The 72,089-nt window shown below is 37.3% G+C and overlaps 2 protein-coding genes across 3 annotated transcripts; one reads left to right on the top strand and one right to left on the bottom strand.

Annotated features, from left to right (window-relative positions):
- Window positions 1-22,232: 22,232 nt before the first annotated feature.
- On the top strand, window positions 22,233-23,024 carry LOC131926843 (uncharacterized; the record flags this gene model as incomplete). Its single annotated transcript, XM_059282492.1, has 1 exon — window positions 22,233-23,024. A coding segment is annotated over one exon (792 nt), but the record flags the coding sequence as incomplete, so codon positions are not given.
- A 3,280-nt stretch (window positions 23,025-26,304) lies between these two features.
- On the bottom strand, window positions 26,305-36,643 carry LOC131926841 (photoreceptor-specific nuclear receptor). Of its 2 annotated transcripts, none has more exons than XM_059282491.1 (3): window positions 36,236-36,643; window positions 31,107-32,378; window positions 26,305-28,672 (listed from the first exon to the last, which is right to left on the bottom strand). In XM_059282491.1, the coding sequence occupies exons 2-3, from the start codon at window positions 32,347-32,349 to the stop codon at window positions 28,419-28,421; spliced, it is 1,497 nt and encodes a 498-aa protein (XP_059138474.1). In that variant the 5' UTR covers window positions 32,350-32,378; window positions 36,236-36,643; the 3' UTR covers window positions 26,305-28,418. The 2 variants fall into 2 exon arrangements, with proteins under 2 accessions (XP_059138474.1, XP_059138473.1); XM_059282490.1 differs by lacking the exon at window positions 36,236-36,643 and adding an exon at window positions 33,044-33,476.
- Between the last annotated feature and the right edge of the window lie 35,446 nt (window positions 36,644-72,089).

Raw genomic sequence — 72,089 nt, forward strand, 5'->3', positions numbered from 1 at the left:
TGGGCTTTTTAGATTTTACAAAAAATTATTTTGATGGCTAGAATTTTCTACGTATTACTTGTTTTAGGTTTGTAGTTATTTTTTATGGCATATGCTAGTTTTATGGCTTCTATTGGTTTAATGTTACTGTTATGTAAATTTAATGGTTTTTATTACGTTTCTGGTTTTTTATTATGTTTTACGGTTTTAATTAAATTAATTTTTTTTTTAGATTTTCTTTTTTTTTCCTTTGGTTTTCTTAGATTTTACAGCCTGCATACAATGTTAGCCATACATACCCCCCCCCCCCCCTGCACTAACGTTATCAGAATCCGCAGCCAGCGCTAACCATTCTAACCATAACGATGAACGTATCGTTTATTGAGCACGATTAAAAGAAAGTGTGTAACATTGACATCCATTTGCCACGCAATGCCTGACCCCCCCCCCCCCCCCCTATACTCTCCCTCATTATCCCCTGCTCTCGAGGGGGTCTCACTTAATTAAATTATCTAATGCCTCATACGATTTAATTAATGAGGAAACGCTTTCGCTAGTATTGATGCGAGTGATGAATAGAAATGACCAACATACACACGTACACTGTCAATTTAGAGAAGTGATTAACATTCACTGTCAATTTATTGAAATGACCAACATACACGTATACTGTCAATTTAGTGAAATGATCAACATACACGCATATATTGTCAATTTAGTGAAATGACCAACATACACGTATACTGTCAATTTAGAGGAATGTTCACTACACACACCCTCATCCATAATTTAGAGAAACTACAACCACATATATAAGCCCCCCCCCCCCCCCCCCTCTCTCCCCCTAATTTAGAGAAATGACCACCAAATACAAGTACCTTGCCAGTAATTCAGAAATATGTTTAACTTTTACGTCAGCGTTTTAAACAGATTTTTCTAACAAAAGATTTACTATTTTTAATTAAAATGTCTGTTGGATAATTTAATTAAAAATGTGCGTCTCCTGGCATTTTAACCCTAACTACAAATGATATGCACAATGTCAAGGTCATGGTATGTATAATGTGATGACTCCCTCTAGTCTAGACTTAAATGTGTGTGTTTGGTGTGGGGTTAAGGCAGTCACGTATAATTGTAAAACTGTGAAAGGTATGTTGATGATTGCGTGAGCGAGATTGTATGTTTTTTAATGAGTTGGATAGTGTGTTTTTTTTTTTTTAATGAGTTGGATAGTGTGTTTTTTTTTTAATGAGTTGGATAGCGTGTTTTTTTTTTAATGAGTTGGATAGTGTGTTGTTTTTTTTTTAATGAGTTGGATAGTGTGTTTTTTTTTTAATGAGTTGGATAGTGTGTTGTTTTTTTTTTAATGAGTTGGATAGTGTGTTGTTTTTTTTTAATGAGTTGGATAGTGTGTTGTTTTTTTTTAATGAGTTGGATAGTGTGTTGTTTTTTTTTAATGAGTTGGATAGTGTGTTGTTTTTTTTTAATGAGTTGGATAGTATGTTGTTTTTTTTTTTAATGAGTTAGATAGTGTGTTGTTTTTTTTTAATGAGTTGGATAGTGTGTTGTTTTTTTTAATGAGTTGGATAGTGTGTTGTTTTTTTTTTTAATGAGTTGGATAGTGTGTTGTTTTTTTTTTAATGAGTTGGATAGTGTGTTGTTTTTTTTTAATGAGTTGGATAGTGTGTTGTTTTTTTTTAATGAGTTGGATAGTGTGTTGTTTTTTTTTAATGAGTTGGATTGTGTGTTGTTTTTTTTTTAATGAGTTGGATAGTGTGATGTTTTTTTTAATGAGTTGGATTGTGTGTTGTTTTTTTTAATGAGTTGGATTGTGTGTTGTTTTTTTTAATGAGTTGGATTGTGTGTTGTTTTTTTTAATGAGTTGGATTGTGTGATGTTTTTTTTAATGAGTTGGATTGTGTGTTGTTTTTTTAATGAGTTGGATAGTGTGTTGTTTTTTTAATGAGTTGGATAGTGTGTTGTTTTTTAATGAGTTGGATAGTGTGTTGTTTTTTTTAATGAGTTGGATTGTGTGTTGTTGTTTTTTTTAATGAGTTGGATTGTGTGTTGTTTTTTTTTAATGAGTTGGATTGTGTGTTGTTTTTTTTTTAATGAGTTGGATAGTGTGTTGTTTTTTTTAATGAGTTGGATTGTGTGTTGTTTTTTTTTTAATGAGTTGGATAGTGTGTTGTTTTTTTTTAATGAGTTGGATAGTGTGTTTTTTTTTTTTAATGAGTTGGATTGTGTGTTGTTTTTTTTTTAATGAGTTGGATAGTGTGTTGTTTTTTTTTAATGAGTTGGATTGTGTGTTGTTTTTTTTTAATGAGTTGGATAGTGTGTTGTTGTTTTTTTAATGAGTTGGATAGTGTGGTTTTTTTTTTTAATGAGTTGGATAGTGTGTTGTTTTTTTAATGAGTTGGATTGTGTGTTGTTTTTTTTTAATGAGTTGGATAGTGTGGTTTTTTTTTTAATGAGTTGGATTGTGTGTTGTTTTTTTTAATGAGTTGGATAGTGTGTTGTTTTTTTTTAATGAGTTGGATTGTGTGTTGTTTTTTTTAATGAGTTGGATTGTGTGTTGTTTTTTTTAATGAGTTGGATTGTGTGTTGTTTTTTTAATGAGTTGGATAGTGTGTTGTTTTTTTAATGAGTTGGATAGTGTGTTGTTTTTTTTAATGAGTTGGATTGTGTGTTGTTTTTTTTTTTAATGAGTTGGATTGTGTGTTGTTTTTTTTTAATGAGTTGGATTGTGTGTTGTTTTTTTTTTAATGAGTTGGATAGTGTGTTGTTTTTTTTTTATGAGTTGGATTGTGTGTTGTTTTTTTTTTAATGAGTTGGATAGTGTGTTGTTGTTTTTTTTTAATGAGTTGGATAGTGTGTTGTTTTTTTTTAATGAGTTGGATAGTGTGTTGTTTTTTTTAATGAGTTGGATTGTGTGTTGTTTTTTTTTTAATGAGTTGGATAGTGTGTTTTTTTTTTTTTTAATGAGTTGGATAGTGTGATTTTTTTTTTAATGAGTTGGATAGTGTGTTGTTTTTTTAATGAGTTGGATTGTGTGTTGTTTTTTTTAATGAGTTGGTAGTGTGGTTTTTTTTTAATGAGTTGGATAGTGTGTTGTTTTTAATGAGTTGGATTGTGTGTTGTTTTTAATGAGTTGGATTGTGTGTGTTTTTTTTTAATGAGTTGGATTGTGTGTTGTTTTTTTTAATGAGTTGGATTGTGTGTGTTGGATTGTTTTTGTTTCTTTTGATTGTTGGGTTAGTTTGTGTGGTTTGGGTTGTGTTGGGTTGGATTTTGTAGGTTTTAATGTGAGGGTTAGTTTGTGTGGGTTGGATTTTTATGAGTTAGATTGTGTTGGATGATTTTTGTTTCGTTGGAAGTTTGGGTTGGTTAGTGTGTGGTTTTGAATTGTGAGGGTTAGTTCGTGTGGGTTGGTTTGTGTAGGTTGGTTTGTGTGGTTTGAATTGTGTGGGCTGAATTGTGTGGGTTGGATTGTGTGGGTTGGTTTGTGTGGACTGGTTTGTGTGGGTTAGTTCGTGTGAGTTGGATTATGTGTGCTGGTTTGTGTGGGCTGGTTTGTGTGGGTTGGTTGTGTGGGCTGGTTTGTGTAGACTGGTTCGTGTGTGTTAGATTGAGTGGGTTGGTTTGAGTTTGACTTGTATGTAAAGAATACGCGTGTTTACAGTGATGAAAGCTACTGGCCTAATTAAGCTGTGTCAGGTTACTGAATCTTGCAGATGTGCATAATTTAGGTGCGGAGTTGTGGGCGTCGGAGGTGGGTGTGTGGGGGAGGGGGTGTGCAGAAGCGAGGGAGGGGCGGGGAAACCACGTCTGCTGACAGATGGGGTTGAGGGTAGCGGTTGGGGGGGGGGGGGGGAGTGTCGATAATGTTGAAATATGAGAGGAAGATCCAATTTAGGACAAGGGGGGGGGGGGGGGGTGACTAAGGACTGGGAGGGGGTGTGAGAGGGGGACTGGGGGCAGAATGAAGACCACAAGGAAGGGTCAGGATGCGTATAAATATTTAAATATTCGACCACGTGGTCTCGCCGGGCGTTGACCGGTCGTGCACACCTGCATGTCGTCCGTGTTGCATCGCGGCACCGTCCCTGCACCTCCCCCCCCCCCGGGCAAACAAAGATCAAACAAAGATGCTTGTCAAAAGCTTGGTGACAGGGGGAGGGGGGATGCGTCCCACCTGCCGTCAGGGCACTTGACCCGCAGTTTGCTCGGAATAAATTATTAGCTGTTAATATCGCTGCGTATTGTATCCCCCTTTGTAAGTCTAGCAGAAAACAGAGTCACGTGGGGTCATGTAGATTAGCCGTACCCATATACGCGACTTGCAGGTAACGCTGAGAATAAATTAACACCTCGGATTAAGGATATGCTAAGCTTATTAGAGTTTTTACATTCAGATTAGAAATCGAATTTGAGGCTAGGATTAGGTGGAGGCTAAGCTTCATATTAAAATATCTGAACCTGTAATATAATTTGTGCTAATCTGTAGGTATAAATAAGCGAGAGAATATCTTTAAATAACTGCAAACCTGCCCACACAATAGCACATAAATCTAGATTTGTCAAAAGGATTTTAATAAAAGCTTTTAAAAGTCCAAAACAGTAGAATCAAGTGAAGTACCATACTTTATTCTGTTTGTATACGGTGAGATCACACAAATCAAAATGTGAAACCACAAAGACCTTTGACCTACACACATCATAGACTTCTGACAACCTTTATGTGTTTATCGTCTGTAATAAATTTGTTTGCTTTTTATATGAGGAAACTACAAAATGCATTTTATATAGAAAGAAAACAGTCCTTATAAATAATGATAGTAACCATGTTGTACACGTATTTATTAAAGCGTTAGTTGTTATAGATCGTACATGTTTGAAATACACTTCAATACTGCACAACGTAAAAAAAAAAAAATACATTTAGCCTTGACTGACCATCTCTGTTTGCACCCCCTCCCCACCGTCCCCCTCCCTCCGTTGTCCACATCGCCCCCCCCCCCCCCCCCCCCCCCCCCCCGCTGGACCAGCTACTAATTAGGAGCATCCAGGAGAGGTCAACGCACGCTCTGTCGCGTGCTGACATGACCCGGACACAGGGTCAAAAGATCAGCGGTCACTGCAGGCCGGAATTCTTCTGCACCCCCCCCTCGCCTTTTCTCCCCCCCCCCCCCACCCCCTTTCATCCATTCACCCACCCCCCTCTCGTTTTTTTTTCCCCACGTTGTGGGGTTTTCTCTCGCGGGTTCCCCCCTGGTGAAGGTGGATGGGTTAAGGTTGAACTGGGTACACCTGAAGCCGCTGCTCACATCTCATTTGATCTACCGATTAATTCCCCGGGCCCCCCGCGCGTGTTGGTCCAGCACTACTCACACCCCGGCCCCCTTTTATGCGCGCTCCTCGTAAAACTGACCCCTCGTGAGTACCATCTATAACGGTCATAAATCTGACTTTACAAATCTGCCGCCTATAAAGTCATAAAACTGACTTAACAAATCTGCCGCCTATAAAGTCATAAAACTGACTTTACAAATCTGCCGCCGATAAAGTCATAAATCTGACTTTACAAATCTGCCGCCTATAAAGTCATAAAACTGACTTTACAAATCTGCCGCCGATAAAGTCATAAATCTGACTTTACAAATCTGCCGCCTATAAAGTCATAAAACTGACTTTACAAATCTGCCGCCGATAAAGTCATAAAACTGACTTTACTAGAGTGCCAAGTGTAAGCCGTATCATAATAAAAAGATTGAATCGTTAACCAACATAAATAAAGAACAACCTTGACTTTTTCGTCGATGTTGGGTTTTAATATTGTAAAGATTTAATTTAAATGGGTAAATAAGATTTTTGTTTCTTTGAGATCGGTACAAGAAATGAAACGTAGGTCAGGTGGTCAATTCACTAATTATTTTCCCTGATTCGAGTCTGATTATCATTAGATCTGCGAGCCTTGATTCGAGGACGTTAAACGGAGAATTGAACTGGAAGTTCACTGTTTGCCAATCGTGCGCTCTACCTCCCACGCCATCCTACAATGAATTCCCCCACTCCCCTTTTACATAATGAAAGTTAAACTTAGTTCAATATAAAGTACAGAATATAGCCTTATAAACAATCGGTGTTGTGAAGACACTCATACATTGTACAGGTAAGTGCGGATGGTGTTTGATGGAGCGGCACCTTATGCTTACAATTCTATCGTCATTAGTAATCAGGAAAGTGTTCTTCTGGGTCTTGTTGCCCAATATAATTATGTTGGTGACAGCTGGTTACATAGATTATTGACCAGTCCAGCAGCTTTGAGTTTTGAGAATATTTATTAAAGAGTTGACGTTTTAAAAGGCTGGTTGAGTTAAAAGAAAAAGGAAAATATTATTTAATCAAATCAATGGATCGTAGATCAATTGGTTTGTTCGTCTGATGTGATCCACCGAACCCAGGGAGAAGACTTTAAGCAATTAGCAATCTCACGGAGTATTTGACGTTGATTGCAGACGGCAAACAAAAGGTTCATTGACCTTCGTAGATCAAGAATCCCCGGTGTGTCGTGAAATTTAACTGTAATATTAGAAACTGTAGTGTGTAGAACTTTCTTATGCGCTTGTGTTTCGCTTTGAAAAACAAATTGTAATTAAACCATATATATATATATATATATATATATATATATATATATATATATATATATATATATATATATATATATATTTATTTATTTATTTATTTATTTATACTATTTAAAAAACTACCCTTATTTCATAGAAATAGATTGCGGACGGAGAAGATGAATAGAATATTACTCGAGAGTCTGTCGTTGGAGTTAAAAGTGAAGAAAGACATTATTCCTGTAACAAAAAGCCAGATCAAGATTTTTCTTTTATGGTGGCGACAGCCGTGTTGGTAAGGTAAAAAAAAAGCTGGCCACTAAGCGAGTCAGTGGACCAGATGGAGATGGGAGATAAAAGATATTATTGCTGCAGCTAAAGCCAGTTAATGTGGCCAAATCGGCAAGCCGATGGCCAGATAGTGGACGTGAAAGCGATGGCCAGATTTTTTATTTCTTCGCGCTAAAATAAGAGAAGAACTGAGAAGGTTTTTTTTTATATAGATTTAGGCTATAATCGTTTAGCTTAAGTGTGAATCAGAAAAAAATGGATTGGGGTCCTTTGAAAGCAGCAAATTTCAGAAAACGTAGTAACAATAAAAATGTCAATCGAGACGTGTTTTTTTTAAATTACTTTCGTTTAAATTTGTAAATATTTATATTTAAGTATCAGGTATTATTATATAAATATGTATATTTAAGTAATAAGAGTCTCTCAATCCTTAACGTCTCCGCGATGTGTAAAGGGCTGAGACGTGTGTGTAGAGACATGTGTGTAGAGACGTGTGTGTAGAGACGTGTGTGTAGAGACGTGTGTGTAGAGACGTGTGTGTAGAGACGTGTGTGTAGAGACGTGTGTGTAGAGACGTGTGTGTAGAGACGTGTGTGTAGAGACGTGTGTGTAGAGACGTGTGTGTGTAAAGACGTGTGTGTAGAGACGTGTGTGTAAAGACGTGTGTGTAGAGACGTGTGTGTAGAGACGTGTGTGTAGAGACGTGTGTGTAGAGACGTGTGTGTAGAGACGTGTGTGTAGAGACGTGTGTGTAGAGACATGTGTGTAGAGACGTGTGTGTAGAGACATGTGTGTAGAGACGTGTGTGTAGAGACGTGTGTGTAGAGACGTGTGTGTAGAGACGTGTGTGTAGAGACGTGTGTGTAGAGACGTGTGTGTAGAGACGTGTGTGTAGAGACGTGTGTGTAGAGACGTGTGTGTAGAGACGTGTGTGTAGAGACGTGTGTGTAGAGACGTGTGTGTGTAAAGACGTGTGTGTAGAGACGTGTGTGTAGAGACGTGTGTGTAGAGACGTGTGTGTAGAGACGTGTGTGTAGAGACGTGTGTGTAGAGACGTGTGTGTAGAGACGTGTGTGTAGAGACGTGTGTGTGTGTAGAGACGTGTGTAGAGACGTGTGTGTAGAGACGTGTGTGTAGAGACGTGTGTGTAGAGACGTGCGTGTAGAGACGTGTGTGTAGAGACGTGTGTGTAGAGACGTGTGTGTAGAGACGTGTGTGTAGAGACGTGTGTGTAGAGACGTGTGTGTAGAGACATGTGTGTAGAGACGTGTGTGTAGAGACGTGTGTGTAGAGACGTGTGTGTAGAGACGTGTGTGTGTAAAGACGTGTGTGTAGAGACGTGTGTGTAGAGACGTGTGTGTAGAGACGTGTGTGTAGAGACGTGTGTGTAGAGACGTGTGTGTGTAGAGACGTGTGTGTAGAGACGTGTGTGTAGAGACGTGTGTGTGTAAAGACGTGTGTGTAGAGACGTGTGTGTAGAGACGTGTGTGTAGAGACGTGTGTGTAGAGACGTGTGTGTAGAGACGTGTGTGATGAGACGTGTGTGTAGAGACGTGTGTGTGTGTAGAGACGTGTGTAGAGACGTGTGTGTAGAGATGTGTGTGTAGAGACGTGTGTGTAGAGACGTGCGTGTAGAGACGTGTGTGTAGAGACGTGTGTGTAGAGACGTGTGTGTAGAGACGTGTGTGTAGAGACGTGTGTGTAGAGACGTGTGTGTAGAGACATGTGTGTAGAGACGTGTGTGTAGAGACGTGTGTGTAGAGACGTGTGTGTAGAGACGTGTGTGTAGAGACGTGTGTGTAGAGACGTGTGTGTAGAGACGTGCGTGTAGAGACGTGTGTGTAGAGACGTGTGTGTAGAGACGTGTGTGTAGAGACGTGTGTGTGTAGAGACGTGTGTGTAGAGACGTGTGTAGAGACGTCTGTGTTGAGACGTGTGTGTAGAGTGTAGAGACGTGTGTGTAGAGACGTGTGTAGAGACGTGTGTGTAGAGACGTGTGTGTAGAGACGTGTGTGTAGAGACGTGTGTGTAGAGGCGTGTGTGTAGAGACATGTGTGTAGAGACGTGTGTGTAGAGACGTGTGTGTAGAGACGTGTGTGTAGAGACGTGCGTGTAGAGACGTGCGTGTAGAGACGTGTGTGTAGAGACGTGCGTGTAGAGACGTGTGTGTAGAGACGTGTGTGTAGAGACGTGTGTGTAGAGACGTGTGTGTAGAGACGTGCGTGTAGAGACGTGTGTGTAGGGGTTAAGTATTAAGGTCAACAGCTGGTGTTTGTTGGCCTTAGGTTTTTGACGTAGATAATCATAATGAGCACATATTTGACATAGATGTGTACATATTTGACACAGATGTCACATACTTCATGACATAGATGTACACATATTTGACATATGTAGTACTGTTACTTGGTCTAGATTGACAAAAAAACAGCTTTAAAAAAAATTAAACAATCTGGAGGCCAACTCGAAAAAAAAGCATACTGAGACGAAGATTTGACCGCCGTGTAACACGTCAATGGCAAAGAATAATGTCAAGATTTTGAGAAAAATATTTCAAATTGGTGATGGGTATACACAGTGGCCAAGCAAGGGAAAACAGTCAACATAACCAAGGGAAGCTACCATAGACTACATAATCAAGGGTAGTAACCGTAGACCACAAAACAAAGAGAAGCTTCCGTAGACCACATAAAGAAGGGACGCTACCACATAGAGAAGGGCAGCTACCGTTGACCGTTCCTTCATAATACTTGGCTACCAAAAGGTAGTTTTAATCAGCTTCACATAGGTATCGCGTTTACCACAATTTTTTTCAAAATATAAACTTTTTTCTTTTTTTTAAATTAAATTTGGAACCCTTCTTTTTTTTTTTTTTTTTTTTTTTTTTTTTTAATTTGGAACCCTTCACGAATAATCTTGTAAGTGACGTAAACTCAATAGCTACTCTATTGATCTTCTCTACTTTTTATACATTTCATACTGTTATCACATTGAAAGTTGTCTATGTTAAACTAGAATTTAAAAAATAAAAAGAGATATATATATATAATATAAATAAGAGGTCATGTATGTTTCAAAAAATTATTTGTTGTTCTGTAAAAAATAAATAATAATTTATTGTTATATTTTGTACTATTATATACTCTTTGCATTTTCTGAAAATAGTTATAAGTTGTATCCCTTGTTTATTTTGATTTTCTTAAAATGGGAAGTAATTTATCAATGTAAAAAATATTTCAACATTTTTCACTATTACAAAGTGTCTGTATTTATTAATATATGATGTAACACAATATATAATTTATTACTGAATAATATAATTATTAACATCTCTGATTATTAACGTGTTCACATCTCGCCTAACACTAGTGTCCGCATCGCTGTTAGGAAACCGCTGATGTGTGGCAACAAAGGACAGGTTAATGACCAAACGACAGAGAAGGTTAATCTTAATGTGACCAAATGACAGGGGAGGTTAGTCTTAACGACCAAACGACAGTAGAGACAACTGCAGGCGATCAAACGCCAGTAGAGACAACTGCAGACTACCAAACCACAGTAGAGACAACAGCAGACGACCAAACATCACGAGAAACATCGGCACAGATCGATGGTGCGAATTTTAAAGAATTTGAAATGGAAAATTCTATATCCAAAAGTAGCACACCTCGCGAATCGCTATCTATAACTAGATCTAGGTACGCACGTGTAAAAAAAAAAAAATAACCCCTCCCGACGGCAATACAAAAGCTCATGTTTGCTGAACTAAAACGGCAACGACCCAGACTACAAGAATTCAAAGATCGTCTCACTCTGTCCGTGACGTCTGTTTACTTTAGTGAGTTTTTTTTTAACATGGGAGACAAATCCGTATGTAATCACTATTTTTAGCACAGAGACTAGTGTGGCCTACATTGATTACCTCCCTATAAGAACAGCGACTAAAATGCAATAATTTGGTGTGTAAAACATCGTTATTTACTCCCTTTTCCGTGCGTTCTTCCCGAGCTTCGTCTATTTTTAAACACACTCGAAGGTTATATGACGCAAAAACAATGGCCGTACAAAAATCAATCATTCCCTCCTTTACGTCACTATCGAACTTTCACCACCCATGCTTTGGCTAAAAAAAACTTAGCAGTTATATCATAGCATAGTTGTATATAGAACCACATACTGCATTCACAAGTAGATTATATACTTTATTGCGGTGTCATGGCAGCATATAGCATTACTAAGGGAGGCACGTACTTTCTGATCTTTATAGCAGAGTGTCTATGCACATAAAGATGGCTTCTGATTTATTGGTTTTAAGGGAGGAGGAAGTGGATCGATCTAGAGATCGATAATCAGGATCTTCTATACCAACATAATTGTGTGTACTTAATACCCTCGTAGCATTTTTTTTTCAACTGTAGCCAAGTAATTATTTTTTTATACCAATCTATGAGCTAAGATTGAAACATACATCTCCGTATTCTAAGTACTTCTATTCTATCCAGTGGCGTCACAAGGTCGGGTATCACCCGGTGGGGTAACTGAGGGTGTCACCCTACCATTTTTCCGACAATTATTAAGCTTTGGTGTCTTCGTCGTCGCCAACCCCCTCCCAATTTACTATTTTATTATTTTTAACTCGATAAAACATTATTTGACATATATCACATTTTTTAATTTGGTGTCATCCCATAAATTATGTCACCAGGTGCGGACCACACCACCAGCTCGTGACGCCTCTGGTTCTAACTAAATGAGTGTAAGTAGGACAGAAAAAAATAATAATCTCAGTAATTTTGGTATTCTAAAAACATTCTGTTTGATCTGATGATGCATGATAGGGATATGTGTACTGGATCAAATCTTTTGTGATAAAGTATATTTGTACTCCTATGACAATATTTTCTATTGTCTTCTTCTTCTTCGTTCTTAATTTTTGATTATGTTGACCCCAGACATTTTATTGCAGTTTTTCTTTTACTGCCTAATACTTAATTATGTAAATAACATGAAAACCTTGGCTTGACCCACGGATGTCGTAATTTCACAAAGGGCCACATCTGTTACTGTTATTTTCAAATAGCTTGTAAACGTTGCTGAAACTTTTATCAGTAGATGTCGTAATTTCATGTGACATCTGCGTCCATTGTTTCAGTTACACTCGACTTAACGAACCTCGCGTTTTAAATATTTATAAGCGTTACATGAAAGGGGTCGTGTCGCAACAAAATATATATGTATGTATGTATGTATGTGAATTAGTTGAGGACAACCCGCCAGGCCGCCCGTATCTCCTTGAAGTTTATTCCGGACGACCAACCGCACGTGACGTCTGCTAGCGCAGCGGTGAGTACATCATTATCGACTCGTGTTGGTCTCCACAAAAAACATATTTTAAAATAGCGAGAGGTCAAGGTTTGCCGGGAGTTTAACCGATTTCCTGGCACGCCAAAGGGCTTTAACTCTGTATCGAACGAGTGGAATGACGGATGGAACAACCGCTCGACAGGTCGGCAGACGGCGGGGGGGTTAGCCTGACCTGACGGCTGATCTGTTGGTCGAATTAAGTGCCAGAAGTACACGAAATTAGTCTGGAATTGTTCAAAGATGTGTTTTAACTTCAGTGTGGGGGATAGGAACGTGGATGTGGTGTGAGGTCACGAGGTCCAAAATATCAAGCCACTTGGTATAAGATATATATATCTATATATATATATATATATCTATATATATATATATATATATATATATATATATATATATATATATATGTATATATAGGTATGTATGTATATATAGGTATGTATGTATATCTATATATATATGTATATATAGGTATGTATGTATATATATATATATATGTATATATATATGTATATATATATATATATGTATATATGTGTGCGTGTGTGTGTGTGTGACGTGATCCAAAGACTACGAGGTCATGTTGTCCAAATTTGGGATGTCACGTGTTCTATTACCACGAGGTCACGAGGCTGCCTTTTAAGCTTACGATTATCGAAATCGAACTCACCATTCAGACGTCTCGACTCTGGAATAATTTACCTTTCAACCAGATGTTTAGCAGTGCTGCACTGGGTCCGTACAAGCCGGAGTTAGAATCCTGTCCAGTCCAGTGCCTCTGTGCACATATTCTCTAAGTGACATGAAGATTTTCAGTGCGTGTGGGTTGGTAATTTAAACTCTTCAGCTCTAGTCACCAATTTAATTAATTAATTAAATCTACAAAGAACAGAGGCGTAACGAGGGGGGGGGTGCGGGCCGCACCGGGTGACACCATTTAGTGGGGGTGACACCATTAAGTGCAGCACCGGGTGACACCCGACCTCACTACGCCACTGACAAAGAATACACATTTTCTTACACTTTCTACGTACCTATATATATATTGATTATAAATTTACATAGTAAAAGCTCCAACAAAACTTGCCTTTTGATTTTCTACTTTAAAAGAAAATCAGTTACTTTCAACAAAACGTGTCTGTTTAACTCTCTACCTCCCAAAACACTTGTCATCTGAAGGTTTTTTTTTTTTTTAAATCTGCACTAAAAGAAAGAAATGCAATTCAAAAAAACAAACTTTGTTTGACCCCAGAATCCTTGAAGTAATCAAACAATAATTAGGTTAATTTAATTAGTCGACAGGAACCAATCAAACGCCGTCTGGTTTCTTGTGGTCAATTCCGTTCAAGTATTCACTCACCTACTGACCCAAATGGGTCAAGTTAAAAATAGCAGCTCTCGTTTTGAAAACAAGAATATGACATCTTCAGCAATTTTGGATGTCTTAAAATGTAAGGTAAACTTTTAAAATAACGTCGTCTGGCCACGTTTTAATAATAACTAATGATTGGTCGAATTTCCAGTCACACGACACTACCGGCGTCCAATAGAATTTGTTTTTGTAGGCAAATTAAGTTGTTGGAAAATCCAGGTTAAATTATTTCCCCTTTTTATGGTTTCAAGAGAATAATACATAAAGTATAATGGAGATTTTTTTTTAACAACGCGAAGTTATAATTAATTTAACCCCACAAATAAAAAATCTGAGCATTAATTAACGTCATTCCTTCTACAGAATTTCTACTCCAAGCTTACCATATTTTATAAATAATCTTCCCTATACTAATTCCATTTCTAAATACACACATTTCAATGTAAGATTCACCTGATATAATACATACATAACCTGCTATGTAAAAGATTGCACATGTTGAGGTAACACACACACACACACACAAACAGACAAAAAAATTAATTAAAATTACACGTGAAAGTAACAGACACATTAAAAAAAAACAAAGAGCTCAGAATAAGCCAATCAAAACCAACCTAAACTAACGCCCACGTTAAGGCGTTACAAAAATTATAGCTTTGAAATATCGATTAATACCTGCATCGATTTAGGTCGTTTTAACCCAACACTCCAACCGGGCATGTCGCGATGACCTACCAAGAATTCAGACAAAAAATTCTAATGTCCGACATCGCTTGTAAAATCGGGTACTTTCTGTTCATTTTAAAAAAAAATTATTTTTTTTTTATTTTATTTTAAAAATAAAGACATATGAAGCATTTTTTTTGTCCAGAAATAAGGCTTATTTTATCTGGCTAATAACTTGGCTTCCCGGGTCTACTTTCGTTTTCTGTATTCCCTAGCAACGAATTCAACCGGAACTTATTTTTTCCCCTACTCACTGACAGTATCTCATCAAACAATTGAGAATTATCTCTACAAAGTTCAATGGCCGACATACATTTATCAAATCGATGTATAATTGATTTTTTTTTAATTAAATTTTTAATGCAGCCGAAATGTAGGTTAATAACCTGAAGCTGAGATTTTCCTCTTTGCCTTTCCCAAACAGAAAATAGAATGACCTTTCACCTTTACGTCCACGCGATATTACATCTGTTGCGAAGGTTTTTTAAAAATATTTCAACATACTTTTCCCCCATTGTTACGAAACACGTCATGGCGCGCCCGTGTGCTACCTAGGAAATCGATAATTGACCCAATTCCAACAGGACGTGTCCCGATATAGCGTCAACGTCCGATAAGTAGTTTACACGTCGGGACCACTCATCGATTTGACGGCCGGCCTTGTGTCACAAGAACCGGCTGCGTGGGGGCCGGAAGCCGGTCTTTGCCGGACATAGGATGAACAGGAAGGTCGGAATAAAAAGTTCAATTAATTAACCGATATCAGAACAAAGGCATGCGATTCTATCGTACGTCAGCCATGTTGAGATGCACTGTTGTGTTCCAGGACACATCAGCATCCATAATTTTAAATACTTCAGAAGTTCTTCCTTAGACGTAGCGATACATTGGGCGGATAGAGTTCATGTTTCTTGACCTCGGCGTATGAAGGGATGGTATGGTCAGTACTATGCCCAGCTGTACTTTCCACAACATGTCATGTGTCCGTCAGAGCTTGGTGGACTCAGGGATGTCCTGTAATCACAAGTCCGAACCAAGATCCGAACTCGAGACTTTCTGTCTACCACTCCAACGCTCTACTTTTTGACCACTCCGTCCTACAAAATTCATGATATTGTAATTCAAATGTTTTTTTGAAATACAACTCTTTCAAAACCAAGTGTCTTATTTTATAAATTGTTTTTTAATAATAAAAGCACACTCAAATTTATACAACTAAGTTTTTTTTAATTAAAAAAATGAGAAAAAAAAATTGTGTTTGATATTCTGGACATCATTAAATCGGTCAATTGAAACTAATTAGATGAACGTGTGCGCTGAGTTAATGGGATACACCTTGCGGGGGTCATTAATTACGTGCAGAGATTAAATATACGGGGTCATCAAGACATGTTTGGAAAGCAAATGTTTGGGGTTTTAGGGGTCTAGGGGTAAGTGTGGGGTCGATCAAAATGTTCAGGGATAAAGATGTATAGGTTTTTGGCTCCGGATTTGTATATAAAGTACACTGTCGTCTAAGATGCTGAAGTGTACAGTAAAATATATAACGTTCTTTGCTTAGCTATAGGGACCCCAAATAATGGAGGGAAGGATCAGATACAGCGCTTGGGTCATATTAAAAACCAATTATTCTGACCCCATTGAATTGATACTGGGGTACAATCAAACTGTAATTGAGTTAAATAGTAATTGGCATGATGCCACTGATTACATGTGTAATCTCATCGAATTGATTAGGTACAACCGAACTGCTTGGGTCCCACCGAACGTCCTGGGTCCCATCGAACTGATTGGGTCTCATGGAACTGATTGGGTCCCATCGAACTGATTGGGTCTCATGGAACTGATTGGTTCCCATCGAACTGATTGGGTCTCATGGAACTAATTGGGTCCCATTAAAATGCCTGGGTCCCATCGTGTGAACCCATCTACTTCATGGGTCCCATCCAAGCACACAGAACGAGGACCCGTACTTAGCTTTCTCTGACGTCCGTGTATGCACATGGGCGTTATCGAAGTATCGACCAGCCACTGACACCCAAGCGCCTCCTACCTCCGACCCACTTACCAGACACGGCAGTGACGTCACGCAGTTATTGAGCTGTCAGCTCTCATTGACCTTGAGGTCACCGGGTCACCAGGAACCTGGGACCGAGCGAACAATGCGGCGAAATTTTTATCTGGCAACACGTTGACACAGCTCGCACGGCCGTTGCTATGGAGCTAATAATTTAATAATTAGGCACATAGTCATAATTAGTTTTAAAGTTATGAGAATGTGGGCGTTAGGTTGAAATTTCGAATATGTTTATAAACTCTAAATTAAATGTGATTAACTAACTAGAACCACCATAGCCAACCTTCCTGGTCGTGCTTGCGTAGGTGCTATTGATACCGGCGCTACCCATAATGCCGTTTTCTTAACATCCGCCCTAGAAGACACTAGCGCGGAAATCGACCTGGAATCAAGACGCGGCATCAAACTCGCAGACAAGCCGACCTGCACTGGTATTACCTCCCCTGGCTCTATGACGTCATCTCTATCATTTCTGCTGAAATCATTTTCAAAGAATCTTTTTTTTTTTTTTAAATACATTTTGTTATATTAGCAATCTTTTACTTCCTATTATCAAATTAGATTTGGAAAAAAAAATTCAATAGCGTCTTTCATTATTTTAAAAAATTTCTAGCTTTTACGAAACAAAGAGAATCTTTAGAATCGATTACGTATCGTCTGCCTTTCCTTCTTACTTTTTACACGTGTAAGGTTTATAAGCCATAATTTTAAATTTGGATTTTCGGTTTTATAATTTGCATTTTTAATGGATTATATATATATATATATATATATATATATATATATATATATATATATATATATATATATATATATATATATATATATATATATATATATATATATATATATATATATATATATATCGGTCACTTGAAAACATACACTAGAAAGGTGTCAAACATATCGGTCAGTGGGTGAATAAATTGCCTTTTAAACTGCTGGTTGTGAGCATTCAACTGTAAATATTGAGGGGAGACAACCTGATTCAGACCAAACTGTTCTTATTTCTTTTATCGCTTTCAGACAGTGCTATTTTGTCAGTAAGTTCATACAATTAAATGCACTGTTTTCGTCTTTTTTTTAAAAACTTAGTCTATTAATTTTAGTCCATTATTTATTTCTTTTAGTTTATTAATTTTAACCCATTAATTTTAGTACTTTAAGCTAGTAAATTAATTTATGTCAATTGTGTTATTTTCATTAACTCGATTATTGTCCATTAATTTGAGATTATAAAGTTTTGTCTTCGGATATTATCAATATATATCTTAATGATATTAGTTAATTATCCGTATCTTAATGTTATCAATTAATTCTACGAATTGTAATATAATTAAGATAATATATATCTTAATATTATTACATAATTATGTTAAACCTTATTTGTAATTAAGGTTTCGAAGACTGATAATGTTATTAACTAATTCCACGAATCTTAATGTAATTAATTAATTCTTGGAATCTTAATTGCCCAGGCTAATCTGTTGATGTGCTAGTCCCACAGTCCACCAAAGCCACCAGAGAGAGTGGTAAATTAAGATAGAGCGAATAAACAGGTACAAAGTGGTAAAAGAGTGGTTATTGATTACATCGAAGTTTATGTCGCCAGCCTTCTGTAATCTACTTCATATAGAGGCAGAATGTGGGCAGTTAAATTTAAATGCCCAGGCACAATTACTTCACCCTTATGCTTATCAGATCTAGCGAAAACCAAAACTAATGTATGCTGTGGCTCTCAGTAAGAGTTGTAAAGTTCGATAATCAAAAGATATGTCACTATTCATGTTCGTATGGCCCATCAGTCTGTCAGTAGTGAACGGGCATTGTACTACCAAACTAAAAGAATGTGTCTGTGATTATGAATGTGAGTTAATCTGAGGATCTGGTGAATTTTAATCAAGCACGTGCGAATTAATTTACCTCAGCCGTAGGGTCGAATCCTTCAGCACGTGCATAATAGCAGCAGTGCTCTTTGTCCACTGTGAGTTCTTTCTATAGCTCGTTCAATAGTTCATCTGTTTTGGCGAACTGAAATAATTCAAGTAACAGTAAAATAGTCCCCGGAATTCGTTTATATATTATAATTTTATTCAGGTGTGTTCAAAAAGGGTGGGGGCGTTGAAATGCTGATAGTATTGGGTACTCACTCATTATAAGTATGATACATTATATATATCTATATATATATATCTATATATATATATATATATATATATATATATATATATATATATATATATATATATATATATATATAAGCTTAAAACTGCACGTCATATCTATAAATAGACTGCCGTTTGACCTTATTTCACCTCTCCCCCACGTCATGTCTAGTCTGGTTCAACAATCGTCTGGTCCATAGCTCCAACTAACCGGCCGAATTTTCCACGCCGTCGATGACGTAAGGTTTTCCTTGTAGTTCCCCCACCCCCTGTCACCCCATACCCCCTGTCACACCCCCACCCCTTTTTAAAGTTAGACCTGTTACATCAGCATAGGTCAGCTTGACACGGCCTGTCCTTCCAGTAGACACAGCCACGCCCACCTGTACCAGCTTTTGTGAAATGTTTCCATGGGTTACGAAAGACTTCGCCTCCCCCAGCCTCACCCCCCCTCTCCCAGCCTCACTCCCCCACCCCCATCAGGGTTATCAGGTTATTTATGTAAGCCAAGACGTGTCTATACACACTCAAGTGTGCTAGCGTGTCATCATTACCGACTGTATGATGACTGTGTAAATTCATATCTACGTACTGTGTAGGGTGAATGTGTCATATAATTTATGTTAAAAAAAGTGTGCTGGTTAGCATAAAAAAAACCATACATAGCTTGTCGTCAAGAAAAAAATCATCATATCGTATGTACCTTAGAAAGACCGTACAAGAAAAAAAACAGTATCTCTATGTGCCGTAGACTGACCACATGCCCATTTATGGCAAGAAAAAAAACATCATGTATATGCCCTATACTGATCGTGTCTGATGTCACGAAAACAAAAACATCATCTCATATATTAGTGCCCTAGACTTAACGTACTTATGTCAAGACATGAAACCAATATAAAAAAAAACTGTTACAATAATAGGATTTTGATTGCACCGAAAATAGCACCAAAAATGTTACTCTCTTTGATAAAATTATAGTTGATAAATTGGTTAACCAATTTACCACAAAGCCACAGACATTGTTATCTAAGTAAAAGTTCATGCACTAATTGACTGTCTAAAAAACTTGATATCTTCCCTGCACTGACTAACCGTGTCTATAAAAATTGATATCTTCCCTGCACTAACTAACCGTGTTTAAAAAACTTGATGTCTTCCCTGCACTAACTAACCGTGTTTAAAAAACTTGATGTCTTCCCTGCACTAACTAACCGTGTCTATAAAAATTGATATCTTCCCTGCACTAACGTAAAAAACTTGATGTCTTCCCTGCACTAACTAACCGTGTTTAAAAAACTTGATGTCTTCCCTGCACTAACTAACCGTGTCTAAAAAACTTGATGTCTTCCCTGCACTAACTAACCGTGTCTAAAAAACTTGATGTCTTCCCTGCACTAACTAACCGTGTCTAAAAAAATTGATATCTTCCCTGCACTAACTAACCGTGTCTAAAAAACTTGATGTCTTCCCTGCACTAACTAACCGTGTCTAAAAAACTTGATGTCTTCCCTGCACTAACTAACCGTGTCTAAAAAAATTGATATCTTCCCTGCACTAACGTAAAAAACTTGATGTCTTCCCTGCACTAACTAACCGTGTCTAAAAAACTTGATGTCTTCCCTGCACTAACTAACCGTGTCTAAAAAAATTGATATCTTCCCTGCACTAACGTAAAAAACTTGATGTCTTCCCTGCACTAACTAACCGTGTCTAAAAAAATTGATATCTTCCCTGCACTAACGTAAAAAACTTGATGTCTTCCCTGCACTAACTAACCGTGTCTAAAAAAACTTGATGTCTTCCCTGCACTAACTAACCGTGTCTAAAAAAATTGATATCTTCCCTGCACTAACGTAAAAAACTTGATGTCTTCCCTGCACTAACTAACCGTGTCTAAAAAAACTTGATGTCTTCCCTGCACTAACTAACCGTGTCTAAAAAAATTGATATCTTCCCTGCACTAACGTAAAAAACTTGATGTCTTCCCTGCACTTAGTTGACCAGTCGTCTTGGTAATGTCAAGCCAAAAAAAAAAAGTCCCAGTGCAAAGTGAGTATACAGATCGTATTGATTAGCTCTGCCGTTACTGGTGATCGAATTGTCTTGTAGGTTGTAACTCACCAGGCTAAATGACCCGCTGGACCAGTGGCCACAATCGGCTCTTTGAAAAACTTGTACTGGCATTGTTTTTATTTGGTAGCTGGTCACAAAAAGGTATTTATCAAATCTATTCGTTTTCTACTTTTGTTAAGTCAGTTTATTTTAGTTTTGCATCGTTTAAATAATTTGTGGGAAATTTTTGTTTATAAATAAAGAAATAAATAAGTAAAAATAAAAAAAATAAAAAAATAAAAATAAAAAAAAAATAATATATATATATATATATATATATATATATATATATATGTATGTATGTATGTATGTATGTGTGTATGTGTGTATGTGTGTATGTGTGTATGTGTGTATGTGTGTATGTGTGTATGTGTGTATGTGTGTATGTGTGTGTGTGTGTGTGTGTGTGTGTGTGTGTGTGTATGTATATATGTATATATATATATATATGTGTGTGTGAGAGTGTGTGTGTGTGTTATATCCAAATTGTTATACTATATTATTTATATTAGTTTTGTTATATATATAAAGATGTTTTCCCATAACATTAAGCACTTGAACTTTATAAATATGTGTCGAATAAAATGTTTTGTCTGCATTAAAATTAAACTCAAAAAGAAAAAAAAACGCATTAAATTCTCCAGAAACTAGATGCAGTTATTAAATCCCTTTGTCTCTTTGTTAACTTCCTTTTCGTGCTAGCGGTTACCTCCCTCGCGCTCAAGGTCAATGTGCTTCTGGGGGCCATTGATCGTGGACTTAAATAAATGATATAGAGCGAATGTCTAGAACACTGCGACATTTCACATAGTTTAGCATGGAACACAACGTCACAATGAAGAGAGACTGCCTTTGTTGGTTTTTATGTACAGGCCTATGTGGTGCATATAGGGGTCTGGGTTTTGATTATATGTGTTATGTGGTGTTATGTGTGTGTGTAAGTGCAGATTATTTGTGGAATTTATATTGTGTATCTAAGGTTTGATTATGTTATGTTATGTGGTGTATAGTTTGTTAGTGTATGATGTGTGTCTAGGCTTTGATTCTGTATATATAATGTTGTTTTTATGTGTGTGTCTAAGCTTTGATTATGTGTATGTTGTGTCTATATGTGTAGGCCTATCTAAGTTTCAATTATGTGTATGTTATGTTGCGTCTATGTGTGTGTTTAAGTTTTGATTATGTGTATGTTGTATATATATATATATATATATATATATATATATATATATATATATATATATATATATATATATATATATATATATATATAGGCATATCTAAGTTTTAATTATGTGTATGTTATGTTGTGTCTATATGCGTAGGCTTATCCCAGCTTTAATTATATGTAAGTTATGTTGCGCCTATGTGTATGTCTGGCTTTGATTATGTATATGTCATGTTGTCTATACGTGATCATCTGATATTTATTATGTGTATGTTCAGTGGTCTCCATGTATGTAAAGTTGCCTGTTTCCATGGTCACCACTGTCTGATTCCAACTTTTCTATCAGGATCTGCTATGTACACCCAACACATCCACATCAGATTCTTGGACTGTCCAGGCACCCAACACATCCACATCAGATTCTTGGACTGTCCAGGCACCCAACACATCCACATCAGATTCTTGGACTGCCCAAGCACCCAACACATCCACGTCAGATTCTTGGACTGTCCAGGCACCCAACACATCCACATCAGATTCTTGGACTGTCCAGGCACCCAACACACCCACATCAGATTCTTGGACTGTCCAGGCACCCAACACATCCACATCAGATTCTTGGACTGTCCAGGCACCCAACACACCCAAATCAGATTCTTGGACTGTCCAGGCACCCAACACATCCACATCAGATTCTTGGACTGTCCAGGCACCCAACACATCCACATCAGATTCTTGGACTGTCCAGGCACCCAACACATCCACATCAGATTCTTGGACTGTCCAGGCACCCAACACATCCACATCAGATTCTTGGACTGTCCAGGCACCCAACACATCCACATCAGATTCTTGGACTGTCCAGGCACCCAACACACCCAAATCAGATTCTTGGACTGTCCAGGCACCCAACACACCCAAATCAGATTCTTGGACTGTCCAGGCACCCAACACACCCAAATCAGATTCTTGGACTGTCCAGGCACCCAACACATCCACATCAGATTCTTGGACTGTCCAGGCACCCAACACACCCACATCAGATTCTTGGACTGTCCAGGCACCCTACACGGCACCAAGCACCAGCCTCGCTTTGTTATCCTTTCTGACCCTGTGGTCAATGTGGCAGTGGAAGTAGAGTTCTCTTACGTCCAAGACTTTACCCCATGAGAGGTCTGAGTAACTGTCCAACCATCTTTACTTTCACTTAGGTACTCACGTGCTTCACGCGGTTTCAAACCCAATTCGATCTAGAGACCTAAGGGTCTATTAACCAACCACACCGTGCAGCCTTGTTTTTTCTAGATAGGAGTTCAGCCACAGACATGTTAAGTCTTCAAACCCAAATGTCTTAGTGTAGTATTGATATGCTCTAGCGGAAGATCATCTTTCAAAATTATTTAACATAAGAACTAATTCGTCTGTACTAATATGCATGCTGCAACATACGTGGAAAATATTATTGTACTACGATAACAAATAATGGTTGGATGAAAGAACGTACGACTTCTAACTCGAATGTTCGAATCCCGTGTTCATAGAACGTCACCGAGTCCACCCAGCTCAGGTGGGTAACGGATTCACGTTAAGGCAAGTAAAGGCATAGTGCTGACCATCCTATTTTTTTAGTCGCAGAAATAGGTAAAATAATTCATGACTTTTTTTTTACAATGTTGAAACTATAATTGTAACTCCAACAAATGTTGAAACTATTATTCAAACTGCAACAAATGTTGAAAAGAAACGCCCACCACTGCCTTAATAAATGCATTTTTTTTCTCCCGTAGCCAATCAGGACCCAGAATAAAAATAACGTGAGGTCAAATAAGTTGCCTATACAAGATGGCGGCGTGCCAAGGTCGCGCCGACTCCACCTCCCAATCCAAACGTTTCAGGGTCCCGTCAGATCGATGCGCGGACGTCTAGAGGCTCTATTTATTTTCTACGCGTTAAAAAAAAAAAAAAAAAAACTCCGTTAGTGAGGCCTGATGACGTAGGCAATGACCTTTAGCTTATTCCATGGAGTTGGGTTGTTTTTTTTTCACCAATGAAGCGTTATAAAAATAGGAATTTAAAGTTTTTTTTTTGTTTCGTGTAAAAGTTTTATTGGGATTGTTTGTTGAGTCAGAGTTATTTTTAGCATACTTTTCTTTTTGGCCACAAGTGTTAAGAGCTTCTGCTTGCCGTAGCCATTTTATAATGCCGAGACACATAAGCAGGTAAACACTACTGCACCTATTTGTATACGTTATTAGACAACCAAAATGTATGTAAAAATATAAATTACAAATATATGTAAAAATGTATACCACAAAATTTTTACCGCCCCCCCCCCCCCCCGAACGAAATGAAATTTATATAATTTATATAGAAAATATATACTTTTAACAGTGTCCGCCCCCCCCCCCCCCCGAAAATTTCAAGTGCCCCCCCCCCCCCCGGAGAAAAAAGTCTGGAAGAAACACTGCACCCAACTCTGATGGGTACCTAACTCACGTTAGGGAAAGTAAAGGCTGCTGGGCATAGTGCTGACCACACTATCTCTTCACATGCAGAGGTCACAGAAATAAGTGAACTCTACTTCGCTTGCCCTATAAATCGTCAGGTTTGAAAATGGAACTTTTACTTTTTTTACTTATGCTCTACCATTCAACCACGCCATTCCATAATATATTATCAGAGTCCTGATTGTTGCATTCTTTAAAAATCACCGACTTAAATCACTGGATTACAATGTCACAATGACATTCTAGTATATTTTTTTTTAAATTGTCTTTTGTGTTGGGCTTATGAAAGCCCGTGGGAGCCAGGTTTAGCTGTGGCAAGGACTAGACTATTAACGGAATTACTTGACGTGGGTTTTCCAAATACCCGGGGCCAAGGGTAATCAGGCGGATGGGGGATGGCTAATCCCAGCATCCAATCACGTTGACCCGGAAGCTGTCGCATGAGCACGTGACATTACATGACACGGATCCTCTCGCCTGCTGACTAGTGTTAGTTGGACTATCAGATCCGGGTTGGTGTTGGGTTGTTTTTTTTTTATTCGGAAAATGTTAAACTGTAAGCTTTATTAGCTTGGTTATCTTCAGATCACGTGACCCTTAATATCCTTAAGACTTTTTAAGTACCTGGGATTTTACCACAAGGTCAACCAACCTAGATTGGTTTTCTTGGGTGTCTTACACGGCGTTTAAACTTGCGATATGTAGGCCTATAATACACGTGTCTAGAAAAAACAACTTCGCAATAAGTGAGTAGCCCCCCACCCCCCCCCCCCCCCCCACCCCTATACATGTTCTGATAAAATTAACGTATGGCGTGTATAGTATACATGTCGCAAGTGTAAACGCGGTGTGTTAGTAAAGCTCCCTTTCATCTAATTGCTTTGTTCATTACCTATTGCGTAACAGCCAATCATATTATGGCTTATTGATTGACACATTTTATAACAGCCAATAAAAGAACAGCTTCCAGTTTCTTTTTTGTTATGTACCAGCCAATAATTGAATGGATGGACACAACTTTAATCAATAAAGATGTTGATTACCTTTCAAGCCCATCTTGTTCAGATAGCCCTAACATCACCTTTCAAGCCCATCTTGTTCAGATAGCCCTAACATCACCTTTCAAGCCCATCTGAGTTAGAAAGCCCTAACATCATCAAAGCCCATCTGGGTCAGATAGTCCTAACATCTTCACCTTTGAAGCCCATCTGGGTCAGTTAGCCCTAACATCATGACCTTTGAAGCCCATCTGGGTCAGTTAGCCCGAACATCTTCACCTTTGAAGCCCATCTGGGTCAGTTAGCCCGAACATCTTCACCTTTGAAGCCCATCTGGGTCAGTTAGCCCTAACATCATCACCTTTGAAGCCCACCTGGGTCAGATAGAGATAGCCCTACCATCTTCAACTTTGAGGCCCATCTGGATCAGAAAGCCCTAACATCAAAGCCCATCTGGGTCGGGCGGCCATGACACCCTCAGCCATTGAATGTGTCTCACTAAAGTCAAATACCACTCAGATCTTTTTTAATGATAATCAATAAATCAAGACAATGTTTTCAATTTGAAAATAATTTAATTCTTTAATAAATTAGACTATAAATACATACATCTAAATGTCAAGCAGACATCAAGCAAGGCTCAAGCATACAAGCGTCCATCTTAAAAATGATTGGTTCAACATTTATAAAAATTAGCATAAAATAAAACATCCCACACGTAGGCCCTGAACACCAGAGCCTGCGTAATAATCACAACAATCACACAGTTGAACCATTCAACAGGAACAATCACAGCGAGTATCTGACAAAAACTACAATCAAACATCATTAAATGTTGCTAGTATCTTATTCTGACACAAATTGCCTAAAATTTAGAAATGTTATTTTTCTTTAAAAATAAAATAAATTTAAAAAGTTTCTAAAAATAAAAAAATCAATGTTTGTGAAGAAAACTTAAACAGGTCTGTGATATTGAATCTAAAATTATGCTTTTAACTATCAAGTAGTCTACTTTACACTTAGAAAAATATGGCTAGGTAACTTCATGGATTTACATAGTACTATATAAGTAGGGTAGACTACACATAAAGTTGGTTAAACTAGAACTGGCAGTGTAAACATTCACTCTCTGATCTCTAATACTTGTTGGCCCATCAGAGCTTTTGCTGGTGGAATTGGTTGGATAAATATGAACACAAGTAATGCTTAAATATCATTTGGAATACAAGATCTGCTAGCGCAGAGTATTTTAGAACTTTATTTCCTAGAAATAAATATTGTAATTTTAAAATATCATGTTAAATGCTGACTTCCTTGGAAATTAGTAATTTAAAATAGATATTTGTTGCTGGTGAAGAGTAACATTTTAAAAATTATTTTGTGTTATTTTGTTGATGGAATAAATTTGTTTAAATAATTGAAGCAGAGTTGATTGAAATTATTTTTTAAAAAAATGGAATCTTACCAGATTTGTGACACAATATGATATGGTCGGGGTATTTTTATCTGATAAAATATTTTGAGATTTTGTTGAGGGTGGAATGTTGCGGGAATTTTCCTACTGTAGAGAGAGTTGGTTCATTATATGAAACAGGATACGGTGTCATGCGTATGAATCTTTGATGTGAAGAAATGAATATATTCCCAAGCTGTTCAATAAATTAGAATATATTTACACAACAATTTACAGTTACTTTTTTGCAACAAATAAAACTTAAATAAAAACCTAGATACTAAATTAGAAGTAAAAATATTTAAGTAACATTTATACAAACAAAAAATATTAGAAGTAATTAATAAAAAAGAATAATTTAAAATCCACCTTACGTTCCCTTACATTAGAGATCTAGATGAAGGAAAGTAAAAATATCAGAGTACCATTCTTACACAATTGTTATGAAATATAAAAACGGACCATTGCATTAGCATAAACGTGTTGCATTAACATAAATTTGCATCCACAGAGATTTCTAAGAAACGACAAGTTGATTAAATTTACAAATCAAAAGTAATTTTCAGTGCCATTGTTACGTAAAACGTAACAGGGTAATGTTGAAGATATATTATAATCAAGCATTTATGACATTGGTTTTTTTTTTATTATGTAAAGATAAATAGTGGAATTTTTTAATTAGTGAGAGCTGACTTGCCGCTATGGTGGTAATGTTAATTTCATGTTAATGATGAAGTGGACAGTGTCAATTAAAGAGATCAGACACATTAAATTAATCATGGCAAAAATTGGCAGATCTACAACATTCAACTTTCAAACCCAGCATTCAACTTGCACTTGTGTGACGCAGAAGCATATCATAGATAGCAATTGCGTACACATTACAACTTTAACCAATAATTACACATAACATGTAGTCGTATCATATTCCAAAAAGAAATCATAGGCATATTTAGTTCTTAAACTCTGCTCAGTTCCCGTCCTTGTCTTTGAAACCTGTGTGGCGCAACCATTTTGATTAACGTAGCCACATTTCTGCTGATGCAACAGTCCGGCCCACAGCCAAAAAGAGCCAACTGGCAAATCATGTTGACCAATCAGAAATCGATCGCCAAACTAGTATCAGCCAATCACAGACTGCACTATACCTGAATTATATGTATTGTTTATCACCAGCGCTTCAACATTTTAACAGGTGTCCAGGTTTTTTTAGCCAATGCAGCCAAAAGTCAACAGTTGCTAAGCAACTTAGCAAACTAAAAATAAACAGTTCCTATGTCTTCTACTCCCAGGTACAACAAACAGGCATACAGTTTTTTTTTCCTCCTGGCACAGCAGAATAAATTACTCATCAAGTTCATATTCTCTTATGTTCCTTTCCCAAAATACATTTAAAACTGTATTCTGTTTGTGAAGATATGGTGAACATTCGTTATCTTCAAAATGTCAGCCATCTTGATAAAATTTTCAAAAAAAAAAAAAAAAAAATTTCCAGTCACAAATGACTATGAGGCATGAAGGTGGTGTATGGGTAAAAATTGTCATAAATGTACTAGTGTTGTTTTTTCTTGGGGCTAGAGACTGGTGGACATGTTCTGGAGGAGTTCCTTGAGCAGTACTTCCATGTCCGTGTTCTTGCTGATGTGCTTGCAGAAGAGGGACTCGAACATTTTGCTGTTGGTGCCGTAGAGTGAGGGCAGGCACATGAGCAGACGGGAGTAGTGCATGACGTCCTTGGGTCTGCTGACCCGCACGTGCTGCTGGAGGAGCTGCTGGACGACTGAGTTGAGCTGGTCAATCGTCTCTGGGCAGGAGAGACCTACATAGCCTGGAGAAGGAAAAAATTAAACATTGTAAATAAAATGGTTTCAAAAGCCAAATCTAAAATTTACATGAAAATATCTTTACATTTCTTAAGTCATACAGTCCGGGTCAGTTATTTAAAAAAAAGAGGTCTTTAAAAAAAAATCGAAAAAAAAAGTCTTCAAAAACCTTGAAATAAAACACCCCAAGAAAGGCCTTGAGAATCTAAAGGGACAGTTTAAATGGATTTGTTTGCCCCCTTGTGGGCAGCTTGAAAATATTTACTTTTAAACATCGGTTTCACCACACTGCATTAGCGAGCCAGCTTGAACTAGCTTTCAACCCTTTTTATAGTTGTATCCAGGACCTTGTGCTTTTTTTGTGTACATGCAGTCTTATTTTGGCCGCACTAAACTAATTTAGACTGTTTGGATGGGCCCTGCTCGGTGGCTGAAGAATTTAACAAACACACAAAGATGGCTGAAGGACAAGGTCATGTGACATGGTCACAGCCAGGAATAGAAACAAAAAAGATGAAATTAGCCACAGGAGCTTTCAAGTTCAGCCGCGGGAGGTTTAAGGGATTGTCAAACCAAGCTGTATGAGGATAACTCTTCAGTGACCAAAAATAATCAAAGGGAGATAAGAGTGGACAGAGCTTTCCCAGCCCTTATGTCCACGTTCTTTATTTAGAACAAGGACACAATCCATAAATGGGTCTTCTAAATTTGTGCATAATAAATCAGAATAGAAGACTACTCAAAAACAAAATAACAAGAGCAGGATTTAGATATTTTACTTTATATAAAATGATTTAAATTCAGGACGAAAACTAGCTCATTTGAGATTTATATAAAGGTGTTGTTGTATCATATAACTGTTTGTGTTGACCTATTTTTCTAAATGTAGGCAATATGCTGATGACAAGCAAGTAGGTTATCTGATACGCTGCCAACATCGGGACGACTCGAGATAAATTACTGTTACAGTAAAGGGTGCTAAAGGGTTAAATGCTACACACGACCCCATCTGCTATCGGCTATTGCACAGATAATATCAAGGACAACTCCGTTGTCAAACAGAAACGAAAAATCGGTACATGCATATTATCTCCCTTCGATGAATTCGCCTAAAATTATCTCCCTGTATTTATCTTCCCTACATAAAATAAACTGCGTAACCCAACCAATCGCTTTGCTTCTATATTTATTACATACAACAAATATATATCAACACACCTACGTTTTTATTGGGGTGTAAATATAGAGCCGCGTGCATGTCACGTGAACAAGTGCACGGGCAAAAGTGAACGCCGAACGAGACGATCCCGCGTCGATTAAACGCCGGCTCGTCTGACCTCGTTTTCCCTGCCCCCGTGGGGTCACGGCTTTAATTTGTTGAGGCTGACTTTTAAATCGCCATTAGCTTCAACGCTGTCGAACGAGGGAGGGGCGGGAGTGTTAATGACCAAATCGCGTGGGAGTTATTGACGTTTATCAAAAGTTTCCTCCTTACATACAAAGCAATATATTTTGGACAAGGGGCTTATGGATAAATTGTTAACCCTTTTGTTTATTTACAAAGGTTGAATGAAAAGGGGAGGTAACTGTGTATATTATTACTTGTATGACCACACACACTATTAAACCCGCGGGCAGCCCCCGCTGCGTCTCGGAGGATGGGAGGGAGGGGGGAGTGTCAGACCTTGAACTCTACCTGAGTACACACGCGTGGTGGGTACCAAGGCAGAACGTTGACCTATCTCCTTGACCAGCGGCATCTCCCCCCCCCCCCCCCCTCCCCTAACCAAACCACCGTAACGGCCGGGTCACGTCGCTCCCGCTAAGGGTCAAGAAGTCGCACGTTTGACCCCTGCTGACCAAACCTAAAAGTGACCGCATGGCCGCCTCTTGTTCATCCCTTTAACCGGATAATGTCATTTAAAAAACAGCAAGTCATCGCGTCCTGATTAAGTTGGCCAGGTCACCAGAATAAAAAAAATATTTGATAAGGTTGTTTTAACTTTACCTGACTTTTTTATTTATTTTTATTTTTTTGTGTATTTTTTTTTTGTTAAGTCTAACTTACCAGTCTAACCAGATACATATTTTAACACTACCTGACAGTTGGTAAACATTGACCTTTGTTCTACGTGACCGAACCCAACTAACTGGCTAGTCAAGGGCAGACCTTCACCCCTAGACCTAGTTCTAGAGTGGTTATTCCTACTGCCACACTTTGACTTCTAAATCCAGTCAACTTTGTCAGATAGCCTACTAGTCATGTTAAAACATTGTCAAAATATTTATTTCTATCATACAGGTGAGTGTATATATATATATATATATATATATATATATATATATATATATATATATATATATATATATATATATATATATATATATATATATATATATATATATATATATATCAAGGTAATATGGGCAGATTCTTACCTGCATTGAATAGCACCAGCATTCTAAGGAATTCATATTCTTTGCTATCTACTGACATTTGTTGGCATTTCTTGATAAATGTCTGCACACCCTCCACAGATTTCATGGTGGGCTCATCCTGTGACGGACTGGACTCAACACTGGACGAGTCTATTGTCGGGATGGGGGTGACGGCAAACTGGAAGTTGCTCTCGGCCATGTAGAGCAGCATCAGACGACTCCAGGAGTTGAGGGTCAGGGTGACCTTGTCGTTGTGGGACAGGGAGGAGAATTCTGGGATAGATTTGGCGAACTGGACGATCTTAACTAGCCAGTCTGATACCCGGGCGCTGACGGGGAAGAGATTTTTCTTGGCTAGCTGGACTTTGGTTGTGCCGGTAACCGGCGTCCTGGGGTAGGAGTCTGATGCGGGGGATTCACAACCTCGTTCTGAGCTCAAGTTGGGGGTGGAGTTACTGAGCCCTGTGGAGTTTGAGAAGTGTTTGCCGACGCTGAGCAGGTTGCGGAGGAGGGAGAATTCTTCTCCTTGCTGGCCATCGCCTGGGCTTGGTGGAAAACTGTGCATAGACGGCGAGCTGGAAGATGTGAATGATGATGACGGAAGTGTGGACAGGAACTCGGAGGAGACGTTAAATTTAGCCGGAAGTGATGAGGAGAGGACGGGGGAGGCGTCGTGTTTAGAGGAGGCGTCCAAAAATGCCGAGACGGCTGTTCTTTTTCTGGATGTTTTTTTACAGCTAAGGTCCATAGGTTCGGTCTGGACGTCTGAGTCCTGGGACGTGTGTGACTCGTGAGACTGTGGCCGGGGGCTGTAGCTGAGGGAACTGTGGTGGCTGGGGCAGGGGCTGGGGACGGGCCGGAGCAGGTGGTGGTGGAGGTGGTGAGAGTCTAGCTCCATAGATGATGTGTGAGGGGAGTAGAAGGACGACATGGTAGGGGAGGTCGACAAGGATGAGTTTGAGGACGACGCCGATGTGGCCAGGTGCGAGTAGGCGGCGGGGATCTCACCCCTCAGCACCGACTGGAGGGTGGTGGCGTGGCTGGTCACGTCCATCATGACGCCGTGTTTGGAGTGGATGCGACCCGCCCGCTCGGGGGTGGGGGTCCTGGAAGGGGTGTTGGCCTCGAAGGAGTAGCAGGAGTAGACGTCAGAGGGTGGGGTGAACATTCGTTGCATACCAGGTGCGAACATGGCAGAGGGTTGGGAACCGTAGAGCGCCCCTGGGCGGTGGAGCACCTCCATTAACTTGGGGGTGTATTTGTTGAGGTCGGCTGTTAGAAGGAGGAAAGAAAAATATCGATTAAAAAAAAAATTACCAAAGGACAAAAAAAAATTGAAGAGATTAGACTATGCCATTTAAAAAAAAAAAAATTATTTTTTGGGTCTAAACATTTTTTTAAAATAAATTTAAGTCCCTAAAACAACTAACTAAAATTATGCTATTTTTTTAAAAATAAAAATACTAATATTAAAGGTCACGTGATAAGGTTATTAAAATTACTACAGAAGAGATTAATTAAACTGGAACAGATACACCTAGATCTAGAGTATGACTTATTATTTATCCACAAATAATTTGTGATAATAATTAATTTTTAGTGATTGGTACTGGTCTAGATTTATTATATATATTATAGGGACTATATATTAAAATATTATCGTATAGGCCTAAGTTATAAATGCGCACATTGGCCTATATTTTTTATTCAATTAAATCTAGATTGATCCAGACCTAGATCTAGATCTTTATTACAAAAAAAATTTTTTAAATATTTGATATCTTAAAAATAAGGCAAAATAAATTGATCAAATAAAAAGACTGTAATTTTGTAATTAATGTGTAATTAATATAATTCATAATTATTTTAATAACAATTATAAAATCATCTATTTAATAACAAAGTTAAAGTTGAACAGGTAAGACAAAATAACTTACGAAAAAAAATTAAAGTATATTTCCCTCGCGAGAAATAAAATCCGTTAAGTCAGAAACACAACAACGAATTTGTATCCTATAACTTTTTCAAACAGGTAAAACTCCCAGCAAGAAAGTCAAACGTAAATAAGTGCACACGATGAGACTACCATGCCGAATGATCGGTGTGGAACGCAAGTAAACTATTTTAACAGTGACCGTCCCTCGCTCTCGTGACGAAAAATAAAGTGCAAACCCAGTTCACGGGAGAAGCAGCCAATCGGCTGTCACGCGGCGCGGGGCCGCAAGCCCTCCTACTTCTAGTCTGCTTCGCTCGCACATTTGCATGAATGAGTTTTTTCGGTCATGACGCAAATGGTTGGGGATATTTTTATCTCACTCGCACGAGTCTACTGTTCGCTGAGAAGGCAGCGCTAGGTCGTTGGCTCGGCTTCTCTCCCTTCCCGACACAGTTTTTTCCCCGCTCCCCTACCCCCGCTGGTGTAGCCAAGGACGAGACGACTTTCGCCGAGAATATCCGAACCGCGCCGCGTGCGTGTGTGTGTGTGTAACGCACTCGGGTCGATGCAGTTGTCTGCAAGGCAGTGTCCTGCCCCCATTCCCCGCGAGACGCGAGTCTATTTAAAGTAACAGTCGCGCTATCCCGTGGCCTTAAAGCTACAGTTTTTCCACGACCGAGGCCATGCGAGGGCACTTGGTGACTCGGCAAACCGACCTTGCCCAAACCAATCGCTGAACAAGTATTGGTCGAGCTCGGCAGACCAGGAAAAGGTTGCGTGGTTTTAATTTTAGAGGTTGTCGGTGCGTCAAATACTCTCTAGACTCGCCTGTTTGGTATAAAAAAAATACTTTCTAAACGTGCCCAAGTTAGAGGTCAAATATAACTTGAAGCCGCAAAATTAACTCACTTGATTATTTCTTTTTTTTTAATCTAGTTATATAACTTGGCGGCCCGTATCTTTTAACAACGGTGATTTAAGGACAAATTTAACCTCAAATAGATGACCACGATCATTAGATAAGAAAAACCTTGACCCCTATGCAGTCACTATTTAAACAAAGTATGTTTACCTTTGTAACCTATTGAAAAAAAGATCCTTATAGACTATTGGTTAACTTGGGCGGGATGACGGAGCGAAAAAATCTTTATCGGCGATCGTCCCATGTGTTTATTTTAAATCCGCTATTTGAATACTGGCTTACCTGAAGCCGTGAACTGAAAGGTGTATCAAAGGCCAACCCGCATGTGACTTACCTTGAACCGGACTATTTTTAACTGACCGAAATAATGATGTCATCGCGTGCTTAGTTTTAACAAGCTTTGTCATTTATCTAAATATTTTTTTTTTGTTTTTTTTTTAATTAATATTTTTAATTAGGCTTACTAATACGCTTTGAACAATTGAATCACTAATATCGGTAATAATTATAATCGTCATCGATAAATCGATTTTTTAAATTTATTTCCAATCCCTAAATATTTACGGGGGCGTCTAGGATCGAATTAAAAATTCAAAAATTTAAATAGAACTACCGTTGCCAATATGATTCGTCATTTCAAAAGCCAACGTCAAATGACGTCAGGCAAATTTTTCCGCCCAAAACGTGACGCAATGACGCGGAATGTAAACATGTTATGCGGCTCGTCCGGCAGGTAACTCCAGCCACTCAGACAGGGGCGGCAATCCCATCTCTGCCAAAAATAAATTGTTTGTCCGAATTTAGCATGGAATATTTTTTTCCCATTGCCCGTTCTCCTCTACTTGCGGTACACAAAACAACTGCGACGGAATTTTAAAAGTCCGTTTTTTTTTTAAACTTCGACCATAAATCTTTTTCACCAATCATCTTTAGCTAAGTACTAACGCACTATGAATTTAAAAAAAAGTAATACGTCAATTATTTTTTTAACCAATGAATCAAAACAGGGATCATATACTGGAACTCAGGGGGGGGGGGGGATTTTTTAAGGGGACGTCGGGGAAACAACACCTACCCCTCGCTCCACCCCCACGCGGTAAGGTCATGTGACCAAGTTTTAAAGTCACTTTCACGGTTTGGACAGGGAAATGACATAGTTCACTGACTTCACGCGACTCCAGTAGTGTCATAAGTAGTGCTTATTCCTGTATCGCTGCGGGGTGGGGAGGGGGGCTTTTGATGAGTGTGGGGAAGGGGCGGGATTAGTTCGAGTACTTTACACATGAATACGTTGCTGCAGGCTATTTGACAGGTGAGGGCGTGACACAAGGTGAACCCACGTCAAGGTGAACCCTTGACAATTAACTAATGATAAGTGAACTTCTGTAATATTAAAATATTTTTTTTTTAAGTAAACACTCACACAAGTTAACTTTTATTTGGATCACTAAATTTGTCCTCAAAACGTGTTTTACAGTTTAAAAAATATTGATCTTTAGCTGTAAACTGTAATCGTAGTTTCGTTGGTATAAAATAGGTCTAACGATGTAAGGGAAATAACCCGGGAAATTTCACATTTATTATTTTAGATTATTACAATCGCTAATATTTTCCACCAAACAGGGACATGGATTTTTTAAAATTAACCTAGTGTCTACTTTTTAACCAGTACAAAAATAAAATATGGTGAAATAATTTGTGTCAATTAATTATTTAAACGCGTATTGACTAATAAACTAATAATACACTTGATACATTCTTCAAAAATATAAATAAGAGACCTATCCTAGTTTTTTAGCTGTAGAAAGTTAACTGATTTGCGTTATTTAATTAATTATATCTAGATATATAGATTTAGATATGGAATCTAACTTCTTAGGTTGGTTAATGGTTGTTAGTAGATCCATCATTTAAAAAAAAAAAAAGATAAAATGTTAGACCTTAGGCCTTAGTAGTTACTAGTAGTTAGAGCCTTAGATATATTATATAACTATATCCTAGATCCTAGATCTAGAATCAAGTTAAATCGAATATTTTATTAGATCTAGAGTCTAGAACTAGAATCAAGATTCTAGATCTAGATCTAGATCTAAATTCTAAATTCTAAATGATTCAATGTAGATCTTTCTACCTAGATCTATAAAAATACTAGATCTGTCTATAAAATAATATTATTTAATATTATTGTTTATTGTTTGCTTTAATAAAATATTAATTTTAATTAATTAATTAATAATTATTAAAGTGATTTTAATTAAGTCTAGTACTTACTTGTATTTTCTTGACACTGGTTTTGTTTTGATCCAATTAGTTATCTTCAGAGTCTTCTGTTTCTGATAATATCCAATATATCCTTGCTGTTTTTGCTTGAGAAATAATTGTCCTTCAAACACTGAGAATTAAATTACTTTATAATCGATATTTCTAGAACGGGTATCGAATATAAACAATCTGACAACAAGAAAACAAACTCGGGTGTCACAGCGAATGTCAGGTAAATCTAAATGCGGCAGTTCCAGGCAGTCAAGAATTGTTGGTTTTTTTTTTTTCGTTTTAACGGAGAGGTCTGCATTCAGGTATTTGCGTCATCAAGTCTCACCTCGCTGGCTTTTTTTTTTTATTCTTCTTTCTACGTAGGGCCGGGCTCGATACCGCTTGGCTGAGCGAGTTCTCTACCTTGCCGGCTTCATTGAGAACTAGGTCAAAAAAATACTCTAAACCTTGAGGGGGCGATACGTACAAAAACAGGGCGGGGCTAACTCCAGCATAGTGCTGACGTCATGACCTTGAACGCAAACAAAGGCACGTGTTAGTAGGGGAATATTTTTATTTCAGATTAAATCAAACGTTTTGTAGCTTATGTTTATTTATACGTAAATTTAATTAAAATCCAGCTTTATTAATAAACCTGTATTTTATTTAATAAATATTTTGTACAGCAAGTTAACCTTTCTCTTAATTTGGCGCAGTTCACAACGCACCAAGGGCAAACGACGGCCTCACGGCATTCGACGAAAAACTGGGTTAGGGGCGGAGCTTAGCTCAAGGATACCGAAAATAACCGTCTGCGTCAATAGCGTTGTTTATCACCTTAATCAATCAATCAACAATGCGCATTAAATCCCATTTGAAAACTAAATGTTTTACCAGTAGCTTCTTAAATTAAAACACATTTAAACGTATTACTTTCACTGAAGTTTTGAGAAAACTTAGAGGGGAAAATAAGAGACTGGAATGTGCAAAGTTTTCGCTGACCCGATCGCATGTTACAGTTGGAAACTAGGTCGACGACCGGAGGTATTGTGGGAGCGGGCTAAAAAAAAAGTAACCACCACCCAGCCACGCTCAATTCGAGGCGAGGCGTAGCGTTGCAGTGTGATGTAACAGACAGAAAGATTTCTAAGCCAAGGGAACTAACCAAGAAATTCACATTCACCTTGAAAAAAAAAGCATTACTGAAGTTGTCAAGCTAATAATATCGTGTTGTTTATTTCACGAAGAATATTTTGTTGCACTTTACATTAAAGTTCTGTTTAAAACTCAGATTCCCTAAACGTTTTTCAAGTATCTATTTATTTATTTTTAATTAGCACTATAATAACCTGTCACGATAAGGGTTTTTTTTGTTTACAAATAGAAAAAATACATAGTACATTGTTTTTAAAAATCTAATACTTATGCTTAGTAAATACCATTTAACTTCTTAATTCCAAGGCTGTAAATTTGTTTCCTAAACCTAAACTTTAATTAAATCGTATTTTAGAACTTGTAACACTAAAATATGTTGCTGTTGACGAGTAGGCTAAGTGCTAAAGAGTTACGGGACTTGGTTGTTTACTGGAGAAGTTTATTTTTGTTTATTTTGGTTGTAATTGAGTTTGGCTCTTGACAATTTTAAATCTATTTTTTTTTTATTATTTGAAACCTGAATTTTAAAAAAAAATTTATTTATTTGAGTAGATTGATTTTTTTAAATGAAACAAACCTAGCATATAACTTTAATTATCTATTTCTTTTGAAACCTTTTTTTTTTTCAAATTTTAAGCGTTTTTTTTTAGTTATTGAACGGTGACAAAAACCGTGTACAACATTTTAAAATAATATCGCTATGCTTCAGTGAACGTCAAGCCATGTAGGTATATGGACTGTCGACACGCTGTACTCCACACGTTTCTCAATCAGGAATGGAGAAGAGTATGATTCAGTCCTGGTGTATCAGTTCCATTTCTCCTACTACTCCAACAACCACCACCCCCGCCCCACCACCACACCTTCCTCCAATACCACACGTTCCTTCACCACCGCCTGCTAGCCACACCTCTCCACCATTACTATCCCCCACATCCCTCCCTCTACTGACACCTTCACACACCCCCACACTCATCCAACAACATCCCACACCCCTTCTCTACCAACACCTTTACACACCCCCACACTCATCCACCAACATCCCACACCCCTTCTCTACCAACACCTTCACACACCCCCACACTCATCCACCAACATCCCACACCCCTCCTCTACCAACACCACCACACCCATCCTCTACCAACACCTTCACACACCCACCCCACACTCATCCACCAACATCCCACACCCGTCCTCTACCAACACCACCACACCCCTCCTCTACCAACACCTTCACACACACACCCCATACTCATCCACCAACATCCCACACCCGTGCTCTACCAACACCACCACATACCAAACATATCCCTCACAACACACACATTCGCCCTACATCCCTACTCCATACACCTCCCCATCCCTCAACCGCCCCCCCCTCCCAACTCCACACACACTATCATGTTCATTCTATTTCCTCCAACCCTCCTGCCTCGCAACATTGCACACAAAACTCCTCGCTTCATCAAACAATTTTATTATTGCTTAATTCCCCGACCCCTCTACACATAAAACAGCCCACGCTTAATCCTAATGACATTTCAATTAACCATTTGTTGTGTCTACGGGTAGAGATCCCAGTTAGTGGATAACATACTAGGTGGATGACCCGATTATTGGATAGCTGGATACGTGGGTGCCTAGTGACAGACCACGGATGCTGGGTTGTATGCACAAGATGGAGGTCGATATGGTTCTACTTATGAACATAAAAGCTAACCTTGTACTCAGTGCATTCCTACTCAGCCATCTCGCATCAAATATTCATGTGTAGTTCTACCAGTCCAGCTTTGTGCCATACTGAAAATGGCGTGGGTGTTTTTTTTTTTTTTTTTTTTTTTTTTTTTTTAAAGCCTGGCTATTGAGAAGAAAATGTTAATTAATTAATGTGTACAGTAAAGATATAGAGCATCGCTGTCTAGTTATACATTTTACCACGTGCACTAATTAAATATTTCTTTCATTGGTTTACTACACACACACACCCATTCACCCAACCATTAACGCACACACAGAAACTGACAGTGAATGTTATTGATATTTCATTGAACAGGATAATGGGTCTTCTAATAGAAGCATTGAGTTTGTGGATGGTCAAGTATTGAGTTTGTGGATGGTCAAATATTGAGTTTGTGGATTGTCAAGTATTGAGTTTGTAAATAGCCAAGAATTAAGTTTGTGGATAGCTAAGTATTGAGTTAGTGTTTATTCAAATATCCGATTGTCGCATACCAAATTGGTCGATGGATAGGCAGTCAGACATGTACAACGACAGATGACGAATGACGGACGCCCATAGCTTCATGTACAGGGCTGTACTGTAAGAAAAAAATGTATCATGCTGAGTACTACACACACATAGTACATTAAATATTCATCACTAGCTGTACTGTAAGAAAAAAATGTATCATGCTGAGTACTACACACACTTAGTACATCAAATATTCATCACCCGCTGCACTGCCCGACTTTGTAGTTTACTCTGACGAAGGCGGGTGGGGTGGGGCAGAAGAAAAGAGAAGGGTTGTTTGTGTGGTTTTTTTTTTTAAAAAAAACGCCAATAAGAAAGAAAACTAGTTATGGTTAAGATAATTTAATTCTAATTGCCCACTAATGACTAAACTAAAGTTGTTGTTTTTGGTTGTTGTTTTGGTTGTTTTTTTTTTTTTTGCCTCAGACGTGAAATATACAGCGTAAGTTTGCCTTGCATGTTCGCTTTAGTACAACAGTTTTCATCATTGGCTTGTGAGGACTGATACAGACTTACAATAATAATACTTTTTTCTTATATGTAGCCTATTTTCATACATTTAAGATGGCTTAATTTTATATAGATCTAATTCAAAACGTCTAATTTCAATTATTATTTTTTAAAACTGAAAAACCAAAGTTTTTGTAAACTATAGAAGGACAAATGGGACCGTATATCCATTGATGATTATCTTTTCATTAGGGAATTGTGATACAAAGAAAATAAAGGGCATGTTAAAAGATAAGATTTTTTTTTTTAATTCGCATGCACTAAATAGGGTGCAATATTATACAAACGTAGTAATTTCACAAGGAATGTAATATTAAGATTTAATTTTATGAAAGAAAAATATTTTTTGGTGCAATGGAATTTCTTTGTATTTTTACAAGTTCTGTGAACTTAATTATGGGTTGTCTCCAACTGTTTAAATACATTTTCGAAATGGGAAATAACTTAAACATAAAATTTATCAAATTGATCGCACTGTGTCTAAACAAATATGAATAAATTACTACATTGACTATTTAATAATAAAAAATCATGTATGTAAATGTACATTTTAAGATGATTAATATAGTGGATGCCAGTTTTTATACAAATTTGATATAATACTTGTATATGAAATTTCATCAACCTAGCTGTACCGGTACTCAAGTTATCGTGTTCACAGACACATACGTACAGTGGCGTAGCGAGGTCGGGTGTCACCCGGTGCGGCACTTAATGGTGCCGCACCCACCCCCCTCAAGTTTTCGATTTGCACCCGCCCCTCAAACTTTCTATGTGCACCCCACCCCCCTCAAGTTTTTCTCTATATATTTTGCTATTTTTTGCCTTGGTGTCACCCGGTGCGGTCCGCCGCCGCCCCCCCCCCCCCTCGCTACGCCTCTGCGTACGTACACACACACAGAGAGACATACGGACAAGATTACAAAACTAGGTTTTTCCGACCCAGGGAGGAGTAAAACGTCGAGATTTTAAAAAATCTCGATTTTTTTTTTTTGTGCACGATTACAATACTTTCTCTTTAGGCTACTTCGTATACGAGACAGTAAAAATAAGCTGATGGCGTCAGTGCTCACATTATTATAGTTGACAAACCATTCATTATTATTATTCTCAAATGTTGAAAGTTCAAAAAGGCAAACAAAAATGTTGGAGAAATATTTAATACAATCTAGCTCAACCCAATTATTGATTGAATTTAGATATTTTTTTTTAATTTTATCACTTGACTACATATAGGGGAAAAGCAGCTTAAAGGTTGTGTTGACACAATTATATATATATATATATATATATATATATATATATATATATATATATATATATATATATATATATATATATATATATATATCATATTCCCTGCCTACGTATCTAGTCGACGTATCTAGATTTCGTGTTTTTTGTATCCACTGATATCCGGATATGTTTGAAAAATCCTGATAGGTCTATTTTCTTTAACCGGATATCATTCTCTGGTCAGATTGCGACCTTATTTTGTCGCTACCGGACCTGTTTTCTCGTTTGAGATCTGGACATGTTTACAGGCTGAACACCAACCCTCGACACCAACCCACATGCCGGACAAGGTGAGGAATTCCGCTTTTATGCCTGGTTAATCCCGCTTAACCACGCTCAAGGTGGAGAAATCGTATGTCGGGAAATCCTCCACACCGCCTTCTCCCCCGCCCCTTCTTCACACCGCGTTGAAAAATAACAAAAAACAACCTACAAAAACTATTTTAACGGGAAACAGATTTCACCGTTTTAATTATGTAGTTATAATTAACATCGCTATTTATGTTTGTTTGTACCTAGATTGGGGATACTTTTCCCGAAAGTCTGCCGTATTGTTGCTAATAAACACGTGAATCGTGAACTAGACCGCGGCAAATATGACGCAAACCTTATGCTTTGTACTTTAAGAGTGTGAAAGCTTGTTTTTCTTTCATAACATGTCTTGGTAGGGCTTCCCGTACTGTTCTGGTGGGTTTAATTCATTAAAGTGGTTATTATCGTTCTAATACAAGTGTTTTTGTATAAGTGGGTTCATAGTTCAGATTTATTATTACTGCTTTATGCATAGAAGTAGTATATTAGGTCCCTTTTGGTTAGTATTTTTGGCGGAGGAGCGGAGGCGCAGGCGCAAAGGTTATATAGTAAAATACTCGGGAGGAGCGGAGGCGCAAGGCGCAATGACATATAGCAAAATACTCCCAGCCTGGCGCTGAGGCTGGGTGAGGAGCGAAGGGTGAAGGCGCAAAGACATATAGTAAAATACTACGCCAATTGGTGTTGGCGGAGGAGCCGTAGGTACAATGAGATATAGTAAAATACTCCCAGCCTGGCGCAGAGGCTGGGTGAGGAGCGAAGGGTGGATGTACAATGACATATAGTAAAATACTCCCCCACCCTAGGGTGGCGGAGGAGCGGAGGGTGGGTCACCTTTTGGTGACCTTGTGACGTAATCAGTGACATTATGACGTAATCATTGACCTTGTGACGTAATCATTGACCTAGTTACGTAATTTTAATGCGTTTTTTAATGAGTTTTAATGAGTTTTTTTTAATTTTAATTAGTTTTTATTAACGAGTTACGTAATTTGATTATTTGTTTACTTTTTTAATTGTTTAATTTGTTGTTTACTTGTTGTTTAATTTAATTACTTTGTTTATATTGTGTAATTTTTATTAACGAGTTACGTAATTTGATTATTTGTTTACTTTTTAATTATTTTTATTGACGAGTTACGTAATTTGATTATTTGTTTACTTTTTAATTATTTTTATTTTGTTTATTTTTAATTTAATTTAATTTTATAATTAGATAAATTATTATTAACTAGTTACGTAATTTGATTGTTAATTACTTTTGTTTATTTATTTATTTGATATATTTCTTTTCTTTGATGTATGGTATTTAAAATAAAAGACACTGTTTATTTGATTGTATGTATGTTTAATAGTAAACGGATAGGGGTGTTGGTGGATGAGAGGGGGAGTAATGATGGGGTTTGAGGGTAGGGGTGCGCTAGCGTGTACTTTGTGAATAACATCCATTAACCAGACATGTAACAGATGTTACGTATCGATTCACCAGCAAAGTTTTTAATATTGATCGCACCCGTTGGGCCATCACAGCATGATGTCCCGCCTAATTAAATTTTGTTACGCATCGTCGATTTTATGTGTTGTTCACGGAAGCGAACACCGTAGGGTCCGGTGTTTAATGAGGTCCATTAAGCGCGTCTCCGCGTTAAGTGTGGTAACAGCTGTACCACTTTAATTGATTTTTCCCCGCTCGGTTACTAGAGTGAGAAGCCATCACGTAACAGCTGGTGCTGTAATTACGCCGAGTAAGGACATTGGTTGTAACTATTCGCTTATAGCGAGGTCAGCGAAAACCGATCGATTTGTCAGCTCCGTGAAGCCCTTAGGTAACAGCTGGTGCTGTAATTAGTCACGGCTCTCGGCTTTTTTCATTAGATTACAGCTGTCCATGAACTATGTTCACATATCGTACGCCCGGTCATTCTTTGATCAAATTAAAAATTTTTGTTTCCACATGTCCTACGAACCGCCCCTGCTATGTATGAAAGATTAATGGTTGTAACTATTCGCTTATAGCGACGGTCAACGAAAACAAAATATATTTAAGGGTCGGAATTTTCTTTCAACCACCGTTAAATCAGGTTTTGAGACGAAACGAAGTCTCGGTAGGTTCGTGCTTTTTAATGGGCGACAGGGGCGACTTAGTGCGTTGGTACGTAAGGTATGCGGGGGTAGTCATGTTTTTTACAAGTCTGGAAAAGTAATTAAGTTTTTTATGACCTTTCCGATTTTTTTTTTTTTGGATCTGACTACCATTTGACCACACTGAGCCAGATAAATTTAACAAATGTTCAATACATAGTCGCTTATAGTAACATGGGTGAGGGGTGTAAGCAGGCGGGTGACGGTGTGAACAGGTGATTGAAGGGTGAGCACGTAGGTGAAGGGGTGAGCAGGTCGGTGAAGGGGACAAGCGTAGGAGTAAAGGATATATAGTAAAAGATTCCACCACCTAAGTGAGGTGGCTTTTAATTTTAATTTTTTATTTTATTTTTTTCATTATCTGTTATGTTAACTTTAAGGTTCTATAACTCTATATATTTAAATACATTTTTTGATTCAACCGAGTTTACTCCCCCTAACGTAAGTACATGTAAAGAGGGATTTCCTATAGATCTGTAATGAATTAGGCCTTTTTGACTATGACTTGTTGCCCAGGTGTTGACATGATACACTTTTTTGAGATACATGTACACACACACACACACACACACACACACACACACATGAGCGCGCGCGCGCGCGAAATTCATACTAGGTCGGTAAAGGCGGAGAGAACTTATAGGTATACATTATCATGGCGACAACAAAAGCGACCCTTATTTTATTTACATGAAAGCGTGTTTTCCAAAAAGTCTCACCAGGCCGTTGTCATTTTCGCAGCGGGGTTTATTTTAAGTGCACCCCGTGCACGATTGTTTACATTTTAAAAGAAGTATCACGTGTCTAGAAAGGAAAGACAACTGTTCTAAAATTAGAACAGCCTTGTCTACAGACACGAGTATCGTCCCTTGTGAAAAAATTCGCGTCAGAATCCTTAACTAAACAGTCAATTTCTTTAACAAGTTAAAAAATAATTTAGGAAGACAAGGGTTAACAACATTAGACGCCATCGTTTTTGTTTCCTGTGACAAGGCTCAATACACTTTTGTATTTTATGTCTCAAGTAGAGGGGTGGGATATTTTTTCTTTGTAAGCGTGTTGTAAACAATAGGTAGAGGAAGCGATTACTAGATAAGAGGGGAGAGAACGTGACGTACATCGCGATATTTGAAAACATGGTGATGTTTAACCTCAACCAAAAAAGGCAATGAACCTAGAAGGAAGACGAATATACATCTTAGTCTTGCAGCAGATTACCTTCCCATGTTCGCTTTAGTATTACAGTTTTCATCAAACTTCTTTTTCACTTGAACTTCTTTAATTTTTAAGAAAGTTTACATAAGACATTACGTCTAATTACAATTTTTTATTTTTACCACTCAATGTATTTTCTTTTTCTATATCTTACATTGTCATCTTAATTTTTGATCACCTGAGTAAAAATTTGCTTAAGATTATAAAATTCAAGTTTTAAAAAACAACAACGTTATAGTACGTCGTGTCAAATGACACACCGTTTAAAATGTCTACATTTAAAGTTCACCAAAATAATGACGTAAAAACTAAATATGATATGACGTTAGCATACATATCATTCAATCTAATCACTCTAAAGTACAAATCAATAATTTTGATTGATTAAGGGGCTGGGTAAGTTATTCTTATCGCTATTCGCCCTTCCCCTTCCCTTTGTCCACAACCCCTTTCCACTTCTCCCATCCCTAACCTCAATACCAACCGCTAGATACACAGACCGTACCACTACCCATTCTATTCCATTTAAGAGACAAAGGCTGTATGACAATCCTACAGACAAATATTTATTCAACTAATATCACAACCCCCTAGAAACCACTCCAACAGACTGGGATACATAACCTGTAGACACCACTCCTCGTTGAATATCTCTTGCACCCTACCTACATCGACAACTTTGTCCGCCGCCCTCACCCCCGTCCCTAAACACCTGCTTGATAAACAGACCGTACCTCTACCCACACTATTACTTGGACAGACAAAGGACAAAGTAACAGACAAATATTTATCCCCCTTCGTTTACTGTCACAAGTGACAACGTTCCCATCTAACTCCGAAACATCCATGTACCAATTTTGAAACCTGTCTTGTTGAAAACAAAGACCGTCCTACTCTAGTGTAAACGCTACCCCGACCAACTCCGAAACAGAGATGGCCCCCGTTTGAAACCTGCCTCGGTGAAAACAAAATCCTTCCCACTCTAGTATAGACTCGGCCCCTAACACTTCCAAAACATCCCTGGACCAACCTTGAAACACCCCTCGGTGAAACCCAAACTCCCCCGACGCTAGTTTAAACTCTTCCCTCATCACTTCAAAAACATCCCTGTACCAACTTTAAAACACGCCTCGGTGAAACCCAAACTCCCCCGACGCTAGTTTAAACTCCACACCATTCGATTCCAAAACATGCCTGTAACAACTTTGAAACCGGCCTAGGTGAAAACAAAAACCATCCCACCGTAGTATAGACTCGGCCCCTAACACTTCCAAAATATGCCTGTACTAACTTTGAAACCACCCTCGGTGAAAACTTCACCGACCCTAGTATGGACTCTACAACTACCGATTCCAAAACATGCATGTTCCGAGTTCAAAACCAACCTTCACCGACACTAGTATGAACTCGGCTACCAACAATTCCAAAACATGCATGTTCCGAGTTCAAAAACAACCTTCGCCGACACTAGTATGAACTCGGCTACCAACAATTCCCAAACATGCATGTACCAACTTTCCAACCTGCCTCAGTGCTAACAAAATTCCCCGACCCTAGTATGAACTCGACTGCCAACAATTCCTAAACATCCATGTACTAACTTTGTAACCTGCCTCGGTGAAAACTTCACCGACCTTAATTTAACTCTCCCTAACAATTCCAATGATGCATGTACGAACTTTGTAACCTGCCTCAGTGAAAACACCCCCGTCCCTAGTATGAACTCGGTTACCAACAATTTCAAAACATGCATGTTCCGAGTTCAAAACCAACCTTCACCGACACTAGTATGAACTCGGCTACCAACAATTCCTAAACATGCATGTACCAACTTTGCAACCTACCTCGGTGTTAACAAAAACTCCCCTGACCCTAGTATGGACTCTACACCTACCGATTTCAAAACATGCATGTTCCGAGTTCAAAACCAACCTTCACCGACACTAGTATGAACTCGGCTACCAACAATTCCTAAACATGCATGTACCAACTTTGAAACCTGCCCTGGTGAAAACTCCCCTGACCCTAGTATGGACTCTACAACTACCGATTCCAAAACATGCATGTTCCGAGTTCAAAACCAACCTTCACCGACACTAGTATGAACTCTAGACCTACCGATTCCACAACATACATGTTCCGAGTTCAAAACCAACCTTCACCGACCCTAGTATGAACACGGCCCCTAACAATTCCAACGATGCATGTACCAACTTTACAACCTGCCTCAGTGTTAGCAAAACTCCCCGACCCTAGTATGAACTCGACTGCCAACAATTCCTAAACATGCATGTCCCAACTTTGTAACCTGCCTCGGTGAAAACTTCACCGACCCTAGTATGGACTCTCTACCTATCAATTCTAAAACATGAATGTACCAACTTCGAAACATCCCTCTGTGTTAACAAAACTCCCCCGACCCTACTATAGACTCGACCCCTAACAATTCCAAAACATGCATGGTCTAGATTCGAACCTGCCTCGGTGAAAACGTCACCGACTCGTGTATAAAATCTGTCCCAACCAACTCCAAACCTTCCCTGGGCACCCGAATAAAAATAACTCACCCAGCCCCTTAATCAATCAAAATTATTGATTTGTACTTTAGAGTGATTAGATTGAATGATATGTATGCTAACGTCATATCATATTTAGTTTTTACGTCATTATTTTGGTGAACTTTAAATGTAGACATTTTAAACGGTGTGTCATTTGACACGACGTACTATAACGTTGTTGTTTTTTAAAACTTGAATTTTATAATCTTAAGCAAATTTTTACTCAGGTGATCAAAAATTAAGATGACAATGTAAGATATAGAAAAAGAAAATACATTGAGTGGTAAAAATAAAAAATTGTAATTAGACGTAATGTCTTATGTAAACTTTCTTAAAAATTATAGAAGTTCAAGTGAAAAAGAAGTTTGATGAAAACTGTAATACTAAAGCGAACATGGGAAGGTAATCTGCTGCAAGACTAAGATATATATTCGTCTTCCTTCTAGGTTCATTGCCTTTTTTGGTTGAGGTTAAACATCACCATGTTTTCAAATATCGCGATGTACGTCACGTTCTCTCCCCTCTTATCTAGTAATCGCTTCCTCTACCTATTGTTTACAACACGCTTACAAAGAAAAAATATCCCACCCCTCTACTTGAGACATAAAATACAAAAGTGTATTGAGCCTTGTCACAGGAAACAAAAACGATGGCGTCTAATGTTGTTAACCCTTGTCTTCCTAAATTATTTTTTAACTTGTTAAAGAAATTGACTGTTTAGTTAAGGATTCTGACGCGAATTTTTTCACAAGGGACGATACTCGTGTCTGTAGACAAGGCTGTTCTAATTTTAGAACAGTTGTCTTTCCTTTCTAGACACGTGATACTTCTTTTAAAATGTAAACAATCGTGCACGGGGTGCACTTAAAATAAACCCCGCTGCGAAAATGACAACGGCCTGGTGAGACTTTTTGGAAAACACGCTTTCATGTAAATAAAATAAGGGTCGCTTTTGTTGTCGCCATGATAATGTATACCTATAAGTTCTCTCCGCCTTTACCGACCTAGTATGAATTTCGCGCGCGCGCGCGCTCATGTGTGTGTGTGTGTGTGTGTGTGTGTGTGTGTGTGTGTACATGTATCTCAAAAAAGTGTATCATGTCAACACCTGGGCAACAAGTCATAGTCAAAAAGGCCTAATTCATTACAGATCTATAGGAAATCCCTCTTTACATGTACTTACGTTAGGGGGAGTAAACTCGGTTGAATCAAAAAATGTATTTAAATATATAGAGTTATAGAACCTTAAAGTTAACATAACAGATAATGAAAAAAATAAAATAAAAAATTAAAATTAAAAGCCACCTCACTTAGGTGGTGGAATCTTTTACTATATATCCTTTACTCCTACGCTTGTCCCCTTCACCGACCTGCTCACCCCTTCACCTACGTGCTCACCCTTCAATCACCTGTTCACACCGTCACCCGCCTGCTTACACCCCTCACCCATGTTACTATAAGCGACTATGTATTGAACATTTGTTAAATTTATCTGGCTCAGTGTGGTCAAATGGTAGTCAGATCCAAAAAAAAAAAATCGGAAAGGTCATAAAAAACTTAATTACTTTTCCAGACTTGTAAAAAACATGACTACCCCCGTATACCTTACGTACCAACGCACTAAGTCGCCCCTGTCGCCCATTAAAAAGCACGAACCTACCGAGACTTCGTTTCGTCTCAAAACCTGATTTAACGGTGGTTGAAAGAAAATTCCGACCCTTAAATATATTTTGTTTTCGTTGACCGTCGCTATAAGCGAATAGTTACAACCATTAATCTTTCATACATAGCAGGGGCGGTTCGTAGGACATGTGGAAACAAAAATTTTTAATTTGATCAAAGAATGACCGGGCGTACGATATGTGAACATAGTTCATGGACAGCTGTAATCTAATGAAAAAAGCCGAGAGCCGTGACTAATTACAGCACCAGCTGTTACCTAAGGGCTTCACGGAGCTGACAAATCGATCGGTTTTCGCTGACCTCGCTATAAGCGAATAGTTACAACCAATGTCCTTACTCGGCGTAATTACAGCACCAGCTGTTACGTGATGGCTTCTCACTCTAGTAACCGAGCGGGGAAAAATCAATTAAAGTGGTACAGCTGTTACCACACTTAACGCGGAGACGCGCTTAATGGACCTCATTAAACACCGGACCCTACGGTGTTCGCTTCCGTGAACAACACATAAAATCGACGATGCGTAACAAAATTTAATTAGGCGGGACATCATGCTGTGATGGCCCAACGGGTGCGATCAATATTAAAAACTTTGCTGGTGAATCGATACGTAACATCTGTTACATGTCTGGTTAATGGATGTTATTCACAAAGTACACGCTAGCGCACCCCTACCCTCAAACCCCATCATTACTCCCCCTCTCATCCACCAACACCCCTATCCGTTTACTATTAAACATACATACAATCAAATAAACAGTGTCTTTTATTTTAAATACCATACATCAAAGAAAAGAAATATATCAAATAAATAAATAAACAAAAGTAATTAACAATCAAATTACGTAACTAGTTAATAATAATTTATCTAATTATAAAATTAAATTAAATTAAAAATAAACAAAATAAAAATAATTAAAAAGTAAACAAATAATCAAATTACGTAACTCGTCAATAAAAATAATTAAAAAGTAAACAAATAATCAAATTACGTAACTCGTTAATAAAAATTACACAATATAAACAAAGTAATTAAATTAAACAAGTAAACAACAAATTAAACAATTAAAAAAGTAAACAAATAATCAAATTACGTAACTCGTTAATAAAAACTAATTAAAATTAAAAAAAACTCATTAAAACTCATTAAAAAACGCATTAAAATTACGTAACTAGGTCAATGATTACGTCACAAGGTCAATGATTACGTCATAATGTCACTGATTACGTCACAAGGTCACCAACAGGTGACCCACCCTCCGCTCCTCCGCCACCCTAGGGTGGGGGAGTATTTTACTATATGTCATTGTACATCCACCCTTCGCTCCTCACCCAGCCTCTGCGCCAGGCTGGGAGTATTTTACTATATCTCATTGTACCTACGGCTCCTCCGCCAACACCAGTTGGCGTAGTATTTTACTATATGTCTTTGCGCCTTCACCCTTCGCTCCTCACCCAGCCTCAGCGCCAGGCTGGGAGTATTTTGCTATATGTCATTGCGCCTTGCGCCTCCGCTCCTCCCGAGTATTTTACTATATAACCTTTGCGCCTGCGCCTCCGCTCCTCCGCCAAAAATACTAACCAAAAGGGACCTAATATACTACTCATAGATATTAAATAATGATAAAGATTAAGCTTAAATCAAAGACAGGTTTTGATGTTAGGCTTATGGGTTAGGTTTTGAGATTTGGCTTAGAGGTTAGGTTTTGAGATTAGTTTTCGCGATTAGCCTCCAAGATAAGTTTTTTTTTTGCGGTAAGGTTTCGAGATTATGTTTCGTACTAATCGTTAAAAGGATTAGTATAACTAAACCCATATGTTCACGGTTCAAATACTCTTTGAGCAATCTAAAACATGTTTGAAACTACACAGCGATGGGTCACACAGTTAGGTCAACTACCTCAAACGTACATTGACCCCCATTTTTTTATATAATCCAGATTAAATAACATAAATAATAGTTAAACATTTTGTTTACATTTTTCCAACACCCCCATAAATGTTCGTTAATTAAACTTTTGGTTGAGCTTCACCCACCTGAAATATCCATTCATAAATAAAACACCTGTCTGTCTAGCGTACGTACGACGTACTACACTCTCATTTCACCAGCTGTATAAACAACAACAACAACAACATTTGTCAGCAGGTAAGTAAAAGTTCTACCTGTCACGCCTGAGTATCAGGTTCCCAGTATCACGTGATCTCAGACCCAGGGTTGGCATTTCACTCGCGAAATATCAATCACCAAATTTACGCAGCTGTAAGCGTACATTGGTTTTTTTCACACATGTTAAAAAAAATGAGTTTCAAACATATCAGCCAATCAGATGAAGGATACCTGGGTTGGACGTGATACATATCAGTCCGTTTAGAGGGGAATCAATATGAAAACAGGCGGACAAATCGATGGCGGGTTGGCCTATTAGATTATATTACAATCAGAAACAAATGATTTACTGAGACAAAGTGACTACTATAATGTGACCCAGTTTAACATGGTACTTGGTACATCGATTCATTTAAATTTAGGGTGAACATTATGTATGTACAAATGATACTAAAATTGTACTTTGCTAGTACCTTGATGTGAAGAACTTTCTTACCCAGTGATAGATCTCATGAGTGCTCGTTCGTTGATCTTCCTAACGCCTCTGTTCAGTACTTTGTGTTAGTTCATATTAGAGTACCCGCTATTGGCCTTTTGTTCAGAGTACTGTACGCTGTTTTATTAGGTGTACTTCATGTTGGTCATTTATCCTAAGTAGCCACATTTGGCTTTTCGTTACATGTCTTTTCTGTTGACTTCTTGCTTAAAGTACGATCAGCGTTTGCGGCCCCTGGCTAGAATAATTTTCTAAAGAGCCCCCCAACCCCCCCCCCCCCCCTACCCCCTCTCCTGGTCAAAATATTTCCGGCTGGCTTTAGCTAATAGTACATCTTGACTGGCCTCGTGTTTTGGCACTCAATGTTGACCACTCTCTAACAGTGCTCGCGCTATGACCGCTGATTGGCCATGGTGAGCATGACACACTTTTCACGACGATTTAACAAACATTGTTTTCATTCATCACAACAAACCTACTCACGCCTGTGATTGTGAAAACGGGGACAGGGCACATGACCTTGACCCAGAAAGCATCATGTGACCAGTGGACGCTGAGTAAAAAAACAAAAAAAAACAGCGAATCGATCTCCAAACTGGAAAAAAAAAACGTTCGATCGTTTTAGCATCATTGTTCTACGTCACCCGCGCACTTCACATTTAGTTTTAATTTTTTAAAGTTGAAACGAGGGTTCTAAAAGTTATACGACCTATACCCCACTCATCACAGTATTGCTACTATAGCGGTGTAGTCACAGTCAGTCTGCGACCTCGGCATATGAAAGGAAGGTATGATCAGTTCTATGCCAAGGGTGTAGGGCTGATAAAGTGCCTCTTATTTTACTTTACCTAAAGACTTATAATTTTGTGTACACTTTCATGGGCTGATGGGCAGGTAAGAAACCATCAATTCATGGCGTGATTTGTAAAGTTCTCGCTCACTTCTGTAGCTCAATGACGATTTCAGAAATGGTCAACGCCCTTCAAAAAAATCGAGATGTTGCCATTATTTGTGTACAGCCGGGGTGACCGAACGAAATGAGATAAGTTAGATGTACTTCCGTTGACCTGCTCGCGGAGTGTGACCTGGACTGGGGTCGCCTTTTGTCAGAGTGTCACGGATTTAACGGCCAGACACTCTAAACAGGATAGACTCACCAGAACCGGATGTCCGCCATTTTCTGTGGTAAACACGCGATAGCTGGCGAGATCAAGGGCGGGCTGTTTCAAGGTTGAACGTAGATAGCCTGCGTAGATCGAGGTAGATACTGGCTCGCTACAAAAGGCCGTTGACCTTGGGTTGACCAGCCAGCCTGGTTCATTGAACGGTTAATGTATGTGTTCGCCGAGTGGGAGAGGGGGGGAGGGGGGTAGGCGGGGGCCGACTTGAAGCCCAGGGCAGTTTTACTCAATGAAAAGAAGAGAATAAGTAAGATTCTACTACACTACGCCACACTCGTGCTCTGTACAGTTTTACACTCAATGGCGTAGATAAGGTTTAATCATAGGGGTATCAAAGTCAACACACACACACAAACACACACACACATACACACACACACACACACACACACACACACACACATATATATATATATATATATATATATATATATATATATATATATATATATATATATATATATATATATATATATATATTATGAAATTAACTTCTTAAAAATGAAAGCATTGAAAGCGGTAGGAGAATGACGTCGACATTTGCTATTATTTATATAGGATCCAATGGGTTGTCCTCCCTTTACAAATGCCCCTGCTTTCCCCCCCCCCCCCCCCCCCCCCCGACAACTTACACCACCTCTGCCTACGCCTCTGACGGTACTGTACTGACATGTCTCTAGTTCCAGTGACGCGTCAGTTTCCAGAGTCGTGACGATAACGGTTGACCCACTGAATTAGGGCAAAGGTCACTATAAAAATATGAACCAGGATCTCGCTAAAAAAATGTACGCCAGACATACACTTCATCGTTCATGTTTCAATGGGTCATCCAGTTATCACGACCACACAAGGTGGTGTAGGGTCAGAAAATTTGATTTTTGTGGACATTAGTGGACTGAATAGTGGACTTCAGGATTCGTTCGATTTAAGATCAAGATTCTTACCTATTCAAAAAAACTCAAATCACTTTAAACCAGCTTGCAAAATGAATACATTTAAACGACTTTGTTTAGAGTTTATTTAAACAAAACAAAAGTACAATATCTGTATATAATAAAATCATGTTTTTTTAAAAGTTAAAACTTCCTACAAATCGTGCGAGTGATATAAAAAGCTCAATACTCCCAACTTTTGGCTCACATATGGAAAAATTTCACTAAAATAAACCATAGGAGCACCATCATATTCAATATCATGTTAAGATTTTTCTGAACACGAAAATAAATTACGACACTGGTCTATATAAGCATAACGTGGCACATATACATGAAACATGTCACTCAATTCGTAATTTGGGAAAACAAATTGAAAGGGTAAACCGTTTCGGAAATGTACACAACGGGGGTGGGGGTCGTGTGGACGGTGGGGGAATCAGATCTAAAATTATATTTCTTTCTGCAGATTTCACAAATAAATAAAATGACATTTAAGGACATTAGTCTGGTCCTGTGTGTTGATCTAAGTATAAGACACGTTTTGTTCATCAATATAACAGCATGACGTCAGATAAATCATCCACACACTAATTAATGTTGTGTGGGGAGCTGATGTTTAAACGGTACGTTCGGTGTTATGGTGGTGGCGGTGGGGAGAGGGCGTGGCTGTCTGATGAATAACCCCTCCCACCCTATTTTGGGTCGGTCTTTTTTTTTATGCCACCCCACTTTTTTATATGTGATGTACGGCTACATATCGGTTAGCGAAATAAATTATACGTTAATAAAGTGAATACGAAAGAAAACGAGAATTTATAAAAATTTTGGGGAAAGTGGAAAGAAATTAATGATATAGTGAAAGGAGATCAATGATAAAGTAGAGAGTAGATCAATGATAAAGTAGAAAGGAGATCAGTGATAAAGTAGAGAGTAGATCAATGATAAAGTAGAGAGTAGATCAATGATAAAGTAGAAAGAGATCAATGATAAAGTAGAGAGTAGATCAATGATAAAGTAGAAAGAGATCAATGATAAAGTAGAAAGCGATCAATGATAAAGTAGAAAGGAGATCTATGATAAAGTAGAAAGGAGTTCAATGATAAAGTAGAGAGTAGATCAATGATAAAGTAGAAAGAGATCAATGATAAAGTAGAAAGAGATCAATGATAAAGTAGAAAGAGTTCAATGATAAAGTAGAAAGAGATCAATGATAAAGTAGAAAGAGATCAATGATAAAGTAGAGAGTAGATCAATGATAAAGTAGAAAGAGATCAATGATAAAGTAGAAATAGATCAATGATAAAGTAGAGAGTAGATCAATGATAAAGTAGAGAGTAGATCAATTATAAAGTAGAAAGAGATCAATGATAAAGTAGAAAGAGATCAATGATAAAGTAGAAAGGAGATCTATGATAAAGTAGAAAGGAGTTTAATAATAAAGTAGAGAGTAGATCAATGATAAAGTAGAAAGAGATCAATGATAAAGTAGAAAGAGATCAATGATAAAGTAGAAAGAGATCAATGATAAAGTAGAAAGAGTTCAATGATAAAGTAGAAAGAGATCAATGATAAAGTAGAAAGAGATCAATGATAAAGTAGAAAGAGATCAATGATAAATTAGAAATAGATCAATGATAAAGTAGAGAGTAGATCAATGATAAAGTAGAGAGTAGATCAATGATAAAGTAGAAAGAGATCAATGATAAAGTAGAAAGAGATCAATGATAAAGTAGAAAGAGATCAATGATAAATTAGAAAGAGATCAATGATAAAGTAGAGAGTAGATCAATGATAAAGTAGAAATAGATCAATGATAAAGTAGAAAGAGATCAATGATAAAGTAGAAAGAGATCAATGATAAAGTAGAAAGAGATCAATGATAAAGTAGAAAGAGATCAATGATAAAGTAGAAAGAGATCAATGATAAATTAGAAATAGATCAATGATAAAGTAGAGAGTAGATCAATGATAAAGTAGAGAGTAGATCAATGATAAAGTAGAAAGAGGTCAATGATAAAGTAGAAAGAGATCAATGATAAAGTAGAAAGAGATCAATGATAAAGTAGAAAGAGATCAATGATAAAGTAGAAAGAGATCAATGATAAAGTAGAAAGAGATCAATGATAAAGTAGAAATAGATCAATGATAAAGTAGAGAGTAGATCAATGATAAAGTAGGGAGTAGATCAATCTTCTTCTTCTTCTTCTTCGTTCTTAATTTTTGAATATGGTGGAGGATTCAGACAACAAGTCCAACTTCATGGACAAACCGGACTGTGGTTTCCAGTTTGTCAGGTGTCCCATATAATTTTTCCCTGAGTGGGGTGGGCTGGGGCCAGTGTCTGCCTCTTGCCTGGCTATACAGAGTACAATCCTGGAGTACGTGCTCCGTGTTTTCCGGGGCCTTGCCACAAGGGCACATTTCGCTACACCCAACCTTCAGTTTTTTGTGCATGTGTTGATTTAGTCTGTTGTGGCCTGTTCTAAGTCGAAAGATTATGTATTGTTGTTTTCGTGTTAAATTGTAATAGCCGTCGTCTTTAATGTAGTGAGGGTGTGTGACAGACCACATTTGCGTTTGTTTGTGTTTAATTATTCTTTTTATTTCTTTTGGGTGTAGCGAAATTTCCGGTTGTGGTTTCTTTCCCCCAATTTTTGCCAGCTGGTCTGCGATCTCGTTACCCTGGATCTGGCAGTGGCCCGGGATCCACTGCAGCACAATTCTGCTGCAGGTATTTTTTAGCCTCTCTAGTGCTGTCATGAGTGTTTGAATATAGGACTCCGGATTTTGTAGGGATTGCAGGACTGATTTGGCATCTGTAAGAAATACAATCTGACTATTCGGTGATTCAGGGTGATTCAGGGTGTAGATCAATGATAAAGTAGAAATAGATCAATGATAAAGTAGAAAGAGATCAATGATAAAGTAGAAAGAGATCAATGATAAAGTAGAGAGTAGATCAATGATAAAGTAGAGAGTAGATCAATGATAAAGTAGAAAGAGATCAATGATAAAGTAGAAAGAGATCAATGATAAAGTAGAAAGGAGATCTATGATAAAGTAGAAAGGAGTTCAATAATAAAGTAGAGAGTAGATCAATGATAAAGTAGAAAGAGATCAATGATAAAGTAGAAAGAGTTCAATGATAAAGTAGAAAGAGATCAATGATAAAGTAGAAAGAGATCAATGATAAAGTAGAAAGGAGATCTATGATAAAGTAGAAAGGAGTTCAATAATAAAGTAGAGAGTAGATCAATGATAAAGTAGAAATAGATCAATGATAAAGTAGAAAGGAGATCAATGATAAAGTAGAAAGAGATCAATGATAAAGTAGAAAGAGTTCAATGATAAAGTAGAAAGAGATCAATGATAAAGTAGAAAGAGATCAATGATAAAGTAGAAAGAGATCAATGATAAATTAGAAATAGATCAATGATAAAGTAGAGAGTAGATCAATGATAAAGTAGAGAGTAGATCAATGATAAAGTAGAAAGAGATCAATGATAAAGTAGAAAGAGATCAATGATAAAGTAGAAAGAGATCAATGATAAATTAGAAAGAGATCAATGATAAAGTAGAGAGTAGATCAATGATAAAGTAGAAATAGATCAATGATAAAGTAGAAAGAGATCAATGATAAAGTAGAAAGAGATCAATGATAAAGTAGAAAGAGATCAATGATAAAGTAGAAAGAGATCAATGATAAAGTAGAAAGAGATCAATGATAAAGTAGAAAGAGATCAATGATAAATTAGAAATAGATCAATGATAAAGTAGAGAGTAGATCAATGATAAAGTAGAGAGTAGATCAATGATAAAGTAGAAAGAGGTCAATGATAAAGTAGAAAGAGATCAATGATAAAGTAGAAAGAGATCAATGATAAAGTAGAAAGAGATCAATGATAAAGTAGAAAGAGATCAATGATAAAGTAGAAAGAGATCAATGATAAAGTAGAAATAGATCAATGATAAAGTAGAGAGTAGATCAATGATAAAGTAGGGAGTAGATCAATCTTCTTCTTCTTCTTCTTCGTTCTTAATTTTTGAATATGGTGGAGGATTCAGACAACAAGTCCAACTTCATGGACAAACCGGACTGTGGTTTCCAGTTTGTCAGGTGTCCCATATAATTTTTCCCTGAGTGGGGTGGGCTGGGGCCAGTGTCTGCCTCTTGCCTGGCTATACAGAGTACAATCCTGGAGTACGTGCTCCGTGTTTTCCGGGGCCTTGCCACAAGGGCACATTTCGCTACACCCAACCTTCAGTTTTTTGTGCATGTGTTGATTTAGTCTGTTGTGGCCTGTTCTAAGTCGAAAGATTATGTATTGTTGTTTTCGTGTTAAATTGTAATAGCCGTCGTCTTTAATGTAGTGAGGGTGTGTGACAGACCACATTTGCGTTTGTTTGTGTTTAATTATTCTTTTTATTTCTTTTGGGTGTAGCGAAATTTCCGGTTGTGGTTTCTTTCCCCCAATTTTTGCCAGCTCGTCTGCGATCTCGTTACCCTGGATCTGGCAGTGGCCCGGGATCCACTGCAGCACAATTCTGCTGCAGGTATTTTTTAGCCTCTCTAGTGCTGTCATGAGTGTTTGAATATAGGACTCCGGATTTTGTAGGGATTGCAGGACTGATTTGGCATCTGTAAGAAATACAATCTGACTATTCGGTGATTCAGGGTGATTCAGGGTGTAGATCAATGATAAAGTAGAAATAGATCAATGATAAAGTAGAAAGAGATCAATGATAAAGTAGAAAGAGATCAATGATAAAGTAGAGAGTAGATCAATGATAAAGTAGAGAGTAGATCAATGACAAAGTAGAAAGAGATCAATGATAAAGTAGAAAGAGATCAATGATAAAGTAGAAATAGATCAATGATAAAGTAGAGAGTAGATCAATGATAAAGTAGAAAGAGATCAATGATAAAGTAGAAAGAGATCAATGATAAAGTAGAAAGAGATCAATGATAAAGTAGAAAGCGATCAATGATAAAGTAGAAAGGAGATCTATGATAAAGTAGAAAGGAGTTCAATGATAAAGTAGAGAGTAGATTAATGATAAAGTAGAAAGAGATCAATGATAAAGTAGAAAGAGATCAATGATAAAGTAGAAAGAGTTCAATGATAAAGTAGAAAGAGATCAATGATAAAGTAGAAAGAGATCAATGATAAAGTAGAGAGTAGATCAATGATAAAGTAGAAAGAGATCAATGATAAAGGAGAAATAGATCAATGATAAAGTAGAGAGTAGATCAATGATAAAGTAGAGAGTAGATCAATTATAAAGTAGAAAGAGATCAATGATAAAGTAGAAAGAGATCAATGATAAAGTAGAAAGGAGATCTATGATAAAGTAGAAAGGAGATCAATAATAAAGTAGAGAGTAGATCAATGATAAAGTAGAAAGAGATCAATGATAAAGTAGAAAGAGATCAATGATAAAGTAGAAAGAGATCAATGATAAAGTAGAAAGAGTTCAATGATAAAGTAGAAAGAGATCAATGATAAAGTAGAAAGAGATCAATGATAAAGTAGAAAGAGATCAATGATAAATTAGAAATAGATCAATGATAAAGTAGAGAGTAGATCAATGATAAAGTAGAGAGTAGATCAATGATAAAGTAGAAAGAGGTCAATGATAAAGTAGAAAGAGATCAATGATAAAGTAGAAAGAGATCAATGATAAAGTAGAAAGAGATCAATGATAAAGTAGAAAGAGATCAATGATAAAGTAGAAAGAGATCAATGATAAAGTAGAAAGAGATCAATGATAAAGTAGAAATAGATCAATGATAAAGTAGAGAGTAGATCAATGATAAAGTAGAGAGTAGATCAATCTTCTGCTTCTTCTTCGTTCTTAATTTTTGAATATGGTGGAGGATTCAGACAACAAGTCCAACTTCATGGACAAACCGGACTGTGGTTTCCAGTTTGTCAGGTGTCCCATATAATTTTTCCCTGAGTGGGGTGGGCTGGGGCCAGTGTCTGCCTCTTGCCTGGCTATACAGAGTACAATCCTGGAGTACGTGCTCCGTGTTTTCCGGGGCCTTGCCACAAGGGCACATTTCGCTACACCCAACCTTCAGTTTTTTGTGCATGTGTTGATTTAGTCTGTTGTGGCCTGTTCTAAGTCGAAAGATTATGTATTGTTGTTTTCGTGTTAAATTGTAATAGCCGTCGTCTTTAATGTAGTGAGGGTGTGTGACAGACCACATTTGCGTTTGTTTGTGTTTAATTATTCTTTTTATTTCTTTTGGGTGTAGCGAAATTTCCGGTTGTGGTTTCTTTCCCCCAATTTTTGCCAGCTCGTCTGCGATCTCGTTACCCTGGATCTGGCAGTGGCCCGGGATCCACTGCAGCACAATTCTGCTGCAGGTATTTTTTAGCCTCTCTAGTGCTGTCATGAGTGTTTGAATATAGGACTCCGGATTTTGTAGGGATTGCAGGACTGATTTGGCATCTGTAAGAAATACAATCTGACTATTCGGTGATTCAGGGTGATTCAGGGTGTAGATCAATGATAAAGTAGAAATAGATCAATGATAAAGTAGAAAGAGATCAATGATAAAGTAGAAAGAGATCAATGATAAAGTAGAGAGTAGATCAATGATAAAGTAGAGAGTAGATCAATGATAAAGTAGAAAGAGATCAATGATAAAGTAGAAAGAGATCAATGATAAAGTAGAAATAGATCAATGATAAAGTAGAGAGTAGATCAATGATAAAGTAGAAAGAGATCAATGATAAAGTAGAAAGAGATCAATGATAAAGTAGAAAGAGATCAATGATAAAGTAGAAAGCGATCAATGATAAAGTAGAAAGGAGATCTATGATAAAGTAGAAAGGAGTTCAATGATAAAGTAGAGAGTAGATCAATGATAAAGTAGAAAGAGATCAATGATAAAGTAGAAAGAGATCAATGATAAAGTAGAAAGAGTTCAATGATAAAGTAGAAAGAGATCAATGATAAAGTAGAAAGAGATCAATGATAAAGTAGAGAGTAGATCAATGATAAAGTAGAAAGAGATCAATGATAAAGTAGAAATAGATCAATGATAAAGTAGAGAGTAGATCAATGATAAAGTAGAGAGTAGATCAATTATAAAGTAGAAAGAGATCAATGATAAAGTAGAAAGAGATCAATGATAAAGTAGAAAGGAGATCTATGATAAAGTAGAAAGGAGTTCAATAATAAAGTAGAGAGTAGATCAATGATAAAGTAGAAAGAGATCAATGATAAAGTAGAAAGAGTTCAATGATAAAGTAGAAATAGATCAATGATAAAGTAGAGAGTAGATCAATGATAAAGTAGAGAGTAGATCAATGATAAAGTAGAAAGAGATCAATGATAAAGTAGAAAGAGTTCAATGATAAAGTAGAAATAGATCAATGATAAAGTAGAAAGGAGATCAATGATAAAGTAGAAAGAGATCAATGATAAAGTAGAAATAGATCAATGATTAAGTAGAAAGATCAATGATAAAGTAGAAATAGATCAATGATAAAGTAGAAAGATCAATTATAAAGTAGAAATAGATCAATGATAAAGTAGAAAGGAGATCAATGATAAAGTAGAAATAGATCAATGATAAAGTAGAAAGAGATCAATGATAAAGTAGAAAGAGATCAATGATAAAGTAGAAAGAGTTCAATGATAAAGTAGAAAGAGATCAATGATAAAGTAGAAAGAGATCAATGATAAAGTAGAGAGTAGATCAATGATAAAGTAGAAAGAGATCAATGATAAAGTAGAAATAGATCAATGATAAAGTAGAGAGTAGATCAATGATAAAGTAGAGAGTAGATCAATTATAAAGTAGAAAGAGATCAATGATAAAGTAGAAAGAGATCAATGATAAAGTAGAAAGGAGATCTATGATAAAGTAGAAAGGAGTTTAATAATAAAGTAGAGAGTAGATCAATGATAAAGTAGAAAGAGATCAATGATAAAGTAGAAAGAGATCAATGATAAAGTAGAAAGAGATCAATGATAAAGTAGAAAGAGTTCAATGATAAAGTAGAAAGAGATCAATGATAAAGTAGAAAGAGATCAATGATAAAGTAGAAAGAGATCAATGATAAATTAGAAATAGATCAATGATAAAGTAGAGAGTAGATCAATGATAAAGTAGAGAGTAGATCAATGATAAAGTAGAAAGAGATCAATGATAAAGTAGAAAGAGATCAATGATAAAGTAGAAAGAGATCAATGATAAATTAGAAAGAGATCAATGATAAAGTAGAGAGTAGATCAATGATAAAGTAGAAATAGATCAATGATAAAGTAGAAAGAGATCAATGATAAAGTAGAAAGAGATCAATGATAAAGTAGAAAGAGATCAATGATAAAGTAGAAAGAGATCAATGATAAAGTAGAAAGAGATCAATGATAAATTAGAAATAGATCAATGATAAAGTAGAGAGTAGATCAATGATAAAGTAGAGAGTAGATCAATGATAAAGTAGAAAGAGGTCAATGATAAAGTAGAAAGAGATCAATGATAAAGTAGAAAGAGATCAATGATAAAGTAGAAAGAGATCAATGATAAAGTAGAAAGAGATCAATGATAAAGTAGAAAGAGATCAATGATAAAGTAGAAATAGATCAATGATAAAGTAGAGAGTAGATCAATGATAAAGTAGGGAGTAGATCAATCTTCTTCTTCTTCTTCTTCGTTCTTAATTTTTGAATATGGTGGAGGATTCAGACAACAAGTCCAACTTCATGGACAAACCGGACTGTGGTTTCCAGTTTGTCAGGTGTCCCATATAATTTTTCCCTGAGTGGGGTGGGCTGGGGCCAGTGTCTGCCTCTTGCCTGGCTATACAGAGTACAATCCTGGAGTACGTGCTCCGTGTTTTCCGGGGCCTTGCCACAAGGGCACATTTCGCTACACCCAACCTTCAGTTTTTTGTGCATGTGTTGATTTAGTCTGTTGTGGCCTGTTCTAAGTCGAAAGATTATGTATTGTTGTTTTCGTGTTAAATTGTAATAGCCGTCGTCTTTAATGTAGTGAGGGTGTGTGACAGACCACATTTGCGTTTGTTTGTGTTTAATTATTCTTTTTATTTCTTTTGGGTGTAGCGAAATTTCCGGTTGTGGTTTCTTTCCCCCAATTTTTGCCAGCTGGTCTGCGATCTCGTTACCCTGGATCTGGCAGTGGCCCGGGATCCACTGCAGCACAATTCTGCTGCAGGTATTTTTTAGCCTCTCTAGTGCTGTCATGAGTGTTTGAATATAGGACTCCGGATTTTGTAGGGATTGCAGGACTGATTTGGCATCTGTAAGAAATACAATCTGACTATTCGGTGATTCAGGGTGATTCAGGGTGTAGATCAATGATAAAGTAGAAATAGATCAATGATAAAGTAGAAAGAGATCAATGATAAAGTAGAAAGAGATCAATGATAAAGTAGAGAGTAGATCAATGATAAAGTAGAGAGTAGATCAATGATAAAGTAGAAAGAGATCAATGATAAAGTAGAAAGAGATCAATGATAAAGTAGAAAGGAGATCTATGATAAAGTAGAAAGGAGTTCAATAATAAAGTAGAGAGTAGATCAATGATAAAGTAGAAAGAGATCAATGATAAAGTAGAAAGAGTTCAATGATAAAGTAGAAAGAGATCAATGATAAAGTAGAAAGAGATCAATGATAAAGTAGAAAGGAGATCTATGATAAAGTAGAAAGGAGTTCAATAATAAAGTAGAGAGTAGATCAATGATAAAGTAGAAATAGATCAATGATAAAGTAGAAAGGAGATCAATGATAAAGTAGAAAGAGATCAATGATAAAGTAGAAAGAGTTCAATGATAAAGTAGAAAGAGATCAATGATAAAGTAGAAAGAGATCAATGATAAAGTAGAAAGAGATCAATGATAAATTAGAAATAGATCAATGATAAAGTAGAGAGTAGATCAATGATAAAGTAGAAATAGATCAATGATAAAGTAGAAAGAGATCAATGATAAAGTAGAAAGAGATCAATGATAAAGTAGAAAGAGATCAATGATAAAGTAGAAAGAGATCAATGATAAAGTAGAAAGAGATCAATGATAAAGTAGAAAGAGATCAATGATAAATTAGAAATAGATCAATGATAAAGTAGAGAGTAGATCAATGATAAAGTAGAGAGTAGATCAATGATAAAGTAGAAAGAGGTCAATGATAAAGTAGAAAGAGATCAATGATAAAGTAGAAAGAGATCAATGATAAAGTAGAAAGAGATCAATGATAAAGTAGAAAGAGATCAATGATAAAGTAGAAAGAGATCAATGATAAATTAGAAATAGATCAATGATAAAGTAGAGAGTAGATCAATGATAAAGTAGAGAGTAGATCAATGATAAAGTAGAAAGAGGTCAATGATAAAGTAGAAAGAGATCAATGATAAAGTAGAAAGAGATCAATGATAAAGTAGAAAGAGATCAATGATAAAGTAGAAAGAGATCAATGATAAAGTAGAAAGAGATCAATGATAAAGTAGAAATAGATCAATGATAAAGTAGAGAGTAGATCAATGATAAAGTAGGGAGTAGATCAATCTTCTTCTTCTTCTTCTTCGTTCTTAATTTTTGAATATGGTGGAGGATTCAGACAACAAGTCCAACTTCATGGACAAACCGGACTGTGGTTTCCAGTTTGTCAGGTGTCCCATATAATTTTTCCCTGAGTGGGGTGGGCTGGGGCCAGTGTCTGCCTCTTGCCTGGCTATACAGAGTACAATCCTGGAGTACGTGCTCCGTGTTTTCCGGGGCCTTGCCACAAGGGCACATTTCGCTACACCCAACCTTCAGTTTTTTGTGCATGTGTTGATTTAGTCTGTTGTGGCCTGTTCTAAGTCGAAAGATTATGTATTGTTGTTTTCGTGTTAAATTGTAATAGCCGTCGTCTTTAATGTAGTGAGGGTGTGTGACAGACCACATTTGCGTTTGTTTGTGTTTAATTATTCTTTTTATTTCTTTTGGGTGTAGCGAAATTTCCGGTTGTGGTTTCTTTCCCCCAATTTTTGCCAGCTCGTCTGCGATCTCGTTACCCTGGATCTGGCAGTGGCCCGGGATCCACTGCAGCACAATTCTGCTGCAGGTATTTTTTAGCCTCTCTAGTGCTGTCATGAGTGTTTGAATATAGGACTCCGGATTTTGTAGGGATTGCAGGACTGATTTGGCATCTGTAAGAAATACAATCTGACTATTCGGTGATTCAGGGTGATTCAGGGTGTAGATCAATGATAAAGTAGAAATAGATCAATGATAAAGTAGAAAGAGATCAATGATAAAGTAGAAAGAGATCAATGATAAAGTAGAGAGTAGATCAATGATAAAGTAGAGAGTAGATCAATGATAAAGTAGAAAGAGATCAATGATAAAGTAGAAAGAGATCAATGATAAAGTAGAAATAGATCAATGATAAAGTAGAGAGTAGATCAATGATAAAGTAGAAAGAGATCAATGATAAAGTAGAAAGAGATCAATGATAAAGTAGAAAGAGATCAATGATAAAGTAGAAAGCGATCAATGATAAAGTAGAAAGGAGATCTATGATAAAGTAGAAAGGAGTTCAATGATAAAGTAAAGAGTAGATCAATGATAAAGTAGAAAGAGATCAATGATAAAGTAGAAAGAGATCAATGATAAAGTAGAAAGAGTTCAATGATAAAGTAGAAAGAGATCAATGATAAAGTAGAAAGAGATCAATGATAAAGTAGAGAGTAGATCAATGATAAAGTAGAAAGAGATCAATGATAAAGTAGAAATAGATCAATGATAAAGTAGAGAGTAGATCAATGATAAAGTAGAGAGTAGATCAATTATAAAGTAGAAAGAGATCAATGATAAAGTAGAAAGAGATCAATGATAAAGTAGAAAGGAGATCTATGATAAAGTAGAAAGGAGTTCAATAATAAAGTAGAGAGTAGATCAATGATAAAGTAGAAAGAGATCAATGATAAAGTAGAAAGAGTTCAATGATAAAGTAGAAATAGATCAATGATAAAGTAGAGAGTAGATCAATGATAAAGTAGAGAGTAGATCAATGATAAAGTAGAAAGAGATCAATGATAAAGTAGAAAGAGTTCAATGATAAAGTAGAAATAGATCAATGATAAAGTAGAAAGGAGATCAATGATAAAGTAGAAAGAGATCAATGATAAAGTAGAAATAGATCAATGATTAAGTAGAAAGATCAATGATAAAGTAGAAATAGATCAATGATAAAGTAGAAAGATCAATTATAAAGTAGAAATAGATCAATGATAAAGTAGAAAGGAGATCAATGATAAAGTAGAAATAGATCAATGATAAAGTAGAAAGAGATCAATGATAAAGAAGAAAGAGATCAATGATAAAGTAGAAAGGAGATCAATGATAAAGTAGAAAGAGATCAATGATAAAGTAGAGAGTAGATCAATGATCAAGTAGAAATAGATCAATGATAAAGTAGAAAGAGATCAATGATAAAGTAGAGAGTAGATCAATGATAAAGTAGAAAGAGATCAATGATAAAGTAGAAAGAGATCAATGATAAAGTAGAAAGAGATCAATGATAAAGTAGAAAGCGATCAATGATAAAGTAGAAAGGAGATCTATGATAAAGTAGAAAGGAGTTCAATGATAAAGTAGAGAGTAGATCAATGATAAAGTAGAAAGAGATCAATGATAAAGTAGAAAGAGATCAATGATAAAGTAGAAAGAGTTCAATGATAAAGTAGAAAGAGATCAATGATAAAGTAGAAAGAGATCAATGATAAAGTAGAGAGTAGATCAATGATAAAGTAGAAAGAGATCAATGATAAAGTAGAAATAGATCAATGATAAAGTAGAGAGTAGATCAATGATAAAGTAGAGAGTAGATCAATTATAAAGTAGAAAGAGATCAATGATAAAGTAGAAAGAGATCAATGATAAAGTAGAAAGGAGATCTATGATAAAGTAGAAAGGAGTTCAATAATAAAGTAGAGAGTAGATCAATGATAAAGTAGAAAGAGATCAATGATAAAGTAGAAAGAGTTCAATGATAAAGTAGAAATAGATCAATGATAAAGTAGAGAGTAGATCAATGATAAAGTAGAGAGTAGATCAATGATAAAGTAGAAAGAGATCAATGATAAAGTAGAAAGAGTTCAATGATAAAGTAGAAATAGATCAATGATAAAGTAGAAAGGAGATCAATGATAAAGTAGAAAGAGATCAATGATAAAGTAGAAATAGATCAATGATTAAGTAGAAAGATCAATGATAAAGTAGAAATAGATCAATGATAAAGTAGAAAGATCAATTATAAAGTAGAAATAGATCAATGATAAAGTAGAAAGGAGATCAATGATAAAGTAGAAATAGATCAATGATAAAGTAGAAAGAGATCAATGATAAAGAAGAAAGAGATCAATGATAAAGTAGAAAGGAGATCAATGATAAAGTAGAAAGAGATCAATGATAAAGTAGAGAGTAGATCAATGATCAAGTAGAAATAGATCAATGATAAAGTAGAAAGAGATCAATGATAAAGTAGAGAGTAGATCAATGATAAAGTAGAAATAGATCAATGATAAAGTAGAAAGAGTTCAATGATAAAGTAGAATGAGATCAATGATAAAGTAGAATGCGTAGGTAAAAATGTAAAAACTTAATGGAACAAAAAGGAACAAATTAAAAAAAAAAAAAATTTTCGATCCCCTTTTTGAAGACAGCAGCTGTACTGGCAACAGCACTAGCCAGTGGCTCGCGCCGTACAAGGTCAAGAGTCAAGGACGAACGTGTCCAGCTGCGGAGTTAACATTGTGTGAAAATTATGTTAGGGCTATTTGATCTCCCGCGTACCGTGACCACTGACGTCACGCCACGACCCGGCGGTCAAGGTCAGTGGAGGTGACGAACAAAGGTGGTTGATTTGCATGCTGCTTACGTCATGATGGCGACGGGCACGATCCGGGCTGCCCATCTGCTGACCCCGGGGTACTGGTGGGGTTAATGGGGGGGGGGGGGAGTGATTGAGGCAGTGATTTAATTCACGGGCGCCAGCGGGGCGTGGTCTAACGCCTCACGTGACATGTAAAGAATAGCGTGCGACGTGGTTATTTTAGTCGTGAATGGTATTAGTTGTTTAGCTAGTGCGATACTTTAACCATAAAACAAACCAATCAGGTAATCGGCGTGCTGGGTGGTTAAGCTCATGGTTGCTCAGCCGAAAGTCCCGAGTTAGAACCCCCGCGGGCAGATGATGCTGGATAACTGGGGAAGCGACATATGTAGGAGAGACAACTCCTTACTAAAAAAACTGCTGCCTTGTTTGTTCTTTGATAGGTAAAGGCTATAGAAGCAAATCCAAAACGACAAAGCAAGCTCAGGTCGGAGTCAACGGCAATTACGGCTTATGACAAGTTGGATCGTAATTGTTGATAGAAAAACTCATTACCAACATTACAATTATTAACACAGAAGAAGAAGAAAACCCCAACTTGAACCATAATTTGGTATTAAACAAGTGCGGTATTTTTCTATAAACTACAGCGCTGCCACGACACTAACTATATGCCTGTATCAACAAGTTTTTTTTTAACTAAGTTCAAACCGTTTAAAGACGTTCGCCAGTAATCTGTCATCAAACAAAGAGACTTGACTTTCTTCACACACACACTCACACACAAACATACACATACAACAACAACAGAAAGTACAATCTAAACCAAATACTCAACGTACGCTTAAGAACAATTTCCATTTTTAAAAAGACTCAATGCCAAACGTACATTTTTTTCTTTAATAGCACAAAAGCAAAGTAAAAATAAAATTTATTTTACGTCTCATGGAGATTTTATTAACAAACCTTTAAATAGCCAATTATTTTTTTAAAATATACCTTGGAAACAAATAATTTTAAAACTATTTTTAACTATTTTTAGCACAATTTTAATTAAATGTCTCTTCCTTTGAAATATATCTATTCGCGTCACCAATTATTTTTAAGAACATTTCAATTGAAAAATATCTTCATATACTATAATTTTTTTCTACAGGCAAGTACGCTAGATTGTAGGATAGTTCGCTATAAAGCTAAGAGTTTGGCTAAAATTGAATTACATTTACTGGACTAATACGATGACGTCGATTGATCGATTGCTTGAACTGTCGAGATTCTAAAACGTTGTTTATTGAGATCACGTGACAGCCTCATTTATCTTGTTTCAAGGTCAGGTCGGCGAGTACTTATGGCTACAGATCGTAGCTACACGCTTCACGTCGTATTAGCTTGTTGGATTATCTTGTTGGATTATCTTCACATCGAGAAGACGCGGGGGGGGGGGGGGGTGAGGCGTGACCACGCTGGTCTTTCAAGGGTCTGTTCTTAACCGAAAGCTAACCTTAAGCTCCAGACAAGCCGTCTACGTAACGCAAACCTTAAGCTCAATATATATAGGACGTCAACCTAACGTAAACTTTAAACTCCCAGCAAGCCGACTACTTAAAGCTTGCCTTAACCTCTAGATCAGTTGCCGTCGTAACTTTAAGCTCACAGAAAGCCAAGTACTTAAAGCTAAACTTAAGCTCTAGATCGGTGCTCAACCGAACACTGAGCACTAGTAGCTATCCTGATGGTTAGGATAAACGCTGAAATCACAACACCCAACTTCCGCCTTAACCGTTAGTTCAAAAAAAGCTAACCCAAATTCAATAGCCGATGCTATTCGTGTCTCCAAAGCTTGACGTAATCTGCTAATCCCTAGTTCACCCCCTCCCCTTCCAGCCCCAGTATAAAAACTAAACCATCACCAAACAAAACTCTCACTACAACTTGTCACCTCAAGATGTTTTTTCTAATTAATGTTTGAAAATTTTAATATAATCAATATTTAATTCACTTTCATTAAAACGCCACAGAAACGTCATAAAAAACGTCCTGAATACGTTTAGCAGACATTAGTGAAACGTCCGCGGAATACCAAATGTTCGTGAAACGTTTAGCAAACGTCACAGAAGTACCTTTTCTGCTCCTTTAATCATGCAGACATCATTAAAAGGGAAACCTCCCAGTGGACCGGTCAAGTCGTTGGTCAATGCCGTCCTGCCCCTCCCCCAAAACCTCCCAAACGTGCCACGCCCCCCTATGTCCAGCCTCGACTGAAAAGACGGCGTAACCTTACGCAAGGCCGACCGAAGGTCACTTTCCCCCTTTACGCTTCAAGCGCTGTGACGTCACTTCCGTGTCAGACCACGCTCGCCGGTCATTGTCCGTTCGTTCCGCTCCGTTAGTCACGCCGCAGACGGCTTGAACCCGTGACCTGGTCGTCTGCCTACCACCCCCCACCCCCTAACCTTCAATCCTCCACGTTTCTAGAAAGTCCTTTGTTCAGGATCAGCGCATGTAACAGAGAATGCGAATGTTGTTTTTCCTCCCGCAACCCTGCACTTTCCCCCACAACCCTGCACTTTCCCCCACAACCCTGCACTTTCCCCCACAACCCTGCACTTTCCCCCGTGGCTAAAAGTAAGAGGTAAACTAATGGGCCATAACCATGACGTCATGCAATGGACGCCCCAGGTTGCCTGCAATTGGTTGTTTTTTTAAAAAGATATATTTAGATTTGATTTAAAAACTCTAATGGAATAAAACGCCAACGCAAACCATCAACATGTTGTTGTTTGTTACTATGTAGTGTAGTTTATAGTGCAACAAGTTGTTACAGTTACGTCATGTGGGCTTTAATGAGGGACAAATTGTTTAGACCTATATGGGCTAAATTATGGGGAAAATTGTTTTGACCCATATCGGCAAAATTATGGGGAAAATTGTTTAGACCTATATGGGAATTATGATGGACAAATAGTTTAGATTTATATGGATATGATGATAGACATATAGTTCAGAGCTTTATGGATATTATGATAGACAAATAGTTTGCACCTATATGGCCATAGTGGTGGCAACATATTGTATAACTCTATGGACATATTGAAGGGAAAAAGTTTAGACCTGCGAAGACATAATCATTGACACACCGTCACTTGGACAAATTGTTAGTAGGGGTGGGGGCGGGAGGTTAATTACACTGGCACGTAGGTGAAGGTCATCGTGCCCGCCCACAGGGTCAATCTAAAGGTCAGTGTTATTGATCGCTGCTCAGAGATCGCTCGCGCCCCGCTGAGTGGGATAGACGTAACAAGCGAACGCCCCTTCTCCCCCTACATCCCCCACCCATGCCCTCGCATTCACACGCCAACCTAATCGTTTTCTCAGTTCTGTCAATTCACTACCGCGCCCCAAAACAGCGGGAACACATAGTCAGGTGAGCAGATTTGAGTAACCTTGACCTAGGGGGCCGAGTCTCTTTTTGACGTAAGGCCGTGGAGAATCACCTGTTACGTCATGAACCGTTGGTCAGATTTAGTTAACACTACGCTCAATAGAAACATCATTGGTGATTCTCCAATCAACCCTGCTGAGACTAGAGGATTGTATCAATTGAACATTACTCTTTTATATTGCAACAAGAAACGTAACATGCCTTTCTGGAGAAGTATAATTAAATTTGGGGGTTTTGGTTTTTTTATATTTTTTTAATTGGCTTATTTAGGAAATTTTAATCTTTCAAGTTTAAAGTGTTAGTTAAAGTATTTAGCTCTTAATTTTAATAATATTTTACAAAATGAGAAAATATGTATTTCCAATAAAAGATTGCAATTCTGGATTCTATAAAATAAAGTTTAAAGAATATTTGTCATATTAATCTACATAATTTAAACTATACATAACTTGATGAAACTTTACTAAATAACCGAATTACACGGTGATACAAATACTATTAAAATTCAGGGTAGTGGAGAATACAAAATTGTATATTTAAATAACTTTTTGACATACACAAACTATAATCAGCGAGTGGTGTCAATGTTTCGTTTGGTCTAAACCAACTTGGCACTTGGTCAAGACAACGTGCTACGCCTGGCCAAGGCCGAGTGTTAAGGTCAGCGAGCACGCGTGGTCTTACAACTGGCCAATCAAATCTGGTCAGGTGCTGCCTGGTAGCGTCACCTA

The sequence above is a fragment of the Physella acuta genome, unplaced genomic scaffold (assembly GCF_028476545.2).
Source record: "Physella acuta isolate Inbredline_101_S28 unplaced genomic scaffold, ASM2847654v3 ptg001347l, whole genome shotgun sequence".
Lineage (NCBI taxonomy): Eukaryota > Metazoa > Mollusca > Gastropoda > Physidae > Physella > Physella acuta.

What these genes read in the sequence shown, in the direction of transcription:
- LOC131926841 (XM_059282491.1), bottom strand. Translation starts at nt 32,349, where the DNA reads ATGGAGGTGCTCCACCGCCCAGGGGCGCTCTACGGTTCCCAACCCTCT. An exon ending in GCTGGTGCTATTCAATGCAG is followed by an intron (nt 28,673 to 31,106) that starts GTAAGAATCTGC and finishes TTCCTTCTCCAG; the next exon opens with GCTATGTAGGTCTCTCCTGC.